The sequence below is a fragment of the Alosa sapidissima genome, chromosome 1, assembly GCF_018492685.1.
Source record: "Alosa sapidissima isolate fAloSap1 chromosome 1, fAloSap1.pri, whole genome shotgun sequence".
Lineage (NCBI taxonomy): Eukaryota > Metazoa > Chordata > Actinopteri > Clupeiformes > Clupeidae > Alosa > Alosa sapidissima.
In genome coordinates this window covers 41,635,907-41,705,614 of record NC_055957.1, presented here as the reverse complement: position 1 = coordinate 41,705,614, position 69,708 = coordinate 41,635,907, and the positions used below count along the sequence as shown (strand labels likewise).

The window sequence follows — 69,708 nt, the reverse complement described above, 5'->3', positions numbered from 1 at the left end:
GTCAAGAAAGATTACATTAAGATTTTCGCCATAGGCAGTAAAAGACTCCGCCATCTTTGTCAATAATTTTCGCTGATAAAGTTTCAAACTATGATCATAACGGCCTTTCCACCAATCAGAGGCATCACTGTGGGATTGTTCAGGATTGTGGGTAATGAAGTACTTCCAAGAGATCGCGATTAAAAGACATTTATTTCAAAACAAGGTTAGTGCCCCTTGAATTTTCGCCCTCTATATGACCATATAGAATCGCTTAGTACAGCCGTAGCTGGTTTTGAGTCTACCATGTGCAGTTAAGTTTTTATGGCTTATACCCGAATTGTCAATGGAGAAATTGCATTGAATTCTTACTTCCGAAAACTCCTGTGGGCGGGACTGTGATGCTCTATACCCTTAATAAAATGTCTATACACAGTCCTACCTGAATTAATCTGCACCTCTTAATAGGCCTACTAGCACTAAAACTAGGCCTATGGGCATCACATCAGTAGGCTAAAGTAAAAGCACCCAATACTGTATGTCTAAAACAAAAATGTTTTTAATACTTCAAAATAGCATTTGATAAATTAACCTTACATTTTTCAGTAGCCATATGTGTGTAGAATTCTCGTCATGAAATAAAAATTCCACTGGAGCTCCAAGCGGTTTTGTACGCAGTCTTACAACACACAGCTCTTCAAGTCACTGTACATAGGTAATTTAAATACACTTATGGGGTGGGTGTTTGCGTTTCTTTAGGAATCCGCCGTCTTGGTTTGTATATAAATTAATATTAATTGACGCATACTCGTAAAAGGGCGATACAACAGGCTTGTTAAAAGAAAGTTTACTGCACACAATGGCTGCCACGTATTTAATTTATTTATTTACTCAAGCGCCCGATGGCATAATCAAGTTCATTTCAACAACGTAGGCTACTGCCTTAACAATATATTATTAAATGTATAACGTTACAGTAAGAACATCATCTGTAGCCTAGAAATCTAGACGCACCCTAGCGGCGGCAAATTAATTTGCTCAGCCTGTACGTCTAGTATCAAACCATAGGGATTTCTATTGGCTGACGCCGTGGACTTCATCCAATCACAGCGCTCTATTTTGTTAGAGAGTCTTAAGGCGGGCTTAACAGGATAACGACAGTCCTGCGACGGTGGACAACAAGGAAGGTGGCTATGGCGAACGAAGAGCGGTTGTTTGAATCGGCGCTGGCGTCAACTTTGGAGGAGTTGGACTTGTGCTTTTCTTTGAAAGTTGAGCAACACAATGCACTTAAGTCATTCCTTTCGAAGAAGGATGTATTTGCCGTTTTGCCGACCGGATACGGATATGGTCGTAGCGCTGGCCTATTGCATGCCTAGGCAGTTTGAAAGACAATTCTCTGCCCGCCCCTTGGATTAAGCGAGGTGAATGGTTCGATTCCAGACTATACATTTCAATGATATAGGATGGCCCGCCAGGCTAGGTATTCTGTGGAAACTTTCAGCCAAAAAGCAGGCCGACATCTATCAGAAAAGTCTTTAAAGCACTTGAAAGTTTGCCTCCTCCACGCGCCTGGCTCACATCCCGATCTTCTTGATTGCTGCTTCAACTTTGTCTTGCGTGTGAAAAAGAGTAACCGACTTCCCCTGTAGGCTCCTATTCAGTCCAACACATACCCCACAAATATTCAGTTCAAGTGCTCAAAAATGTCAGACAGATATGCCAACTTGGCAACCCAGTCTGCATCATTGAATTCGAATGATGCAAATTGATTCAAATGATTCGAATCATTCGGCCAGAAAGGTCGAACTTGGAATCAAGAAGAAACAGTCTCACCTCATCGCGCAACTCGTAAAGCCTTGCAAGCACCTTCCCTCTTGACAGCCACCGGACCTCCGTATGGAGCAACAATTGTCGGTGCTCACTGCCCATCTCGTCGCATAAAACTGAAAACAGTCTTGAATTCAGCGGGCGGGCCTTGATGAAATTTACAGTTTTTACGGCTTCATCCAGAACAGTTTTGAGATCAGGAGGCATTCTTTTGGCTGCGAGAGCCTCTCTGTGGATGCTGCAGTGGATGGATTTCGCTTGCGGAGCAACTGCTTGCACACGTTTAACAAGGCCGCTGTGTTGGCCTACCATGGCTGCAGCCCCGTCTTTGCTTATTCCCACGCATCTTGACCAATCAATCCCATGTTCTGTGATGAAACCGTTCAACATGTCAAAAAGTGCCTCTGCGGTTGTGCGTGTCTGCAAAGGTTTACAAAAGAGAAAGTCCTCCTTTATTTCTCCGTTGTATTCATACCTTACGTAGGCGAGCAAGTTGGCGAGGTTCACTATGTCCGTGGATTCGTCCAGCTGAAGAGCAAAAAATCGACTGGCTTTGATCCGCGATATTAGCTGGTCGTTTACATTGCTGGCCATCTCCTCCTTCTGCGCTGCACAGTGTTGTCTGATAATGGAATCAAGTCCATTTGCTTTCGCGCTTTGTCACCCAGCATGACACCCACAGTCTCTTTAATAGCTGGCAGCACCACCTCCTCCCCGATTGTATGTGGCATCCCTTTTTTAGCTATGATTCGGGACACCCGGTATGAAACTTGCACTGCTTTAGCAGTAGCACCACCTGCAGATGTCGATTCCATCACTTTCTTGCTTGAGCGGTATTCCTGGAGCTTATTTTGGAAAAACTCGACTGGCTTGGACTTAAATTCCCCATGCTTGGTTTCCAGATGCCGGCGAAGATTTGACGGTTTCATGCTCTCGTTAGCCAGTGCCTCATAGCAACAAACGCAAACAGGTAACGGCTCGTCTTCGGGGCCAGAGTAGCTGAATCCCAGTGCTAAGTAGCTTTCATAGTATTTTCTTTTCACCCTCCTTTTCTTTGTACCTTTATGAGGAATCTGGCCCGACTCACTGTCAATCTATTCATTACAACTAAAGTTAACATCTGCCTCTTTTCTCTTCAGAGAACCTGTTGCCATCCACCGATCCATGTTGTGGTTCTTCTAACCAGTTCTGACCGTTAGCGGCACTGCACTTGAACATCACAGCCTAGCGCCACTAGCCTTTTAGTCACACAATAATCACACAATAACTTGACTATTTAATTTAAATTTAAATTTGATATGAATATACATATTCTTAGAATATATGTTAGAATTTCCTGGTAAAATGAAGGTTTAAAAAAAATATTATTTTATATTTTATTTTGCTTTTCCACGGACCACCTGCAGTACCCTCACGGACCACAGTTTGGGAATGACTGGCCTAGTTGGTGTATAGAAATTAATACACCTGCAGATATTAGCTCTACATTCACCATATTACAATACACTATTTAAATTCTGGGGAAATACATCCTGCACTAGCTGAAGGTAAGTGTAGTATTTCCACAGTGGAGGCACCGCACTACTAAATTTGTATTTATAATTATTCATATTCAGATTTACCATTTATACTCCTACTACATAGCTATACAGTTATATCTATGGTATCAGGAATCTCAGCCAACTCACTATTCACCGCTGAGAGTTCAGGATCCTATGTCGCGCCATTATTTAGTGTCATTTAGTGTAACTAAGTTAACCTTTACTGTGCTGAGTGACTAACACTCGTTAAAAAGGGGTTACACTTAACACATACCCCACAAATGCAGTCATCAGAGTATTTCTGCAGCTGACAGAGTTTACAGAGTTGTGCTGGGAGTCTGAGGTGTATGTGAAGAGGAAAGTTGAGAGTACAGTCCCCTATGGTGCTCCTGACTACCTGCTTAGGCATACATCCTCACAAACTGCGGTCTGTCTGTCAGGTCTATGAGCAGGGCCAGACTGGGACAAAAAAATGGGCTCTGGCATAATTGGCCCATGAAGAGGCCCTCCAATCGGTCAGGCACATCCACTAATAGGCTACACAATCCTGGCAGTACCCTTAAAGTGTAATTCCGGAGTATAAACAACAAAAATAAGTTAATTGGTTGAGTTTTGAGCCAAACCATTTATTTGCGTTATCACTGAATGGGCTTAGTGAATGCTAAGGGGATACAAACACGTCAAAAAACAAACGCTATTTCATATCAACAATGCTCAAAATAGGCTAATTACACTTCTGTGGTAGTGTGGTAAGGGTCTCTGGAAGCAAACTGCAGATCTGGCTAAATGTAAGGCATGTTTGTATTCAGCAAGATCTGTGCAGCGCTGCAAGATTGAACGCATCCGCTGATTTGATGTTATCGGACCAGGAAACCAGGACATTTTCTTCTTTCCTAGGTCTTGTTATAACCTCACTGTACACTTTCAAAGTGTACAATACTTTGGTTTGTCTGTTTGCTGTTCAGCTCATTGGCTCTATTAAGGTTTCCCTCAGCCTAGGCCCCATTCGCTTTGAACCCAGTGATGGTCTTCATTTCTAGCCACACATCCCTGTTGTTTTGCTGGAGCTTGCTCTCCAGCTTCATCCTATAGGCCTTGATCTCTCTCTCTCTCTCTCTCTCTCTGTTTTCCTTTTAGCTCCTTCTGCACATTCTTAGGTTAACTGTCTGTTCCTATCTCTGAATGCCCCCTTCTTTCTGTTCAGCAGCTCCTTTACATCAGTGGTTCTTAAACTTTTTGTCTGGGGACCCCCCAAAAAACATGGGCCAAGTCACGCGACCCCCTTCTCTCTAACCGGCGGAATTTGGTTTTGAAATGTTGTGTGATGGGCATTGGAAGCAGAGGCAGAAAATGTCTTCTCTCATAGGTAGGCTATGTCAACATCAAAGGCATTATGTCACTGGCAGCCTTTGACTAAAAACCTTTACAAAAATGTCTTTAATTCAGACTGCAAATCATTTCGCGACCCCTCCAATATTTTTGGAGGGGTCGCGAGTTTTGAGAACCACTGCTTTACATCATTGGTTATCCAGGGCTTGTTATTGGGGAAGACCACCCTGTCCTGGTAGGCACAATGTTATCCACACAGAACTTGATGTACTTAGTTATACAGTCATTCATTCCATGGGGCCCCCAGTTTGAGAACCACTGCTTTACATCATTGGTTATCCAGGGCTTGTTATTGGGGAAGACCACCCTGTCCTGGTAGGCACAATGTTATCCACACAGAACTTGATGTACTTAGTTATACAGTCATTCATTCCATGGGGCTCACAGAGTACATCCCAATAGCCTCAAAACCCCCTAGTGTTTCAGTCAGTCCCGGAGACCACCTCCTAACAGTCTGTGTGGTCACAGACTGTTTCTTAACAACAGAACATCCTTACAGAAACAATAGGGCTTTGCGTCTTCAGTGCAGCAGTCTTAATTAAGCAGGTACAATGGCTACCTGAGGTCTATTTGTAGTGCCAATGCTCAGACTGATTGGTGTTCAGTTTTCTGTGTACGTGTTTTCAGGTATGTGTGCGGGTATTTCCAATTAGCAGATATGTTTTGCAAGAATAGAAGTGTTTTCCCAAGGATGACAAGAGATTTCATTTTTGAACAGTGTCTAATGTAAGAAACAGTCTGTTGTGTTTTGCAATAAGTGTGCTGAATTGAAAGCAAAGTGCGAAACAGAAAATGTGTTTAAGGTACAAGAGGTTTCGGTTTTGAAGCTTTGGACTAAGAATGTTTATTTTTATTGTGTAAACAATCGGCAAAACTGTATCCTATATTGTCTCTGCCTGTATCTGTTTGACTTCCTCAGAAGCAAGGGTATTCTTGTAACCGCAAGGGGGAGCTGTTATAACACATTTAGTACTTACTGTGTTTGGCAAAGAATAAAATTGGTGGATATGCCTTGCTGCAGCCCTTGTGGCATTAAGTTGGGCAAAGTGTAGAAGTTATTCAGTCTTCCCTTAACTGTATAATGATTAATGCTATCCTCACATAAAAATAGAGTTGAAATAATAAACAGTTTACCTTATACTGTGTGGAAATTTGTAATACACTTCTGTTTTTTTCTCACCATCAGAATCAGAATGTTTCACCGTCAATCAACACAGAATGTTTATTTTGTTTTATCTCTGTACAGACAGACAGAAGCTCTGAGTAGGGATCGACCGATATGGTTTTTTCAGGGCCGATACCGATGTCAATTATTACCAAAACAGGAGGCCGATAACCGATTGTCAGACACCAAACAGGACGAGGACCACAAAAGCGTCACGTTCAAAAGTTTATTTAAGGGTTGGGGGTTAAGGGGGTTCCGGGGGGGGGTACAGGAGTTCCAAGAGTCTGCGTGTGTGTGTTCCCCCAGTAGCCGAACAGCGATGGCAGGAGCTGGATGATCCGGGAAGTCCTGGGGGAAGCGCACACACACAACAGCAATTGAAACGAAGCAGCAGTACAGTCAAGGACTAGGCGGTATTCGTAGAAGAGGGACGGAAGGCAGGTCAAGATTACCGGGGCTGGAGAACACAGAAGTAGTCGAGCGGGTCTGGGATCACAGGCAAAGAGTCAGAGGCGTTTTCCAAAACAGGCAGGTAACTGGTGCTGGTTGCAGACGATCTGACAAGTGTGGACTGAAAAGCAAGGCTTTATATACAGGACATGATGAGTGGTGAATGCAGTGCAGCTGGTAGGTTAACGAGGGTGAGGCAGAGCAGAGCAGGAACAGGTGGAGGTCATCAGACTTCAATCAGCACGTGTTACCAGGCAGAGAGAGAGCTCATGACAGAACCCCCCCCCTAAGGGACGGCCCCAGAAGTCCCCAAGAGTGACACCACGTCGGGAGGGCGGAGGGGAGCCGGTGGAGGGCTAGAATTCCTCCGAGCGGTCCGAGTGAACCTCCTCATCCTCGGAGGGAGCTGGAGGGTCGTGGACAGAAGACGGGACAGGTACCGAGACAGGGTCAGGGTCAGGCACAGGACAGGAAGCCGGGCGGGCAGGACGGTTAGGGACCCCTCTGGGGCGGCCCCTACGGATTGCAGGTTGATCAGGATGCAGACGGTGGAAGTCGGCGATGAGTGTCCGGTCCACAATCCGACTGGCTGGCACCCAGGTTCTCTCCTCAGGTCCATAGCCCTCCCAGTCGACGAGATAATGGAGGCCCCTACCTCGCCGTCTGGACCGAAGCAGGCTTCGAACGGTGTACACCAGCCCACCGTCAACGAGGCGAGGAGGAGGAGGAGGAAGCGGCACGGGGACCAGCGGGCTTTCATGCGTCGGCTTGACTTTCGAAACATGGAAAGTAGGGTGCACCCTCATGGAGGTTGGCAACTGGAGCCGGACTGCGGTTGGGCTGATGACCCTCTGGATAGGGAACGGGCCGAGGAATCGAGGTGCCAGTTTACGCGATTCCACCCGCAGTGGGAGATCCTTGGCTGACAGCCACACCTTCTGGCCAACACGGTAGGCGGGTGCCGGCGATCTTCGGCGGTTAGCCCCAGTGGCATAGCTGACAGCTGACTTGAGTAGCGTGGCACGAGCTTGTGACCAGGTACGACGGCAACGGCGGGCATAGGCGAGGGCAGACGGGCAGGACACATCTCCTTCCTGGCTGGGGAACAGGGGGGGCTGGTAGCCATACACACACTGGAAAGGTGACATACCAGTGGCAGAGCAGGAGAGGGAGTTGTGAGCATACTCTATCCACATCAGTTGTTGTGCCCAAGCCTGGGGTTTGCGAGAAACCATGCACCGCAGCGCCTTCTCCAGCTCCTGGTTTGCCCGCTCGGATTGACCATTGGACTGGGGGTGGAACCCAGAGGTGAGACTCACTGTGGCCCCTAGAAGACGGCAGAACTCCTTCCAGAATGTAGAGGTGAATTGCGGGCCTCGGTCAGAGACAACATCCCTGGGCAGCCCGTGTAGACGGAAGACATGATCAAGAACAGCCTGGGCAGTCTCTCTGGCAGATGGCAGTTTAGGGAGGGGAATGAAGTGTGCCATCTTGCTGAACCGGTCAACCACAGTGAGAATGACCGTCATCCCACCTGATGGTGGGAGGCCAGTTACAAAGTCCAAGGAGACGTGGGACCAGGGTCGTGTGGGCACAGGCAAGGGCTGGAGTAAACCAGCGGGGGGCCGAGTGGAGGACTTGTTCTGATTGCAGGTGGGGCAGGCACGGACAAATTCTCGGACATCCCTTCTCAAAGAAGACCACCAGAAGCGCTGGGCAAGGAGATGGCAGGTGCGGGCGGAGCCCGGGTGGCAGGCAAGGCGGGAGTTGTGTCCCCACTGTATGACCCGGGACCTCAAATTCTCTGGGACGAAGAGACGACCGTCTGGGCATGCACTGGGACTGGGATGGTCACGGAGGGCCTCTTGAATTTCCTCCTCGATATCCCAGGTCAGGGCAGCTACGACGCAGGGATCGGGCAGAATTGATGCAGGTTCCTGGGAAGGGGCGTCATCCTTATGAAACTGACGGGAGAGAGCGTCCGGCTTGGTGTTCCGAGAACCTGGGCGGTATGACAGGGTGAAGTTGAATCTGGTGAAAAACAAGGCCCAGCGGGACTGTCTGGGGTTAAGACGTTTGGCATTGCGGATGTATTCGAGGTTTTTGTGATCGGTCCAGACCAGGAACGGAACTGTGGACCCCTCCAGCCAGTGACGCCACTCCTCCAGGGCAAGCTTGACAGCCAACAGCTCACGGTTTCCAACATCATAATTGCGCTCTGCAGGTGAAAGCCGGCGAGAGAAAAATGCACAGGGGTGCAACTTGTTGTCCTCCTCTGCCCGTTGAGAGAGTATGGCCCCGACTCCCACGTCTGAGGCATCCACCTCGACAACGAACTGCCGGTCTGAATCCGGCATCTGGAGAATGGGGGCAGTGGTGAACCGGGCCTTGAGGGTATGAAAGGCTGTGTTGGCCTCTGGGGTCCAGAAAAAGGGGTGTTTGATGCTGGTCAGAGCTGTGAGGGGAGCGGCGACGGAGCTGTAGTTCCGGATGAATTTCCGGTAGAAATTGGCAAAACCGAGGAATTGCTGCAACATCTTCCTATTCCCCGGAACTGGCCAGGAGGTGACTGCCGAGACCTTTGCGGGGTCCATCTGGATATTGCCTTCAGCGACGATGTATCCCAGGAATGACACAGTCTGAGCATGGAACTCGCATTTCTCCGCTTTGACATAGAGCGAGTTCTCCAGGAGCCGCCGAAGAACCAGCTGGACATGACGGGTGTGTTCGGACAGAGTTCTGGAGAAAATTAAGATGTCGTCCAGGTACACGAAGACGAATTTATTCAGCATGTCCCGCAGCACATCATTCACCAGCGCCTGGAATACCGCTGGGGCGTTGGTGAGACCAAATGGCATTACCAGGTACTCATAATGGCCGGTGTGGGTGTTGAATGCAGTCTTCCACTCGTCACCCTCCCTTACTCGCACTAGGTGGTAAGCATTTCTAAGGTCCAGTTTGGTGAAAATAGTGGATCCCTGGAGCAACTCAAAAGCAGAGGTGAGTAAAGGCAGAGGGTACCGGTTCTTCACTGTGACATCATTCAGACCTCGATAATCAATGCAGGGGCGAAGAGAACCATCTTTCTTTCCCACGAAGAAGAACCCGGCACCAGCAGGAGAGGAAGACGGGCGGATGAGTCCAGCTGCCAGGGAGTCCCTGATGTAATCCTCCATAGTTTTTCTTTCAGGAGGGGATAGTGAGTAGAGGTGACCTTTGGGTGGAGCAGTCCCAGGGAGGAGATCAATGGCACAGTCGTACGGACGGTGTGGGGGCAGAGATGTGGCTTTGGTCTTGTTGAACACCTCTCGGAGGCCATGGTAACATTCAGGGACATTAGAAATGTCGGGGGCAGTGCTGGGGGGTACTGAGCCGGGGGGCAGCGCGGCAGCACGCAAACAGGTCAGGTGGCAGGCATTTCCCCACTCTTTCACAGTTCCGGAGGCCCAATCGAGGTGAGGATTGTGGAGACGGAGCCAAGGGTAACCCAGGATTAGGGGTTGGCCTGGAGAGCTGAGCAGGTGGAAGCGGATGGTCTCTCGGTGGTTTCCTGACACCATCATTGAGATGGGGGCTGTGACGCTGGTAACTGTGCCAATTACGTGACCGTCCAGGGCCCGGGCTGGAACAGGAGTGGACAAGCGATGGCTTTCCAAGCCCAGCTGACGAGCAAGTCCTGTGTCAATAATGTTTGCTTCTGCGCCAGAGTCCACCAGGGCTGCCAGGGTGTGGGTGGAATCAGACAGGTGAAGACAGACTTGGATGAGGGGTTTACGGCTGAATGTTCATTGAGCTCATCCGGATTCCTCCTACATCTGGTGAGCTCCGGCTTTTGCTGGACAGGTGGCGACTCGATGACCATCACCACCACAGTACAGGCACAAGTTGGAGGTGATGCGTCGCTGGCGCTCTGCAGGGGTTAGGGAGGCGCGGCCGATCTCCATCGGTTCAGACTGGTCCGGCTGGCTAGATGGTGTGGCAGGTGCGGACAGAAGGGCAGTTGGAACACTCCGTGTGCTAGTGGATGGACTCTGACGCCCTCTCTCACGACGGCGGGCCTGGATCCTGCGGTCGATGCGGACAGCCAGAGCAATGGCTTCATCAAGAGTGGGGGGTTGATCATGGGAAACCAGCTCGTCCTTTATGTAGTCCGCCAGGCTGTGGAGGAAGGCATCCACCAATGCTTCCATGTTCCAGGAGCTCCGACTTGCCACAGTTCGAAAGTCAATGGAGTAATCCGCAACAGTCCTTCTGCCTTGGCGAATACTCATCAGGATCCGAGATGCCTCGGCTGTTGTGGATTCCAAATCGAATACCTTGAGCATCTCCTCTGCGAATAGGTTGAAGGTTGCACATGCTGGGGTCTGGCGCTCGAACTCCGCCGTTCCCCAGAGTCGAGCTCGGCCCGTCAGGTGAGTGATCACGTAACCGACCCTCGCCCCTTCAGTGGCAAAAGTCCTGGGTTGCAGGGTAAACTGGACACGGCAGCTCGTCAGGAACGCCCGTACCTGGGTTGGGTCGCCGCTGAACCGCTCTGGATTGCCGATCCTGGGTTCTGGGGCTCCGGCAGCCACGGCAGCAGTGGACTGGGCAGGAGACTCGGGTGCTGGGCCGGTGAGCAGGCTGGCTGGGGCTGGGCCGGTGGGAGCAGGCAGAGGAGAAAGGTTGGTGAGAAGTTGAATGATCATTGCAAGTTGTTGCTGTTGCTGCTGGAACTGCTGACGCTGTTGGTAGCCGGCTTGAAGTAGGGAGGCAATGTCAGCAGTGTTGCGGTTGGCCTCTCTCTCTGTCTCTTCCAGGCGTTGCATGGCGGTGGGTGGTTCTGGTTCGTCGGTTTCCATGCTGGTTCGACCGTGCGCTGGGTCCATGTTTGGTCAGATCGTACTGTCAGACACCAAACAGGACGAGGACCACAAAAGCGTCACGTTCAAAAGTTTATTTAAGGGTTGGGGGTTAAGGGGGTTCCGGGGGGGGTACAGGAGTTCCAAGAGTCTGCGTGTGTGTGTTCCCCCAGTAGCCGAACAGCGATGGCAGGAGCTGGATGATCCGGGAAGTCCTGGGGGAAGCGCACACACACAACAGCAATTGAAACGAAGCAGCAGTACAGTCAAGGACTAGGCGGTATTCGTAGAAGAGGGACGGAAGGCAGGTCAAGATTACCGGGGCTGGAGAACACAGAAGTAGTCGAGCGGGTCTGGGATCACAGGCAAAGAGTCAGAGGCGTTTTCCAAAACAGGCAGGTAACTGGTGCTGGTTGCAGACGATCTGACAAGTGTGGACTGAAAAGCAAGGCTTTATATACAGGACATGATGAGTGGTGAATGCAGTGCAGCTGGTAGGTTAACGAGGGTGAGGCAGAGCAGAGCAGGAACAGGTGGAGGTCATCAGACTTCAATCAGCACGTGTTACCAGGCAGAGAGAGAGCTCATGACACCGATATGTAAAACCGATATGTCAGTTGTCAAAAAGGGGGGTAGATAGTAAAGGCGATATGCTGCAAAAATTTAATTCAAAAGCATTTAATTATGCAAACTTTTCTTTCTTCTTTTGATACACAATTGTCTATCAACTTGCATCACTTGCAAGTGTTTATCCTGTGTATCATGTTCAGTGTTTCCCACAGAATTGGATTCAATTTGTGGCGGTAGCTGACTTTGACAACAGGGGGGGGATTAAGATCGTCTTCTTGGTAGTGTATAGGTCTAATTGAGTGCCTGTCACTTTAAGACGTTTGAGGGAACCCTTGCAATTGTAACACAGTTGAAAGGCTGCTGATGTGTGGATGCAATTCATAACGTTTTCTACATAGGTAAAATAAAGGTTCTTACTTCAGATTGGGACAAGCACTTTTGAATTTTGGAAAACACTTTTCCATTTACATCGGGATTTTGCAAACTAGTGTTAATTTTGTCACCTATTTTTAATTTAGTCTTAGTCTTAGTCTTGTGACGAAATGTCCTTTTTAGTCTTTGTCATATTTAGTCATTCAAATATCATTTTTGTTAGTCAAGTTTTAGTCGACTAAAAGTCTCGTCATTTTAGTCTAGTTTTAGTCATAAGAAAACTAAAGGTATCTTAGTCTTAGTCAGTTTTAGTCAACACATTTTAGTCTTTTTTATAACAAATTATTTCTGATTACCATTTCAGTCAATTGTTTCACACATCTCAATTTTCCAACAATATTGTGTGTCCACAGGGCTACTCGTCTGTTGTAATTACTCATTCTGATTTTTTGTCAGTCAGTATGTTTACATGCACAGGTAAGTCGAGTTACAGTTATAGCTCGGCTGGGATTTGACCATAGACAGTAAAAGATTTGACTGGACCACTGTCATATTCGTAGACCAGTGTTTCTCAAAGTGTGGTCCGGGAATCACTGGTGGTCCGCAAGCTATCTCAAGTGGTCCGTGAGCAGACGTGGTAAAATATAATATAGATGAGTTGTTTGCAATATTGAACCAACTTGTATGTAAAAACAGTTCTGCAACACTGTCTATGTAAGATATGCCAGTTTAAATCATACAGTATGAATCCACACAATAAGCAAAGTGCAAAGACAATAAGCAAGGTGGTTCAGTGAGTAGGCCTATAGTGTAGACTAATTATAGGCTACTGTTGAAGTAGGCCTAGGTCTAATCTTTTTTTTTTTTTAGCTAGGGTTAGTTAAGTGGTCCTGAAACTGAAAAAGTTTGAGAAACACTGTCGTAGACCAAAGTATTAATGTTTTACTCCGCCTCGCTAGATGGCGATATGCGCCCAAACACAACACATTCCCCAAACAGACTCTCCATCTTAGCCATAGCTAACTTGCTAGCGAATGTTCCATATTAGCTTACTTGCTAGCAAACTTTGCATCATCAGTCTAACTAGTTAAATAGTTGACATTACATGATGAACATTTTCGTATGGACATTCTGGTGGATGTTAATTTGTATGAGAGAAGCTTCAACTTCTGGGTATGTAGCATTGTGGCATAAAGCTTAGGTAGTTAGTTGGTAACTCTGGCAGAAATCTCCAGTGTTCTTGTTCCATGTAGTTTCGTGTTGCAGCCACAGGGTTGCAGCAACAGCACGTAGACTAGCCTACAGGAAAGCATGAACTCATTCGGAATATTTTGAAAACGTAACAGCTAGATATTTGTCTTCTCATTTTGTATACGAAAATGAAGAGAGATTTTATCTTAGTTCTTATTTCATGCAAAACATTTTAGTCTCGTCTTTTTTCGTCAACAATAATTCATCTTAAGATAGTCTTAGTCAGTGTTTCAGGACATTACTGCCATCTCGTCATCGTCTCGTCTTAGTCATGAAAAAAAAGGTCGTTGACGAACATATTTCCTCTCGTCTCGTCTGACGAAATTAACACTATTGCAAACATTCAGTGTCAGAGTCAATAAAATGAGCCCTTCAACGAAATTGACAAGCAGCTGTAAGTAGGCTAAGCATGCTAAATTTGACATCCAAACAGTATTCTAACGTTAGCTTTGAGATACTGCTTGATTTCATAACTTAACTTAGTTTAGTCTCTTCAATGTGGCCTACTATGTTGTGATAAGACCTTAGCAGAGTTCACTTCAATGCAGCAGTTTTGAACAAATTTGCGCAGCATGGTCACGATGCTAAGCGGATTTAATAGCAATTTAACCAGACGTCTTCTATGCAATGCTTCTATGTGGCAACAACAATCCTTCAACAATCGTGAATATTTTGTTAAATGCACATGCAGAGGAGTGGCAGCGGGCTACGAGAGAGAGCGGGGCGGGGCAAGGAAAGGCTGAGTGCGTAAAAATCGCAGCTCAATGGCAATGCAAGGATTTGACCTTATATTTAAATTAAATTAAATTAAATTAAACATAGAATGTTCATCTGTGGCGGCCGATTTTTATTTCGTGGCGCCCCGCCACAGATTAGTCAATGTATGGGAAACACTGATGTTAATCCAAGAGCTGAGTGATAGCAATTATTTTCATAGAGTAGGCCTACACAATGGGCTATGTGGGACCTGTCAGAAAGAGGATGCTTTGCCATCGTGTGTCTGAGTGCACGGGAGAGGGAGAGGAAGAGGTGCATGCGTGATGGCAAGTGTTAGGGTTGAATAGTTTAACAAAACAGTTTTAAAATAGTTTGTAGGCTATTTAAGCATGCAATTTGTGTCCATATGCTATAAGCAACACTTTTGAGAGCCTAAAAGGCACGTTAATAGCCAGCTCAGGACGCGATTTAGTTCAGGACGGATTAAATTACGGCTGGCCCTGGGTGCATGTAGTCTTTTCTGACAGTCCGTTTCAAAAAGGAGCAATTAGACTTTTTGACGTTCGCTATCGCATAATTTAGGACTTGTCTGTACTATGTCCGCCGAGGTGTCCCGTTATTCACAATTAACGGACAAGGCGGAGGCAGAGAACTCCCGACGCGCAGCACCCGGGTTTGTAGGGTAACTAGTAGCCTAAACATCACTAACGTGCCTCAATCGGGAATTCGCTAAATGAAGGAAGTGGGTGCTTTACTTATTGATTGGTGTTTTTGTAACTTCAGTGTAGATGATTGTGATTCATTGCAACTTCAGCAATGTAGGCTACCTTCCTTACCTTCGAAAAATAGCTCCGTACGTACAGCTGAAGCCCAGTCTACAGTCTGCCTCAGGCCTAGTCCACACGTACCAAACCGATCTTTTTTTCCTCCGTCTTCCCTGGAACCGTATCAAGAATATTTGCGTCCAAACGGATCCATCTCAACACGACTCAACACGTTACTTCATACCACAGGCCTATAGGTGGCACTGTTTCTTTACAGAAATTGACCAAAACTTGCGCTTTACAAACAGACAGAATAGTCTACGACGAAATGGCTAGTGCAAGGAAACCAGAATTGTTTCTGTGGACTGATGGTGAACTGTCAACTGTAGTCAACTGTAAAACTAATACACTTTATTTTACGGTTTGTGAAGGGTGCAGTCCCGTCCTTTATTTGGCTAACGCAGATAGGCCTACTAATCACCTTTACTTTCTTTGGTTGTAGGATAGTCCGTGATTCACATTAGTTTTGGCTATCACCGCAATTAGGCTACTAAACACAAGGCTTACCCAAGTTCTAGGCTATTCTGTCGCCACATTTATAATATTGCTATAAAACCTTCGTTAGTAACAGTCAATACTTTTGCCTGCATCAAATCGCGCATTTGCATTCAGTGTGCTACCATCGGCTTAACGTGAGTTCTAAGCGTCTTTGTATGCTTATATCTGATTTCACTCGACTGTGAATGCATGTATATATGTTGTAAGACATGTAAAATAAATGAATGACATTGGCACTACGCACAAATTAATGTAGCCTAAACTTACACCGTACTTTCCTAATAACTTAAGTTCTCTCGCGTCACTGACAGTAGCTAGAATGCATAAAAAAACACCGGGAAAAACAGTGTTCAGTCCACCAAGTCATAAGCTATCGGCGCTGCGCAGCACCAGTTGTGATATTTATCTTACGGAGTGTAATCGTAGGTAATGTCATGTATGAAAACTAGTATTGTTAGGCAATACTATAAGTGCAACTCCAGGGCAGCTGAGGTGTGGCGATGACATCATCGATACGCAAGCAGGATGTGCGGTTTCGCTGTCTAAACAAATTCAAACGGGCTACGGTTTCAGATTTTTCCACTCTAGGACCAGGTTTCAAGAAAGTGCGGTTTCGGGCAGTGCGTTTACAGGATTCGTTTGGACGCTCGCCCATCAAAGCGGCGGTCATATAGGTTTAGTCAGATTTATTTATTTTTTTCTTTTTTTTTTCACATGGCCAAATTTCCGTCAAGGATTCCCGGGACACTGAAAGACCGGCTTACACGAAACTTGGGGGGCATGTAACCCCACATGGATAGCATGGAACCATCGTTTTTCGTTTTTATCTATCCAGACCGCTGGACTGGACCCCCCGAAAGGAGGGTAGGGCAGACACAGTTTTCTGTGAATATCTCGAGAACCGTAGGGTTTAGGAGGACCACCTTTTTTTTGTATGTTGATCTCAAGGGGCCATGTCAACCCATTCCATAACCACCCATTTCATGTATAGCACCACCTAGTTAAACACAAAAAAGTAAAAATGAGGTGTTGTAATCGCAGGTATCTGTGACCTAAGGGACTGGGGCCTAAGAGAATTTTTTAAGCCTTAGGGGAAGGCCCAGGAGAAATTTTTTGGCCTGGGGGGAGGGCCGAGGAAAATTATTTTTTCCTGATCCATGATATTTTTTTTCCCTGATCAATGATCCGTTTTCGATATTTTAAAAGGTTTGTAGGCCAAAACATGATTCACGTCTCTTTGACAGAGTGGGCGAGTCCAAAAAGTCGCAATGCTACCTGAATCTCCCACAACCCCCCTTGTAAGCTCGGGTCAGTTAAAATTAATTAAATATATATTTTCTACAAATAGGCCTACTTAAAATATCACGAAAAGGCTAGCATCAATACAGTAAAGCATCAATACAGTAAAGTCAACAGTAAAGAAGCTGAAGACGCGAGTTAAAATAATAAAGACACCCCTTCAGGAAAAGCGATTTTCAGGAAAAGCGAACTTCTTGCGAAGCCAGAGGGAATAAATGTTATGGCAGCCTGCAGGAATAAATGTTATGGCACAGACTAGGCTACACAGCCATATCTACCGGTAGGCTATAGGTTCGCGCATGCATAAAAGTTATTAGTTCGTTGTGTTTGTGACTTTAAACAGTGGATGTGCTTTAGTAAAGCTTTGTGCTTCATTCAGCATTATAAACCAGTTCTTACGCTAACGTTTTGACCAGCAATGTATCTCTCTTGCCTACCTTGCCTCACCATTTCTGTTTTCGAAAGAAAGATGTATGTCCATGGCCTTCAAATCTTATCCTAGTGTTCTAATCCTTGGTGGTTGTGTGCGTGTGTGAGCACGCCTACTGATTAGGCGCACACTAATTGTGCCCACCTGTGGACATGACACTGAGCCAATGGGCCCATCACTCCTTGGAAATATAATGGTGTTCTGTGAGGCTCGTAGGATGAAAGTTGCCGTCGCTGGCAGTAGGCTACTCTGGAGGAGCGTTTTCTTGTGCTTATTTCACGCTGGGCATCGGTAGGTGGACTTTTATACTAGGCTAACGTATGCGGTTGTGATTCATCTTGAACTGCAGTATCGTAGTCGATGGGCTTTAGCTATGTTTGTTTCTCTTGCTAACCAACAAACAAACCTTGGGCTGCTTGGTTAGTGACGGTAAGGGGGGGGGGATGATTCATACTGTTTAGCTTTATGGTGGTTTTTAAGGATGTTGGCTGATTGTGCTGTTCCGTATGGCCCAATCTCACTGCAGTGTGACAAAAGCTCCCTGGAATCCTGCCTTATTTCACCCGACATTTGACTAGTAGACTACCCATGTTCATCAAGGTAGGCGATGCATGCTAATGAGCCTAGCAAGTAGCATAGTTGAGTGTTAATGTTCGTAGCGCAGCAATGACGTCTACAGCTGTTCTGTCTTGCCGTAACCAGGCTCTGCCTTTACGTTAGCTATGCCCTGTACATTGGCTCAATATTCCTTTTTTTCCATTTATAGCTGACGCGCCCTCCCTCCTCCACTCTGACCCCTCGGGCCTCTTGCCCATAGCACAAACAAGGCCAAGGTAGGCAGCAATGGCTTACTTGTACTGCCAGTTAACCATGCAATAATGATTGGGGTTGCTACATGGGTTCAGAAAAATGTGTATTTGTATGTTATTTATATTTTAAGATTTAAGTGCATACATTTTGTACTGATTAAAAGTTCTTTGTATTGATAACTGTAAAGTTATGACTTGTGGCATGTAGGTGATAATTGAAGATGATGTATGTTATTAGTAAAATCTTGTTTTCTTGTTTGCTATAGATCACAGCTGGCTGTCAGTATGACAGCCTGACCACTGTTTTCCCCTGATTAAATTTAGTTTGTGTTTTTTTGATTGTATGCTCCCTAGTGGTGACCTGCTCTGTCCTTAGCCCATTATTGTGCCTTCCAACGCCAAGTAGCGGCGCTAGGTTGGTTTATGGTCAGGTTGAGTTAGTTGGTTGTTCATCCCCAGTTTGTTTGTTTTCTGCTTTTCCCTTCTCCTACCCTGTCGGCACTGGCCTAGTCGGCCAGTGTTTTTGAGCAGCCCTCTTAACCATTCGCTCGAGGGCTGCCTCAGTTAATGTTCCCCTCCTGATTTTTCTCCCTTTTACTGGTTTGAGTTTTATTATTTTTATTTGTCTCCTCTTGTCTCCTTGCCCCTCCTAGCTGTGACCAATTGTAATTTTGCTAGATAGCCAATGCCTGTATAGCAGTAGGCTCCTTCTTAGTATATGCCCTAGTGGCCAGTGTGGGTTTCAAACCATTTCATGAGTGTTCTTTAGTGTGATTGATTACTCACTCCTGATGATTGCAGTGTAGTGGCACTTGTGGGTGCGTGTGAGCACAGTTTTGTTCCCTCCTAGTCGAGCGACGGCATATGGTATTTTGCTAACTAGTGCTTAAAAGACAGTCACAGCTGTACCCAGGGGTCCTTGTCTTTGTGTTATCCCCAAGTTTATTGGCTATTATTGTTTGTTTCTGTTCTGACATTCTCCCTGACCAAGTCTCCTTTCCCCCTCCTGGAGCAGTTAAAGAGAAATAAAAAGCAAAAATTATTGACCAAAGCTCTCTGTTCCTATCCATTTATTTAGGTCACCTGCAACACACTTAAGGTCCACCTTGTTACACGTGCTTGCGCTCTTATTCTCATTCTCTCTCCTGCGCAAACATTATGTCCTGCATGCCTACTGCGTGTAGTTCTACTGCATAAAGTTTCGCAAATAAATTAGTTTGTTTTACAGAAATGGCCTACTGTCACACTGCATGCAGGCTATAACCAAAAGCACACATTTTGTAAATAAGCGGGTCGGATCGCGGGTCGGGTATAATTTTGTCCTAATTAATATTCGCGGTCCGAGTTGCAGTCGGGTTGATTAAAATATCGGGCGACCGCGGGCCGCTTGTGACCAAACTCGCGCAACACTGTGTACCCGTGTGTGTGTAAGTGTGTTTATGACGTTTGCTGGCCGTTTTAACCTTGTAAACATCATTTTTCGACCAGTTTTATTTGATTCACGTAGGGGGGAGGGCCTAGGAGAATTTTTTTGAGCCGGGGGGAGACCCCTGGAAAAAAAAAATTGACCAGGGGGGAGGGCCAGGCAGAACATTTTTAACCCGATCGTCTGGCGACCGGCCCTCCCCCCCCGCTAAATATCGTACAGTCCCTAACAAAGTCAAAACTGCACGACATTGGAAGTGTAGGATCATTATGACACCCACTGAATGCACGCCAAGTTTCGTGGAATTCCGTTCATGGGGGGCCATACAATAAATTAATTTATGTTACTATACACCAACTGGCCTGTAGGTGGCCGGAGACAGTTTTCTGTGAATATCTCGAGAACCGTAGGGCCTAGGAGGACCACCTTTTTTTTGTATGTTGGTCTTAAGGGGCCATGTCAACTCATCCCATTACCACTTTTTTCATGTATAGCGCCACCTAGTTAAAAAGCAAAAAATTAGGTGTTTTCATCACAATATCTCTGGCTGACATGGTCAAAACTGCACGAAATTGGAAGTGTAGGATCATTATGACACCCTCCGAATGCATGCCAAGTTTCGTGAACTTTCGTTTATGGGGGGCCTTACAATAAAATAATTTATGTGTACATTTAGTGACCGTACACCAACAGAGTTTTCTGTGAATATCTTGAGAACCGTAGGGCCTAGGATGACCAATTTTTTCGTATGTTTGCCTCCAGGGGTCATGTTAACCCATTCCATATGCACACTGATTAAAAAAATTTGTGCAGATTAATCGATTCCGTATGACCTTTGACCCCGAGCCGTTCTAGTCAGCAAAAATTAGACTGTAAAATGAAGGAGAGAGAAGAAAACGTGCTGCCTGAATCATTGATTGGAACATTTACTTTTAAAAAACGGCCTGATGGTGTTGATAAAAAAATAAAGTGTTGAAAATAAAGTCCTCTGCAATGTCTGCAGCAAAGTGTTGACATTGAGGGGAGTGTTAATTTATTTTCATTGTGTCCCCTAGGTTATATCTGTGGCCTGAAATAGCTTGTATGTGAAAAAAAACTTCTTCCCGAAGCACTTTTGAATTTATTTCCTCAGCATATAAGGTCATATCATAGATTATTATGGCAATTATTTGAACAATGAAAATAATAATAAAAGAGTCTTTGAACTTTAATGTCACTAATGCTGATTATTCAATGATTCATTTGAATTTAAATATTTAAAATACTTTCACAGCAAAAATTATATATGCGATTAATTTAGATTAATTAATCACAGAGTATGTAATTAATTAGATTAAATGTTTTAATCGATTGACAGCCCTAGTGAAATCTATGAACTAATCATGTTTTGGTACTTGTTGTCTAGCAGATACCAGTTAGAATTGAGTGTGCATAATGCAATTTTGTGAGACAGAATCATATATGCCTTTCAGCGTGATTTATGTTTTTGGAAAAAATGTGCTGGACTGGGCGGCGGTCATATTTTGTACCACTCTGCGGTACATCTAGTTATAAAAATGCTAAATATCGGCCCTAATAATCGTCCAGGCCGATAATTGGTCGACCCCTAGCTCTGAGGCCATGTGTTAAATTCCCTTGTATAAGTATATAGCAGTGTTTTTCAACCACTGTGCCGGGGCACACTAGTGTGCCGTGAGAGATCATCAGGTGTGCCGCAGAAAATTACCCAAATGTCACTCACTGGTCCAGAAAAGCAACTGTTGCATCAAAGAATTTATAACCACATGCTCTCATTGATTGTATGATTGCACTATTTGTGGTATGCAGGCATTGTACAACGGGGGCCCCATATCCAGTATTCACAAAATCATCACATATCCAGTTCATAACAACAGTTAAATTAGATATAGTCACCTACAAATTAAACAGAGCGCGCTTGTTTTATTGATCAGGTCTTGCATAGAAGCCATAATAAGGCCATATCTGTGTATTATTTGAAATTTTAGGCTATGGTATGTTTATTTTTTATTCACACAGGATGTTAGTGTGCCATGGCACAAAAAAGGTTGAAAAACACTGGTAGTATATATACTCTTTTGATCCCGTGAGGGAAATTTGGTCTCTGCATTTATCCCATTAATGCATTAATGTTAATTGCATTATTGCATATCTTCACCTGCACTTGCATCTTTAGCAAACACTCTTTCAATGCAACAGCAGCTATTTATTTAAAGACACGTTAGCTGACCAAAGCGAGTGCTTTTAGTTATGAAGAGGTCTATCGAGAACCCAAATAAGATGATGACATCAACACGTGACATCAGCAAGTCTAGTCTTTTACTCAGCCTATACTGAGTGACTGGGTGACATGCCAAAGTCCTCTCGGTGGATATTGTCTGCTCCTCATTTTTTCACATTGTTTGTGTTGAAAAGCTATTTTATCTCATTATGAGTATTTGATAATGATTTGTGACATCATCAGTTATGATGCAGATAACTGTATTTTTCTTTTTTCTTTTCGTCGTTCAGGGTGAGTAAATGTTGAACACTCCTCTTTGAACAAGCAAAGTTTTGTAGAAAAGCAATGTCTTAATATATTAACAATCAACTAACAGCTCACAATCTTTCATTTTGTCAAAATGTTCATTCAATAAATTCAATGTATTCAATAAAGACACACACACATACACAAACAAGAGGTGGGAGGAATGGAGATGTGTCTTTTTGAGTATGTATATTGGTGAATGTTTTGCATATAAATACAAATGTGATTATGTTATGTTAAAGTGTCTCCAGGTGTGACAGGTGTTGTTCAGCACACAGTGAGAACAAAGGAAGGAGATACCGTTACTCTGCAGACACAGGACACTGGAAGCAAGGATAGGATCACATGGCTTTTTGAGGGGAAAATGATAGTGGAGAGTCCAGCCACAAAGGGAGATGTCTACAAAAATGATACAGACCCATTTAAAGGCAGACTGCAGCTGGATAATCAGACTGGAGCGCTCACTATCAGATCTGTTAACTCTGATGCAGGCATATATAAACTACAAATCTTAAAAAAAGGAGTCATGTCCACTTGGGAGTTCAACTTCTCTGTGTACGGTGAGTCTAACCTCGGGTTATGTTGCTGTATAATTGTATAAATAAAGTTACACCAATTAGACTTGTATCTCTGTTAGCTCCTGTAAGGTCTCCCACCTTCAGAAGGCGAATTTCTCAGAAATCCTCTCAGTGTGCAGTGGAGTGCTATGTGAAGAATGGCAGTGAGATGAGCCTGTCTTGGTACAAAGGGAATGAGCTGCTGAACGAAACCAGGGTCCAGACGGACCCTGCTGTCACTCTGATGACTGAGCAAGAAGATAACGGCACCTACTTTTGTTTGGCTTCTAATCCAGTCAGCAATATAAAAATCCAACTCAACATTTCTGAGGTCTGTGTCCAAGGTAAGTCAAGCAGCTATTCATATTAGAACATTTATGATTTTTCTTGCCGTATGGTTTGTGGAGCATTACTAATTATTTGTTAAGTCATGCTGTAAATACAATTCGACATAGCCCACTGTAAGCCCATTTAAATTTAAACCCCATTTTCATTTAATATTTATTTTAAGAGATCTTGAGAGTTTGTCTTTATCTTGAGATAACGAAACATGCAGGGTGAGGTAATGACACAATTAGACTTTTCAGGGAAAAGATAATTGTTTTCCAATGAGTAAAGTAAATGGCCCATGTGTGGCATGCTGCAGGCTGTACAGAACCTCATTCTGGGTAGACTGGGGAGCAGGAGTAGCTTATATCAATTATTGCATCACATTTCTCAAGGCTTGATGCTAGGTTGCCTTGCTAGAGAGAATATCCACATTGGAAATGTTGTAATAGCCTGACAGAATATTGGCTTGACTTCACATTGACAAAGACAAAGTCAAAGATACGATCGAGATATTGAATTAAATATATTGTTATCTTGGGAAAACAAATGATTCATTATCTTGTGGTAATGACATTTCAAGAAAACATGGCATCTTAAGTAAAAATGAACTGATGGCATCCTGTTTCCATGGTACCTAAGCTCTTTACATCTTTCACAGCTTTAGACATTGCCACAGGTTCTACATTCCTACAAGTCCTTGGAGGGCTATGCATAATTCTGCTGGTTGGCCTCCTTGTGATGGCATTATATTGTATACAAAAGAGAATCTCCGTAATTAAGTTTGAAGGCAAGTGAAACATCTTATATACAAAATAAACAAATACAAATACCATACATTATGTGAATTATATGGATATATCCAGGCCTATGATAATGCAAACAAAGAAATAACTTACATACCTTTTCCTATTTTTTAGCTGACCACAGTGTTGAAGAAATAAACTATGTTGATATCAACATTCCGGGAAATGCATTAAAACCCAATGTGCAAGTAAGTTGATAGCTGCAAAGAGGCAGTTAGATATCTGTATATTTCATTTTTGTCATGATTTTTCCAAATAATTTAATATCTGTTATGTGTTTATTAGTTTATTAGTGAATTTAATAATGAGGTTATTAGAAACTCAGTATTATGCAAATAAAATCTCCCCATGTGCTCTGATCTCTTCACAGATCGAGTTCACCAGAGAAACTGAAACAGAGAAGTTGGTGCAGTGCTCAGATGACATGGTAGTGTACTCAGATGTTAAGACTCTGTGAGGTGGTGAGAGATTATATTATAATATAATATAATATAAAAGTAAGTCACATTGTGTTAGTGTAGGAACAGAAATTTGTCTAGAGATTGGAGAAATGAAGTCTCAGCCAGCCGGGAGTAGAGTCAAAAATCTCAGAAAGCTTTATTCACGGAATCCGGAGACCTACGTCGTGTTGCTAACAGACGCAGTCTGATGTTACAAACAAGGAATCACTTTTTATACCCTCATGACAAACCAGACAAGACATGACATCTCCATTAATGGTACGCAAACCATTTTACGACCTGGAGCCTCATTTATAGAAGTGTTGCGTAGAAACCATCCTTCAATTGATCTTAGATAATTTCTGAAATGATCGTACGTGTGATTCAGAGAAAACGAACGTATGCACACAAAAACGTGCGTACGCCACCCTTCCAGATGTGCCCATTATAAATCACAAATGAACGTCAACATGTGCGCAGCCGGATGGTTTTAGGTCTCCGCCTTGTAAACACCCCCTCATCAATATCATTAGCATATGTTTTAATGAAATCAATGGCCTAAAAGCTGTAGCTTATGTAAAATTATATATTGAAAACATTGTATAGGCCTAGCCTATGCCATCTGATGTTAACTAGCCTATACGCGTCAGTTTGAATAGCTTAACTAATTATGTTTTTTCTAGCAAAGCTTTCTGGAAAGAGATCGTATGCATCCATGTCTATTGTCCTCTGCTCACTTTCATTCCTTTTGCTTGCAGTAATGTGAATAATCAACATTTAGTATGTTTAGGCCTACTTTGTAGAAGAAAAAAATGGGTAGGCCTAGCTTATGAAGGAAAGACCTCTAGGCCTATATAATCCTTTACGTTATGGTACAGTAGGCTACTGTACGTTTCCAATATGACCCAGGGTAATATGCTGATTTAGCCTACAAAACAGAGGACTAAATTATAAGCATGATATGTCATGTAGGCTTAACGTTTCTTTTAGGGTAGGCTATGTTTTTGATGAAAAAAGTAGCTTAGTTCGCCGGTCATTATTCATTCATTCTGCATATCTTTGCTATCATTTTCTTTCAATAATGTCCAATGGCTTAAACATTGTCCTTTATTGTTTGCTTTAGGCTTACCTTTATATTTTATCCTACATTATTCAAGTCATGTATTGTCATCTGATCTTGGGCACTGCCAATCAAAAAAAGCAAACAGGTGCGCGCTCTGCACCTCTTTACGCAACTCCGACGCAGCACTAAATATGAAGATGCCCTGCTTTCAGAGGATAACTTCCGTCCCTTGGTTGTGTAGGCTATATATGATATAAAATATCTATAGCCTACATAGCTTACATTCAAATATTACCTTTCTGTTACGAAGCTGGGAATAGGCCTATGAGCGCAAATTAGGATGTAGTGGAGGCTAAACGCGAGTAAACGCAGTTTATCCACCTCTGAAATTTCAGAAATAGAGTTTAGGCCTACCCACCACTTATTAGAGTTTATCCACCTCTCAAAAGAGTTTATTCACTTTTAACATCACACTGTATGATCCAATACTATCCTATATTCCCAATACTGCACAATAACCTTATCAAACTGTTTGAATGCCTTTTTTGTGAGAACCGGCACAATTGTAACACTTTTTTATTTTTCCAATTCAAACTCGATTTACACAAAGACGATAGACTTGAGAGATGTGAAATTTGACCAGAACAGAGTTGTACATGTCTACTCCATGAAAGTTGAAACAGAATTTAAAAAATATGTTATAGTTTGTCAATAATTTAACTTAACAGCGACATGTACCTTTATTACAACCTTGACGCAGCCATAAAAAAGTGCGGTACAGTTGTAACAGTATAGCGTCATGAATGTAACAGTGCTAAAATCATGAATCCTATAACATATTTTAACACAAAACACTGCTGGGTTAAACAAAGAGCATCTCTTTTCATATAAAATCAACAAAAAAACTCCAAATGTATGACTGTTACAGCTAATTTATTGCATTATTGATTAGCCATTTCAGACCATATGTTACGGTGTTATGCTAGCTCACAATAACCTTTAAATATGCTTATTTTGGCCATATCTACGGAGCCCAGGAGGTGTTATTGCAAGATATTTTTGTGTATCGAGAGAATGTGCGCTCATTTTACTAAATCGTGCACATGTTTTACTAAATTGTGCTCTCAATTTAGTAAATCGTGTGCACGATTTAGTAAAACGTGCACACGATTTAGTAAATTGTGCGCACGTTTTACTAAATAGTGCGCTCATTTTACTAAATTGTGCTCTCAATTTAGTAAAACGTGCGCACGAGTTAGTAAATTGTGCGCACGTTTTATTATATTGTGCGCTCAATTTACAACAATTGAAATGAGAGCACAATTTAGTAAAATGAGCGCACTATTTAGTATTGTGAGAGCACAATTTAGTAAAATGAGTGCACAATTTAGTAAAATGAGCCCACGCTTTCTGGATATACCAAAAAATACCTTGCAATGACACCTCTAGGGCTCGTACATATCCACTTGATAAAACCAGTAAATATAGTTGATAAACTGCTTATTTCTTACATGTCTGAAGCATTTGGTCCAACAGTGATATTTCAAGTTGCTGTGTGAACTTTAATTGGGTGGTCGCGGCACAAAAATCATAATCCATAACTCGCAATGAGAATGTTCGCGCATGCGCGATAAAATCAGTTCATTTTGCCATAGAGACTGGTGTTACAACTGACCCGCACAGGTCATGTTTTTATTTTCATTTAATTGCATTTGCTGTGACTATATAAATCAAATGGCACTCATATGAACTTGAAACAGAGGGACTGAAGATATGAATGACATGCGATTGAAGTCCACACGCTCAAATTTCACGAAGCAAACTTGAACAAACAGTTCAAATCGCGATGCTTGAATTTTGCACCTTTTTGCTTAATATCTCTGGTCGTATTTATTGTAGACCATTCATATTTGGATGGCTGTAAGATTATACATAATTACATGATATGTGTCTGTTTACGTTTCCGTAGTACACCATATCTTGAGAATAAAACACTGTTACATTTGTACCGCTGTTACAATTGTTCCAGTTCTCCCCTAGGTCTTGGTGTTTTTTTTTAGATATTATGAAATAAGTAGCCTAAAGTAGCTATAAGTTTTTTCACTTTCTTAAGTAGGCTATAGTTCTCATTAGCAGTTTTATGCCAAACCATGAATTAAGCTGCGTTCAAAAACGTCTTTAAAAATCTTCTGATATTGATCATGCATGGCAAAGAAAGACATGAGATCGTTGGTCTTGGAATTTTGAAAATGCATCGCACTTAGACCTCAGATTACTTGCAGTAGGCCACAAGGAAATGGTCGTACGTCAAGTTTGAACCTGACGTGGAGATAAGCAGTTTTCCACGTCAAAGACGGTTTTATAAATCTGAGCGTTGGCATGGATTTGAGCGTAGGCTACGCACGGTCTAAGATCAAATCTGTGCGTAAGAACGCTTTATAAATGAGGCCCCTGGTTACTCAAACAGTTGACCATATCTATAAGTTTGTATCCCCTAACCACCGACATCTATGGAATCCAGTCAAGATTGACCCGCTAGCCCGCCGGAGCAGAGGCCTGGCACTCCACAGAGGCATGGCATTCCACAGATGTTGTCTCATAAATCTCTCCTTCTACTCTCTGCTTACAGCAGCATTTCCCTCTTTAACATGTTCAGAGCACACCAAAAGACTAAATGGATGAATATAGCACACACATATATGGGGAACACCTTTAAGGCCAAAATTTCTTACTACATTAGTTCGCTGTGCAGGCTAGACATTTAATAATTACGAACTTAAACCTTTTGCTTTTCTCTTTGTGCTACTCTAAATTTGGTGTATTTGGGGTCCACAGTCATTTACACATTCGGTAGTTCTGTTACTTATGTAAAAAATTCAACTTATATTTTTGTATTTTATGTAAGATTCCCAGACAGGGCTTTTGTCCCGACTGAGAAAAAAATTTTTACAATTTGTTTATCCATACTAATGTATGTGAATGTTGTGAATGTTAAGTCCATACATAAATGCAGTGTTGAACCTGAAAACTCCAAAGGGTCTTGTCTCAACTTTATTAATATGTTCATGAACCATGAGTTGTGCTGCAGCCGCTGTGGTTGACTTAGAATGTACATTCCTTTGATCTTACAAATGGCATCAAAACAGGTTATTTAACACATAGTGTTGGTGACTATGATGACACACAGTGAACTGTTTTTACTAGCTGATTCTAGTGTTCGAAAAACATTTTGCTAAAGGTCCTACCCCTGATCACACAACCTCATCAACACACAATATATATATATATATATATATATATATAAAAATATAAAATCAAGCTGGTATTTTCATTGACATACTTGAACCTCCTCACCACCCCAAGCTGGTTAAGCACTCTTAAGTCAAGGAGCAACACAGGGGAAAAGATACATATCTAGGCACATACTGTTTACTCACAACGTTTTTTGTTCCTGAGATTAACACGAAGACAAGTCACATTTCCTGCAATTTTTTAAATCTCTACTTCCTGACATTTTTGAAATCTCTACTTCCTGTTTTTGTTTTCTTAGAGGCTACTTCTTACACAAGTTATAACACAGGATATAACAGAGAGGGGAGATGATGGTCTACTTTTCTTTCACCCTGTTTGCAGTGGGTACACATATCGCAAGACCGCACATTGACATTGCTCAGTTGATGTCAGTATATTTGTGTTGATGTGTTAATATTGTATTTCTGTAGCCAGTGCAAACAGTTTCATCATGTCAATAGTTAGGTCAGACAAATTTGTACTGATGTGACACGAAATAACACAATTGAAATACTTTCCGCTGTACTTAATCTGACAAGGCAACTGAGACCAGGGTCTTAGTGCCAGCTGTGCACTCGACTTCCTGTAGATTAAAAAAAAAACGGCACAGCGGTCCCTTATATCCTGTGGTTGGATACACAGTAATTTGATGATTCATATCATGGTGGGAAACAGTTTATGCCTCTTTAAATAAGACACGTATAAGGTCATGTTATACCTTTAGACAGATTATAATAACTGAAGATTACTTTATTTTTTTATTGAGAAATTACACAGTATGTCAGTGTAGCAATATGGCAGTTGCTTAAAACATCTTGGATTCAATAATTTATTGAATTATGATTTTAATGTTTATTCAGTCACACTGTCTTTGTGCAGCCCATATTAGCTAATATTCTCAGGGGATAACAAATATGTAGCAACACTATTTGGAGAGTTACTGTGGATTGGAGTGGAGTTTTGTGGATGATAAATAATTATTCCTGTGGGTGCCTATAATTTTAATGTTTGCAAAACAGTTCTGACCACTGACAACTGTTTCCTTGTTTTCAATGTAGAATGTATGGAACTGTTGCCATGTCAAACTAAAATAAACTAGCTAAACAAAGGGCTTAAATGCAATGTAACAGTCCCTGGTTCAGAAAAGGCACACACCACAATATGGAAAGTACCAGCTTTTACACCAGCAAGTGACGGCCTCTCTTCTCAGATGTCTCTTCTCTGTGGCTCCTTTGTAAAACTTGTTCATGCGATCTGCATGAAACCTGCACCATGGCTACATTTAAAACCAAACAGGAAGTCACCGCCTTGTGTGCTATACGGATGACATAAAGTAGCTGTTGCCCTATATTCGGTGCAACATAGATAGACTGTATGTTGACTACCCGTCAGCACATATCTAACGGAATTACCCAATCTGATTGCAAAAATAAAGGCTGTTTATTATTCATTATTACACAAATGCTTTACATCAGAATTTATAACAATAACAGAGGATATGTAAAAGTGAGTGATAACAGAACCTGTTGGCTTTGTTTTGTTAGACCAAAAACCAAGACCAATGATGCACCCTGCTATAAACATTTCAGTAGTAATGGTCTTAGTACAGCCCTGTAGGTTGATTATGATTGATTTTAAAAGGCAGAAATAAGTTCACAGCATGTCTAGAGACTATCTGAAAACTCTTATGTAGCAGTTACAGTAATCAGAGAGCACTGATTGGATGTTTTTATTTCCTGTCAGGAGACATCAATGCCAGTGTACTTATTGATTTATTTAGCAAATATTTGAATTCTTATTTAGCATCTTTGAATTATTATGTCAAATAGACTATTCCATCTGATTCACTGCCTCTGAAGTGCTCCACCAGCAGGGCAGCCATGACCACAGTTACCAGGGCAGATAGCACCAGGCGCACCACAATGGCGTCGCAGCACTGAGAACACTTTCCACCTGAGAGAGCGGAACAGAGAGAACAAGGAACATGCAGTGAATGTTCTTTCTATCATTGCATTTTTGTGCTGCACTACAAGCTGTACCTGTGTGTTGTATGTAGAAGGAGGTCTTCTGTACCTAGTAGGACTGTTTGGTTGTTGACTGGATTAGCAGCCACACAGGTGTAGACAGTGGTGTCCTGCTCTTCAACCACAAGGGGGAGCATGAGAGTGATGTTGATGTCTGGACTGCTGGTCTTGTTCAGCAGCTCATTCCCTCTGTACCAGGACAGGGTGACCTCTCTCCCATTCTCCACAAAGCACTCCACTAAAACAGCCGATGGCCTGATGATTGATTGATTCCCTGGTATGGTGCTCAAGACAGGCTTGGAGACTGGAGCTGCGTGGGCAAAGAGAAACTATTGGCAAACACAAGCTGTCTTGCCATGAGAAGTTAACCCATGACTGGTAAGCATCTGCTTACATGTTCAGAGAAATAGCGGAAAGGAAAACATTTAAGACACACCATAAACTGCACACTGAAACCATGTGACGTTTGAAAACCCTCCACCTGTTACATCAACGCGATAGATTCCTGAGTCTTTGGCTGTGGCATTCCTGATGGTCAAACATCCTCTTTCTTTGTCCAGCTGCAGTCTGTCCCTGAATCTCTCACTGAGCTCTGTATTTATGTCCATCTGGTAAATCTGGGCTATCAGAGTGCTTGGATTCAGATGACCATATGACCAAAGAACCTGGTCATCTAACTGAACCTTCTTGTGTGCAGATGTGTGAAAAGTGAAGCTCTCGCCTTCCCTGATCTTCATCATCTGTTCTTCAGATTCCAAAGTAGGCAGCAGAGCTGGAAACAGAACATGAAAACAAACCACAGGAATAAGAACCAGGTTGGGTTTGAGCGGAAATCACAATAGCCTGTCCACTCCACTGCGTGGGAGGTCAGAAAGAGGTCATGGAAATTTCACATGTATGTTTTGTGAATCCCTTCAAGCTTTCTATTCACTTATATGAAAACAAACAGTAATTTAAATGTGAAAACCATCCTCAAACCAGCTCCATCTATTCATATATTGAATATCTGAAAGAAGTGGTCCAGATTGATTTTGAGTCGTATTCTAAGGTTAACATGTTCATAATGTCACTAAAATTTGTTGCTGTGATACAAATTGATATGAATTAATGTTAAGTTTCAAAATCTATTTTCTTTTTGCCTCAGTTCTCTATTTCAGAAGTAAAATATTAAATCAAACCAAATCCTTTACCTGTAGCAAAAGACAGGAGAGCCAGAGTGACACGAAGCATCTCTGTGACATGTGATGGTTGCATATAACACAGCCTATTCATTCTAAGTGCAAGTTTAAGTTGAGGTGTTTGAGGAAGTGGGGCTATTTTCCTCCATCACTCAGACTGTTAATGGAAAATGAGAATGCTAAAAAGGAACTGAATCACCACAACGTCTGTCTTTGAGAAGAGCATTTGAAAGGTGTAACTAACATAACATGTACATTACACTTTCTTCGACAGGTGTCAGATGTACTTGTGGTATACAGATGTAGACAGGGTTGAACAGCAAGTCTATGGCAATTCAGTTAAGGGTTATATAAGGAGTTCACTGGGACAGAAATGCTACTAAGGATCCTATGTAAAAGAAGTCAGAAACCAATTTGACCACCGTAACTGTAGTGCTATTTAATTTAGTATGGTAGTTCAAAACCATACCGTATCAGCTTTGGGGGTCATACGGGGGCTTCAGTTACATCTCTGATTGGCCAGCAGAGTTCGGGAAAGTGCCCCCTCTCTGAACTGGAGCTCACTGCCGCCTGGTTTGGAATAGAAATTTGTGTGATGGTAGAGATGGACATGTTTTTCAGAATATATCTATTAGTTAACCCTCACACACATAGGCCTACTGAACATTCAAATGACCCACTCATCCTAGATACAGTATATTTATTATGAGGTTTAGTCAGATTTTTTTTTTTTTTTTTTTTGCATGTCCAAATTTCCGTCAAGGATTCCCGGGACACTGAAAGACCGGGGTACACGAAACTTGGTGGGCATGTAACCCCACATGGATAGCATGGAACGTTTTTCGTTTTGATCTGTAGCCCCCCCGCTGGACTGGACCCCCCGAAAGGAGGGTAGGGCAGACACAGTTTTCTGTGAAAATCTTGAGAACCGTAGGGCCTAGGATGACCATTTTTTTCTGTATGTTTGCCTCCAATAAAACCCCAATGTCCTATTGCAGTGACAGGGACACTGTACTGCAGGAGATGTTTTCCTTTGCATGAATGTTAAATTGAGGTCCTGAATCACCATGGTTGTTAAAGATCCCATGGCACTTATCGCAAAGAGTAGGTGGTTCCCTGATTTGCTTTATTTATGTACACATACATAAAGACACACACACATACATGCACACAAACACATAAACAAACATACACACACACACACACACACATGCACCCACACATACAAACACACCTACATACACAAACACACGCACACACACTCACACACAAAACACATATACACAAAAACAACCACACACTCTGCAGACACTCAATTACAAACACACAAAAAAGGAACAGAAGTAGGAAATGAACACAATTTGACAAGGAAAAAATGTGCTGGACTGGGCGGCGGTCATATTTTGTACTGCTCTGCGGTACATCTAGTTTTGTATACTTACAGTTGCATTTGTTTTTAAATACTCAGGAGTCAACAAAGACCCTTGTTTTTATTATTACATTGACATTCACAAAAAGAGGCTGTAGACACACAACAGTATGTAGGTATCATAAGGCTCATAAATAGACCAACACAAATGTTACACAAATAGCTATTTAAATGAGTTTACTGTGAAAATAATGGCCTCTGTGCTGTCAGTGAACACAGGATGTGGTGGAATGGTTCTCGCTTATCCTGTAAACTAAGTTCACATTTAAGCTTTTCACCCTCTCTTCTTCACATATCTGTTACACCATTGAGTAACAGTCTATGCATAATGTGTGTGTGTGTGTGTGTGTGTGTGCGCGTGTGTGTATGGATACACACAATACATTGAAGGAGGAGTATCTAGAAGGTATATATACGTATGTTGAATGAACAGTAATTTAATTTAACAGCCTACATTAAAATACTTGACAGTATCAATCAGACATATAAGACAATGTCATGACAGCAGCTGAAAAACCTTCAATTGGCATAAGAGGCTTCAAAGTCTCTTTTTCTCACCCACGTTTTGTCTTCCTTTTTTACCCCTCCCACCTACTGTCTTTCTTGCTCTCTTTTCTGCACCTATTTGCCCTGGGCTGACTTGCTCCTTCAAAATTCTGGCGGTTTAATTGTTTCCCCACCCCCCTGAAGTTCAGAGTAGTAAAACAAGCAGCAGTAAGGTGAGTACACAAATTTACATTTATTATCCTATCTTTCCGTAAAGCACTGAACATCTTTTAGTTCACTCTGTTTGCTAAACATTACATTTTGTCTCTGAAGGATTGTTTTATTGCGTTTCTTTCCCTCTTCCCATTTTAATATCCATCAATGAGCACGTCTTCAGGAACCTTAGGTTTCCAATTTTAATATTACATGTTCTAGGTAATATTTACATGTTCAAAATAACTACAAACATTTGTGTGGAATGGTATTAGCGTTCTGACACAGAAAGCTTTGATAATTATCACAGCCTCAGCAGCATCTTTTTTTGTCTCTGAGGTAATCAGTTCTTCTGGTAGTGTGCACTCTGACCTGTGTTTGTTGACCACCACAGGCCATGTCTCTGTAGTGACATCTTTTTTTTTTTTTTTTTTTTTTTTTATCTATATCAATATCCTGTTCTGTAGCCTATAGCAGACCATGTGCTTGTGTTTGAGGTTTGCCGTTTGTCTGGTCATAATGACAGTTGTAGTGATTAACCAGTGAAGAGATTGTGTGATGAATCTGTACACAAAACACAACATGGAGAATACATATACAGCAGAGGGAAATAAACATGCTTTTCTTGATTTTGGTATGTGTGGGTTGAGCAGGAAAAAAGTAGTGAACCATATCTAGCCATACTCGTCTCAATTCGTGTTTGCTTGCATTCTGCCAGTAGTCTCCTAAAATATGCAGGTATAAACCCCCACAAGTGCCTTAAATCAGCACTCAAATAAAGACTATGATATGGTATGGTATTTGAAGACATATTGTTCCACCGAAGACATTGCAACAGTGGATGTGAATGATGGTAGCGTGCCATGTGCACTTTTTATTTCCTGTCTTGCTTTGCAGATGGAACAGCAAAGAAGCCACTTCCTGTGTGTGTTTGTGTAGGTGTGTTCACTTGTACTCAAAAGGCAAGACTGTGCCGGTATGTTCACTTGTACTCAAAAGGCAAGCCTGGCTGCTGCTGTGTTCACTTGTACTCAAAAGGCAAGCCTAGCTGTGTGTGTTTGTGTAGGTGTGTTCACTTGTACTCAAAAGGCAAGCCTGGCTGCTGCTGTGACCTGTAGATGTTTAGCCGTTATTCCTTTAATAGTTTCCTTGGTCTTCTGATATGGAAGCTCGCTTTTTGCAGCCACAAGTTAAGTCAAAACTCTGAAGTCATAGTCTTGAGACACTAATTCAATATGTTGAGGCTAAAAAAATAGACCACCAGAATCAATAGACATTACCCCAAAGTTTATCATATGGAGGCCAATCCACTAACTTTTTGACGTGAACTGCGAAATTATTTTTCTAAAAACATCTCTATGGAGAATCACATTCACTTCACTCAGGGTTAGGAATGAAACCAGTAGGGGGTGATATTTCCCTGCCTTTATTCTGCTCTTAATCCGCTATAGCTACGCAAAAGTAATTTTAGGCAAGTCCCTCCACTCGGCGGCCATATAGCAACGCTTTTTGGGCACTAATCGGGCATCCTATTCAGTAGAAATGCGTGTGCGCAAGGCTTCACGACACCAATCTTGCTCCAGCGGCGAGTTCACACCACATGATTGGCTCAATGTATTCACATCACACCACATGATTGGCTCAATGTATTCACATGTCAACGTTTTGCCAAGGAAGGGGTGTGATATGTGTAGTAACGGCCATATTGGCGTTACAAACTAGCCCCATGCATTTCTATGGAGGGTATTTTGAGTGCTGTGTCTCCTCATTAGAAAGTCTCTGGCTACGCCTCAACTCTGTACTCTGTACAGGAATGCTAAGTGCAGACTGATGGCAGAAATGTGCAGAAAACTTCAGTGCTGACCTGTTGAATGTAAACCACAACGGTTAATTTAAACACCATCATCATTTATCATCAGTTATTATATTTATTTTAATGAAAAGGAAAGGGGATGTCAAACTCATATTAGGCAGTGAGCCGGATTTGTTGGAATGAGATGTTGTGGGGGCCATCATTGTCAGCATCATTTTTCTGCATGGGTATGTATCAGTGTTGTTTGATGATATACTCCTTTACTATACCCACTTATGAGCAAACAAGTACAAATCATGTACTGCCGTCATATACTACTCGTTCTCTCTTGAAATACCCGACTTTCATGTCAGTTTTTTCGGCCTCTTCTTCCTTCCTGAGGATGGTTTGTAGTGCTAGGTTTAATCAATTATTAAATCATAGATATTTCTTATTAGACATTGTTGAAGACAACTGGATGCGAATACCAAAATATCTGGGGGGAGCCTGTATGAAACCTGCTGACCACACAGACCTAAGCCATAGTCCTTATGGGCAAGTCCCCCCACTCAGCCTTCTTGGTAACACACTGCGGGCAGTTAATCAGGCAGCTATTTTCCTATTCAAGTGAATGAAGAGGCATACAGGAAGGGGCGGGATATGTGTAGACTACTGCCATATTGATGTTACAAACTAACCCCATGCATGGATGATTCTTTGAGTGCTGTCTCCTCATTAAAAAAAGTCTCTGCCTAAGCCCATCTGGAATGCAGCCCACGGCAGCCCACGGTTTCCTTATTGTGGTTTGCGCACATGCTCACTTAGCTCTTAAGGGAAGAGGTTAAGCTAACAGGGGAAGTCACTGCATCAGAACACTGATAATGATGTCTAACAGCAATTTAGTCTTTATACGTTTTCAGAAGTAGTTTTCCAACAAGGTGTTTTAAAAAAAATACATAAATATATTTATATATTTGTAATCTGCAATTCATATTTTTCTTCTCCTCTTTCAGATATAATGAAGCCAATCATTTCTTTAAGCTGGTTGAGTCTTTTCTTCCTTCTGACCCTGCCTGCCCTCCAAGCTCTACCTGTCACCACACCAACCACCACCAATCTGTTACTAACACCAGCAGTCAACTTAATACAACCCTCAGGCAGTTCAGAAACTCACAACAATACAACTAATAACACATTACCCTCCATTATTAACCCCAATAACAGGACCCAAGAATCCAACCATTCCACTATAGAGCCGGCGAGGGCCTCCAAAACCCAGGTGACTACAACAACAAACAATCCCAGAACCATTACTCCTGCCGGAGCAACTACTGCCACAGCAACTTCTACCACAACAACTACTACCACCACAGCAACTACTACTACTACCACAAAGGCTCAGACCTCAGAAATAGGGGGAGCTGGCACGGCCGTGGTGCTGGTAGTTATTGTGCTAGTGCTTTTGGTTGTCTTGGTGATCGTCTTCAGGTGGACGACCCGGCAGAAGGGCAGAGTAGGGGATGCCGCCCGTCGCTTCTCCACAGGCGTGCAGGGGCAACTGAGGAGAGTCGTCACGGCGATTGAGGGATGTCTAGGTGTAAGTCTGTGGCCTCAGAAACGGATGGAGAATGAGGAGGGGGGAGAGGAGGAGGAGATGAATGAGAACAACGATGCAGCAGGAGGCAGGAAGGTACAGAGAAGTAGCCAGGAAGATGATGATGAGGAGGAAGGGGACCAGAGAGAGGAGGATGGCGACTCTTCTGATGACTATTCAAGTCTGGAAGGCATGGATCTCCGGGAACGAGCCAGACAGAGACAGGAGGAAGACGGGAACAGTGAAGAGAGGGAGAGAAAGACAGAAGCAGAAGAGGAGCTGACGTCGGTTGCCCTGGACGAGGAACACAAGGAGGGGGACGGGGGGATTGATGTGACCGAACTGTGAAGTAACCGGTGACCAGATAGGAGGAATATTTAGCATTTGTTTTTTTTTGAAAAAGGAACATTTTAATGTTTGAGTATTTCAAAATTTGAACATTGTTCTCAGCTGAGATGTATCGTAAAAGCACCTATTACCGCCCCTTTCGTTCGAAAATTCTAAAATGATATTTTTTAATACTTCAAAATAACATTTGATAAATGAACCTTACATTTTTCAGTAGCCATAGGTGTGTAGATTTTAACAAAATCTGCTTTGGTTCTTACGGGGGCTTTTACTGCCTGAAATATTGATTTTGTTTACCACGCTCAGAGTTTAGTGCTGCCCTTTCACACGGCACATCAACGGTTAGACCAAGAATTCTTGTCGCAAATCAAAATTACACTGGAGCTCTTACAACACTGTTTACAGCTCTTCGAGTCATGGTAAAATTTAATTTTTGGTACATAGCTAATTTAGATACACTTACGGTGTGGGTGCTTGCGCTTCTTTAGGAATCTGCCGTCTTGGTTTGTATAGAAATGAATATTAAGTGACACATACACAAGACGTTGGAAATAGGAGACAGGTGGTAATAGGAGACGTTCCGATATGTATTTTAACCCTCATGTAGAGTTTGACCAATCTTTGTTTTATTTTAATGTTTGAATATTTCAATATTGTTGTCAGCTGAGATGTATGTATTTTAACCCTCATGTAGAATTTTACCAACCTTTGTTTCAATTAATAAAGTGATATTTACATTCACTTTTACTATGAATGTACAACCATGACTTCTTGACAGCCTTAATATGATATCTTATCCATTTCATTTATTAACATGTCACACCCCAAAGCCCTTTTCAGATAAATTAGTGATACAAGAAAGTAATTGAATTGATACTGAAAACAAAGAAAGTAAAATGTCTTAAAACACTCTCCACCCCAGAAAACCCACGTAGTTCAGTTAATAAATGCACAATAATACTTTTAAATTAAATAATATAAGGATAGAACCTCTATAACTATACCATGTACAACAGCAATGATAATGCATTCCACACCTTCTCATTCCAAAATCTCACAGCGAAATAATAGAATGTCTAGTGGGTTCAGGTTCCGACCTACTGTAATGAAAGGCATCACACACACACACACGGATCTGATAGCATCACAGTGGTAGTAGCAGCATGGACCAGTAGTTTTCTAGAATGAAAATGTCCATAAACACAACCATAATTTCAGCTGTGGTCATCTGTTTAGTGAAACTTTCATTCAGACAGGTTCTTTTTCATTTAGGTAAAGAATACTAGGAAATTGTGTGCAGAACCATGATGAGTCACAGGCACAAATCAGCACTACCTAATGGAGACATTCATGAAATGGTAGTCACATCAGTGACAGTGTCAAAATGCTTTGGCAGTAAGGAATTGGTTCTTGACCCTTGACAGAAGTGGATTGTGATGCAGAAACCAGCACAAGAGAAGAAACGTGGCCCCTGAGATGAGTCCCTGGTCATGAGGCGTGATTGGCTGCTTCATCTCCTGTGGCCCTTCTTCTTGTTGCGACCAGGCGTTCTTATTGGCTGAGTGGCACTGTTGTCTGTGGGCAGGGCTGGGGGCGGGCTCTGAACGGGAGACTCGGACTCTCCGTCCAAGCTGGTCTTGAAGGGCTCAGTTAGAGAGAACTTCAGGGGACTGAAGAGCAAGAGGGGAAAAGACATGACTTCCAGACTCCCTGGCAGCATACCCACATCCTGTCTTGACGGTGCCCGAGTAAGACCATTACTAGCCTGTCCATCTGATACGGCATACTACAAATTGTAGATAAGCTATGAGTGCTCATTGTTTACATTGCCACAGTAGAAATGGGTCATTCTTTGTCAAATCAGACAAAATCCAGGAAAATGGTTGCTGCACAGTCTCAGATTTTGCTCAAAGTTTGTCTAACTAATATTTAGGTCCCAAAACTAAGACCTATAAAATATTTTTGTTAAATTCCAGGAAAATGGTTGCTGCACAGTCTCAGATTTTGCTCAAAGTTTGTCTAACTAATATTTAGGTCCCAAAACTAAGACCTATAAAATATTTTTGTTAAATTCCAATGTTTTCATACATTTTTTCACCCTTGATTTTGTACCATTTTTACTCTCAGAAATGCCTCATCTTGGAGGCAATGTTTGGGCATTAATATCTTGAAAAGTATTATTCCTAGCCTGCCCACATTTTGAAAAATGGGAGACAGACATGTTCTTGGTATGATAGGACCACTAAAGCTTTGTACTGCATGCACATTAATTTTATATAAGGCCCTAGATATGGAAGAAAGTGCAAAGCTGGTGAAATTGTGGAGAGCTCAAATATTAGAGATAGAGAGATAGATAGATACTTTATTGATCCCCAGGGGAAATTCAAGGTCTCAGTAGCATACAGACATCACACACACACATTCACCAACAGCAGAAAAAGTCATTAAAAGTATATAAATATAAAAAAACATAACTAAGCAATAAGGACAGTAGAAGATAAAGAATATACTAAAATACAAATTATACTAAATAACACTTAATCTAAATCAATTCTAAAAAAGGAGGGAGGGGTTATGCATATGTGCTAATATAGCACGCAAACAGTGAGGCAGAAAGACAGTGGTAAAAAGTGGCTAGTGGACAGACAGTTCAAAACATGGAGGGGGTGAAGAGGCAGACAGACTATGCGGAGAAGTCTATTTCTCCTCTTCCCTTAAATGAAGCATTGAACAGTTCAATGGCCCTGGGGACAAATGACTTCCTCAGTCTGTCTGTTGTGCAAGGCAGTGAGCGAAGTCTCCAGCTGATCAGGCTCTTCTGCTTAACAATAGTGCTGTGGAGTGGATGACACTCATTGTCCAAGATGTTGATCAGTTTGTTCAGGGTCCTTTTGTCAGATATTGAAGTGATGCCCTCCAGTTCAGCTCCCACTACAGAGTCAGCTTTCCTTACCAGCCTGTCAAGTCGCCCCACATCCTTCTTCTTTGTGCTTCCTCCCCAACATACCACTGCATAGAAGAGGACGCTGGCAACAACAGACTGGTAGAACATCCTGAGGAGCTTGCTGCATACATTGAAGGACCGCAGCCTCCTCAGGAAGTACAGCCTGCTCTGCCCTTTCTTGTAGAGTGTGTCAGTGTTGGCTGACCAGTCCAGTTTATTGTACAGGTGGAGACCCAGATACTTGTAGGTGCTTACCAGCTCCACATTGACCCCATCAATGGAGACTGGTAGCAGAGTGGGCTTAGACCTGCGGAAATCCACCACCATCTCCTTGGTCTTTGAAGTGTTGAGTTTAAGATGATTGAGTTTGCACCATTGCACAAAGTCCTCCACCAGGCTCCTGTACTCCTCCTCCTGCCCGTTCCTGATATACCCCACAATTGCAGTATCGTCAGAAAACTTCTGCATGTGGCATGACTCGGTGTTGTAGCAGAAGTCAGATGTGTCCAGGGTGAACAGGACTGGAGAGAGCACAGTTCCCTGTGGCGCTCCGGTGCTACTGATCACAGTGAAAGAGACAGTTCTTCAGTCTGACGAACTGTGGTCGCTCGGTCAGGTAATCTGTAATCCAGGTTACCAGGTGAGCGTCCACACCCATCTGCAAGAGCTTGTCTCCCAGTCTGAGGGGTTGGATGGTATATAGGGCTGTAACGATATACGATTCGAAACCGAAATCGCGACACTCATATCCACGATACTGTGTCGCGGTGTGAAAATGCAGAATCGCGACACACCCTTTCTAGTGTTTCACGCAGTGCTTTGCAGCTTACACGGCCGCAAAAGCAACCCACATCTCCCGCTTTACTTATCGGTAGCCTACGTTGTCCAAAAACAAACAAATAAATAAGGCATTTTGATCGGCGTCCGTTGGTGACACCCTTTTGGAAATGGGAGGTAAATGAATCTTAGCCAGACATTTGTATTGAGAAGGGTCTGGTGTCAACCAGGCTAGATTTATACCAAATGCGTACAAATGTTTATACTACTCTTCATGTAACTCTTTTTGCACCTTTTATTCCAAATCTAGGGCCTTGTAGAGAATTATAATGAGAATGGCATACAAACTTTCAATGGTCCAGTCGTACATGAGAACATGTTTGTTTTCCACCCTACAAAGCTGCCTATGAATAATACTATATTATTGCCCAAATATATTAATGCCCAAACATTGTTTACCAGACAGTGTGATTTTCAGGCTGTAAAACTGAAGTAATTTCAAGGGCTGAAAATAATATCAAGATATAGGATTTGAACAGAAATATTTTACAGGCCTTGGTATTGGGACCCATTGCTGATTAGGGTTGCAAAGGGGCGGAACATTTTCGGTAAATTTCCAGAAACTTACCATGGGAAGTTAAGCTGGGGAATTTTGGAAATATTCCAAATTGGAAACTTTCATGGAATTAAAGGAAATTATGGGAATTAATGGGAATTTACGGAAATTAACATGGAATTTTGGGTAATTCATACAAACGGTTTCATATACAAACATTAACATTTTGTTTCGTAATAAGCAATATGATTTGTATGTTCGGATTTTTGCTTATCTTAGCATACAAAGCTAGCTAGCATGTTAGCGGGAATCCCATTCTCTGCCTATGGTTTACTAGTGTGCTAAACTAGCAACACTGAACTGCCCAAGATACACTACACCACTCAAAACAACAACAAAATCCAATTGGTTGGAAAAAAAATTCCCCATGCATATGAACGCACCATAGATTTCTTTTATGTCTAGCAGCCTATGCCGATTGCTGTGTGCATGTGATTGACATATGTACAGGGTAGAAATTTGACTGAAATAGCATTAAATCAGGTTGTTTTAACTAATATTATGCTGCAAGATGGGGTTTTGTCAACTACATTTTGTTCCCTGTTATAGACTTAACTTGCCATATTAAAAATTCCCAGTTTATTCCCATTAATTCCCGTTTATTCCCATTAATTCCCATGGAAAGTTTCCAACTTTGAAAATTCCCGGAATTTTGCAACCCTACTGTTGATATAGACTAGGTTTGAACAAAATCTGATACGGTGCAGCAACAAACTTATCTGATTTGACCCGGAATGACCCAATGATAATGAGATACGTACTTGTTTCTACTGATGTACTGTAGGTCAGCGTGCTAGCCTAGGTGTTCAATGATTTAATTGTCAGTAATTGATAGTGTTTGGTATGTACCCAATGGCAAAAATAAGCAACACCACACTTGACATCATGTCAAGCAGCGTAATAATATATCGAGCACATCAACATTGCAAAATATAAAACCTGGGTTAAAACCTGGGTGTTCACAAGCCTCCACTGCTTCTAGAATAGTTGGATATGCAGAAGTGACTTCTTACCTAATAGGTGTGTGAGGGCTGCTGGTGTGGCGGCGTACAGGACGGGGTCGGGGCTCAAAAGAGAAGCCCTCCTTCAAGCTCTCCAGCACTGAGGGGGCCACATAGGTAAAGCCCTGACAGAGACAAGAGGGTTCACGCCAAATCCCAATCCGTGCAAAGCAATCTGAGCAAGTTTTAATGTGATGAGGAACTGTGCAATACATGCATAGTTCATTGCCAGCTATGTGAATGTCAGGACAGTGTGAACGTGTGTGTGTGTGTGTGTGTGTGTGTGTGTGTGTGTGTGTGCGCATATGAGAGAGACTTACAGAAAAAGCATGATCTGCACTGCCACTCAGAGTGGTGTCATCAGGGCTGTCCACTGGAGTTTGGCGGGTGAAGCGACTGTCAAACTGGCTCACATCCTCGTCTGATTGCTTAAAAGAGAATGGGAGGGGAACCAAAAGCAAGAGACACAGGAAGGAATGAAAAAAGGGAGACAGATATATATGAATATGAAAGAATAACAGAATATAGCTCTTAGAGGGATAGCTCTTAAAAGAATGCCAAAGTTCTCTGCAGCGGAACAATTGGTGAGTGGTGCTCTACCAGGGTTGGCTTGTAGGGTGGCTCTATGCTCTTGTTCAATAGATCATCCCAGTTGACATGCCGGAAGAAAGGATGCTTCTGTCAAAGTCACAAAAATAAAACATTTATACATGATGCATATCCATGCCCTGCAAGAATCCAAGCTATTCTCACATATCTGTTACAATAGCATCCTCCAGAGGTAATGTGATGATGGGTGCACTTGTTCACCTTAATATCTTCACAGTCGGCCTTGCTTGAGCCTAGCCTCTGAGATGGGCTCTTTTTCAGCAGCTATAGAGAGCGAGGGATAGACAGATACAGAAGAGGGAGGGTTGAAAAGGAGAGTGATCACAGATAAGAAGCATAGGGGGGGAAAAGGGAGAACTGATGCGTAAACAAACCAGGCTAATGTAGCAGTGGATATTAGGATTGAGTTGCACCACATTTTAGAATAGAGCAATATACACAACATGACACTGACAAAACTAGGCCTGCAACAATTTATTGATTAACTGATTAACAGTCAACTACTGTAGCAAATTAATCGCCAACAATTTCCGTTTTTGGTTAAATTGGCCTGAGTAATTTTTAAGGAAAACCCTCAGAATTCTCTGAATTCTGACTCGCTTACTGCACTATTACAGTAAACTCAATATCTTTGGTGTACGGACAACACTGATCAATGTTTTTTCACCATTTTCTGAAATATTATATACCAAACAACTACCGTATTTTCCGGACTATAAGTCAGAGTTTTCATAGTTTGGCTGGTCCTGCGACTTAGTCATCAAAATCAAAAATATATATCATTTAATATGTTTTTAAATGTTAGTCAGTATGAATTAACTTGAACGCTATGAAACATTACCGTGTACAACCGCGAGAGGGCACCTTAGGCTTGTAGAATAAGATCGGGAGCTTGGTGAACTTGCGACAGGTCAGACACTTTTCCGTACTTAAGCCCAAAAGTTAGAAGGGGTTCGGGGGTGTCACCACCGGGAAAATGTATTAAATATTGTTATGTAAATGCACAAGTTCTGCGCACACTTTCAGTCAGAGATAGGCTTGCGCTATGCCTAAAACACGCGTGCATACCATAAATCCTCAAATTATGGCCGGGCCTCAGATTCTGACAAATAAAGGACGGCCCCCAAATAGCCTACAAGCCGGGGTAATAATTGCCTACATTGTTTCAATTCGCCTCAATGAAATAAAAGAGTTCTTCTTAATATTTTATATTGTTGGTTGGTTTAATACTGTTACCAATGAAAAGTCGTTGTCCTACACTGGGTCTCCAACACGTTGCTCTCAAGCTACCAGTCGCTTGCTGCCCCCTTCTGAGCTTGCCAGAGGCTGAAGCAGTACTAGCCTACATTTAAACACAATTGTTGCCACGAGGCATTCCAACCTACGAATTAAAAAGTAAATCATGCATAATTAAAAAATAACTCAATTTCCATTACAGCACAACGCACGTTCAATGAATGAATGAAAGCGGATGCCTTGTCTCGCAATAAACAGCGGGTAGAAATCTCTTACAACTACATGAAACTTAATAGTGAACCATCAAATACCCCCCAGATTTCAGTGCCCATCAGTCCCAACATTTAGCAATATAGGCCTAATCAAACAGTCCAAAAGTAAATTAAATCCCAAACCAAACTGAATATCTGCTTTTGATAGCCTACCAGTATGCCGCTCCAAATGAAACGCATGTCTCAAAATACAACGCATGTAAGAAATAAAGGCCTGTGCTTTGCACAGCCGTAAATAAGGGGCAGCCGTGGCCTACTGGTTAGCGCTTCGGATCTGTAACCGGAGGGTTGCCGGTTCGAACCCCGACCAGTAGGAATGGCTGAAGTGCCCTTCAGCAAGGCACCTAACCCCTGACTGCTCCCCGAGCGCCGCTGTTGATGCAGGCAGCTCACTGCGCCTGGACTAGTGTGTGCTTCTGCTCATTGTGTGCCGAGTGCGTTTCACTGAGTGCGTTTCACTAATTCACGGATTGGGATAAATGCAGAGACCAAATTTTCCCTCACAGGATCAAAAGAGTATATATACTTATACTAATAAAAGACCCCGGCCATAATTTGAGGATTTACAATAGTCTGCCTCCTTAACATTCCTCACCTGTTATCCAGACATGCATGAAAACTTCTGAAAACAAAACTCAGAGCCATAGGTTATTTTGAGAATGAAGACTTTCTCTTCAGCATTGTCCTAACCGTTAAAACGAGGCAGGTATGACAAGGCATTGCAACAATGTTTACACGATAAGGTTGGCTGCAAAGATTATGCAGACTGTTACGATTGATTGACTGACTGACTGACACACACACACACACACACACAGATTATCGAAATAAAATGCCGGACGCTTTAGGCCACAGTCTTTGTAAATGGGTTTAGTTAAGGATAGGGCTATAATGAGACCACACTTTCAGTGGTTGGTGTAAACCGGGACGTTTTAGTGTCCCGACAGACTTTTGTCAGGACACGCAACTCAGGACAGCTGGTCGCCCTATTCTGTGTGCTAGTTGACTAGTTAACTTGCCTTTCCAGATTACATGTAATGTCCATACTGGTTAAGAAAGGTACTGTATGTGAACAGTCTCTAGGGTAGCTTCCTTATTATAGCGTCAGTGAAAGTTTGCACGCTCTTTTAAAACGCACATCTTTTTTTCTCTCTCGCTCTCTTTGGTAGCCTGCCGAGAATTTGCTCTGCTGCCGGCTTGTCCCTCCACATCGCCCAAAATGCTTGATTGCATTGCATTCTCCACATTTTAGCTAAATTTTCCATGTACCACATCAGCATTTTTGTTCAGTGAATCTTTTGTAAATTGTTTTACAATTACCATCGGGCCCTCTTCTTATCTTGCATCGGGCCCTCCTCTTATCTTGCATCGGGCCCTCCTCTTATCACCCGGCTCGCCTCAGCTTCGCCATTCACTCCTTCATCTGCACGTCCTTTTAAAAACCGCATATTTTTCTCTCTCGCCTGAGCATTTAATCTGCTGCTGGCTTGTGACTCCACATTGCCCAAAATGCTTGATTGCATTGTATTCTCCACATTTTTAGCTAAATGTTGGTGTACCACATCAGCATTTTCGTTCAGTGAATCTTTTGTAAATTACCTTCGGGCCCTCTTGGCTGCCTTCGTTATCGCTGCCATTCGCTCTTTCTTCATTAACATTAATCTTTTTGGCCTCTATGTGTCCAGTTACATAGTCTCCGTCTGTTCTTGGTCTTGGATTTTGTGAAATACCTTTCTAAATAAATGCGACTTATAGTCCTGTGCAACTTCTTTCCTCTTCATGGCTCACTGATCCGACATATAGTCTGGAAAATACGGTAATCAAGTTACCATGAAAATATTCAACGGATGAATAAATTACGAAACTAGTCGTTAGTTGTAGCCAAAGACAAAGGTTGTCTAGGGCTGTATAGGCCTTATTTTGTACCCACAAGTTCACATCCATGTGACTTTCCCATCTTTCTTTTTTTATTGAAAATGAAAACAGCATATGCTACTTGGTGTAGCATGAATGCAAATCATAATCTCATGTCAACTGTGTGTTATTTTTCTGGCGTCCTGTGAGCATTGCATCAATTAATCAATCTCACACTGTTCACATTACTGTTTATTATGTCTTTATCTTTATATCTTTATCTTGAAGTGCTCTTAAGCAAGGCAACTAACCCCTCACTGCTCCCCGAGCGCCGCTGTTGTTGCAGGTAGCTCACTGCGCCAGGATGTGTGCTTCACCTCACTGTGTGTTCACTGTATGCCGAGTGTGTTTCACTAATTCACAGATTTATCCCAATCTGTGAATTAGTGAAACACACTCGGCATACAGTGAACACACAGTGAGGTGAAGCACACATCCTGGCGCAGTGAGCTACCTGCAACAACGTTTATTCACCAAATTTCCCCCACGGGATCAAAAGAGTATATACTTATACTGAGATGCATAAGATTTTTTTCAAATAGCTAAATATGTTAAACCATAAAATATATGTACTACAATATACAGTAAACAACAAATAATATTATACTACATGTATTAAACTTGAAACTATGAAAATAAGAAGGCTGCTATTTAGTGGTGCAATTACATACATAAGTTATGGTTTCATTGCCCAGTTAGTTAGGCAGTGCCCTGTTTTTTTTTTTTGTTTGGTACAGGAAATGGATATTGTAACAGAAAGTATGCAAACCACACAGTGAGCAAGAGCCAAGTTCAAAGGAAAAACTGAGAGGTAAGAAACAGCACCTTTTTGATCATGTCGCGTGCATCTGGAGTGAGGTAGGGTGGCAGATTCAGCTTGCACTTGAGAATCTTGTCAATTGTCCTCTTCCTGTTCTCTCCAGTAAAAGGAGGCTAGTAGACCAAGAGAAAACACATAATTATACCTGACACAGTGACTTTCCAGGGCTAAATAATATAGAACTACAGTACAACACACAGGTCAGTCAGAAATGTCTGAAGATGGAATTATGACTCCTTCTTTCTCAACCATCGATTCCTCTTATACTTCTTTCCTTACTCACCGAGCCAGTCATCATGTCATACATCAGGGCCCCAAGGCTCCACCAGTCCACTGCTCTGTTGTGTCCCGTGCGTGTGAGGATCTCTGGAGCCCTGGCAGGCAGACAGACACAGACAGACACTTATTTCATTTCACAAGTCTTACAAATGGGTCATGATCAGTAACAACAGTAACATACATTTCAATCAGATAATAGTGTATCAAATTCACTAACATTAAAAAAGCAGCACCACTTAAGTTGACTTCAGTGGAGTCTTTTTTCCATTATGGCAATGCATGAAGCAATGCCAAAGTTCCAAATAAGTCATGACAAACCAAGGCAATGGTATCTGTTCTAATAATCATGAGTCTTTGTTATTGCTGACATCTGGGTAGGTAGATGGTAGTGATGCAGGTCAGAGTTTTTTTATATCCCGCAGCCGACGAACCCATTTTGGAGATCCAATCCCCCCACCCAAACCAACAATATATGCGTTTAACATCGACCCAAACCTGATCCTAATTCCTAATTAACGTGATTGCATCAATATCATGTAGCCAAAATGAATGTTATCCTACTTTACTTCACAAGACACATGTAGGCTAACAAATAAATAAATGCAGTCAATGTAGCCTTGTCTAAGCTATGTTAAACTACCTATTACTTACTTATTATTAGAACTGGAAACATCTGGGGCCCTATTATGACAGTTGTTTTATTTTTCCAGTTGTTTACCCTCACTTTTTGTAACTATATGCAATCTAAAATAGGACGTCAATGATCAATAATGGAAACATATGATTGTTATCATGTTTCTGACTATATCACCAAGACCTATGTACAGGACCACAATAAACAAGTTGTCTTGAAACATCTATGATCATAATGCCGTGGCAAAAAGACTTCTGTAATACGAATAAGATTATCAGCAGCGTGTGCGTGCTTGCATATGTGTTTATCCTCTGTGTAAAGCTGAACTTACATGTACTCTATGGTCCCACAGAAGGTGTGTGTGACTGTCCCGTCATGAATGGACTCCTTGCACAAGCCAAAATCAGTGAGTTTAATGTGTCCTAAAGTCAGAAGGAAAGCCATGTGAAAGGAAGGACATGTAGAAGCTGTAAACAATATAGGACCCCAAAGCCAAGGCTCCTAGTCATGCTTCATTGCATGACCGTATGGACATACTCACACACACACCTTGATGGTTCAGCATAATGTTTTCCGGTTTCAGGTCTCTGTATATGATACCGTTAGAGTGGAGGTGGCCAAGAGCCAACGTTATTTCTCCCAGATAAAAGCTATTGGGACACACAGAGCGAGGCAAGGGTAGTTAGGTTACAAAAACAATTACTCATACACAACAATTAAATACACGGTTCAATTCTGGTTATGTTAAATCAGTTTATGTCTTATATCTAAATGAGAATTTAAATTTGAGAGGGAAAGATGGAGAGATGGAGAGAGAGAGAGAGAGAGAGAGAGAGAGAGAGAGAGAGAGAGAGAGAGAGAGAGAGAGAGATTTGTTTGTATATGCACACAGGAGTATGTTTTCAAGTTCCAAGTTTTAATTTTTATTTATATGTTTCATCTACTTCTTGTGAATGCCAATCCATTAAATCTCACATACTTTTTCTTGAGATGTAAGGCCCTTTACTCACCAGGCTGTGTCTTCCATGAAAATTCCCTCTTTCTCCAACTGCATGAATAGCTCCCCTCCTAAAACAAAACAAGGAGACAGAGCTGAAATCTAAGGGCTTTTCTCTTATCGAAACGACAGAAAGAAAACATGTTTATGTCTATGCATCTCACACATGGATACAGACAGTGGTAGCACAATTTCAGGTAATGTTCATAGTTCGGTCAGTCCATGGATATGTTATAGCCTTGACACTGACAAGAAATAAATGGCCCTTTGCACTAGGCTGTGTGAGTAGAGTACGCAGAGTTACACTTCAGTGCAGATTTCTCATAATGACTACCGGTATGTGGAAGCAGGCCAAGTGCCAGTCCTGACCATCTGGGATTAGAGTCCAATGCCACACACACACAGAAATACATTCAGATCAGCATGAAGGATCCTTGTCATAATCAGGGGTTTCCCTCACTTCCATCCTCTTTATGACTCATTTCTGCATCGCTGTTTCCATTCCCAAACTCCCTTGCTCTTTTATATGTGGCCCCGTTTACATGGACAGCTTTTTTTTTTTTTTTTGTCATTCCAATGAAACTATTCCGAATAAAAAATATTGTGTCATCTGTTTACATTAGGTACTGGAGAAGCTACAGCAGGCAACCTGATTGGCCGTATACATGGCTGTTCAATCGGAATAAGAACCGAATACACCACCCCTTTCATTCCGATTAAAATTATAATCAGATTAGCAGTTATATTTCGATCGAGGTGTTCAAATGTGTCATTTTACTCCAATTGAGCCATTTTTCCAATTCTAATCAGATTAAAAGTGTCCATGTAAACCCACCTAGTCATCAGTCTCATCACTCACCACTGAGACATTCCAGAATGAGGTAAAGTTTCCCTCCTGTCTGAAAAGCATACCACAGTTCCACTATAAATGGATGCCTCACTGTCTCCAGAATCTCACGTTCTGCACGAGTGTGTGCTGTGTCTTTTGCGTTGCATACAATCTTGGCCTAAAAGGAATAGATTATTGAGGAAAGGAGAAAAGGAGAATGAGAAATATGAACCAGAGTAAAGATATCTAAATTTGCCACAATCTATAAGACAGAAATACATCTATGATACCTTCTTTAAGACCTTCATAGCAAATATTTTGCCTGTCTGGGTTCCCTGGACCTTCCTCACTTGGAAGACCTGTCCAATAAAAAAGTCCTTAGTGCAAGCTTCATGCTGAAGAAATACTACTATACAGAACATTGTAATCTGACATTTCCAGTGAGTTTGCCATAAGTCAACAGGAGGCATCTCTCCAAACAACTTTAACACACCCATAATTTTCACAATATGTCAGCAAGGCTTGCTATTGTTAATTATATTTAAAATGAAAAACAAACGTTCCTTGAGCTAAAGGGGGCCGGTTGACATGCAAATGCAATGAAATACAGAAAGCAAAAAGATAGGCACCTTCCCATAACCTCCTTTTCCAAGAACCGTGAGTAGCTCGAAACAGTCCGGGCCAACCCTCTCGCTATCTCGGTTCACGCTGGCACTTGTCAGTTCCACCTCCTCTGTTTGAACCCTTAGGGTTGGAGATTAAAAATCAACGCGTGTGTTATTTCTTATACATTAATAAACTAAGTAAAACAAATAATACATACGGTTCGGTTTCGGTTACGGTGAAGTCACAAACTTCATCCTACAGAACGAAGAAAGGGAAAACAAGTAGTCAGTGACTGACTACGCAGCTGTAAGCTGCATATTTAGTTCAAGAATTTCACTAACTTCAGATGCTGTGTGTGCACCTACCTCAACATCACTGACGTCTTCCGACTCCAGGTCAATGGCAAACATTCCAGCCATCCTGAAACAATCAAGCCGAGAGCTTTAATGGCCAGTTCTCGAATGTTGTTGTTGTTAGCTAACATAAGGTGCTTGGTAGACCACATGCTAATTTATGCTACGGATTAGCTAATGCCTTAATGACAAAAAATATACGACTGGTCAGGCAACCAAGCGTTCACAGTGGCCTAACGTTAACGTTACCATAAATGCCATGCAAACCTACGAAACTAGCGAACCACCAATGCGAAGGGAAAATTATCTATATGTAAATCTATAAGTTACTAGCCTGAACCCTCTGGACGAACATGCTTCATTTGATAATTCAAATGATAATTTAACATGAACGTTATCGTAAGTTAATAAAGTCAAATATATCCTAGCAGAAGGTCACAATTTGCAACACGTGCTATTAACTGAGACAATCAGCCATCAGCTAGTTGGGCAATTAGTCAGTGGATCAGACCAGCAAGTAAAGTGATCATGAAGACATTAACGTTACACCCAAGCTTCAACTAACGTTAACGTCAACAGTTTAAGGCTAACGTTAAGACATAATGAATGGCGCTGGAACAATTTCCCCTGCATTCTCCTTTCCGTGCGACTCCTGCGAATGAACATGGACGTTATCTGGAAATGAATAACCACTACTGACAACCAGGATTGCTTGAGTTGATTTGAAATATTCTGGCTAAGCTAAATGCTAGCTAGTTAACCAGCTAGGTAACACTATTTCGCCACTATGCTCGCCTGCATCTGCCTCTTGAAACGACTTCTACCTTCTGCTCTTTGCCATCTGGTTGCCTTTGCATAACTGTTGGGGTAACATTAACGACAGCGCACTTACTGTTGAATTAATTCAGAAATAGTCCGGTCTGTTCTGGAGTTCAGGGAACTTCAGCACTAACTCATTGAAGTGTACGTCATCAATAAGTGACCTCGAGCTCTTTCCCTGATTCCGCTCTTGCCATAGACAGTAAAAGAAAGGCTCTTGCCAGGTCGCAAGCATAGACAGTAAAAGAAAGGGCGCAAGCAGGGCGCAGGCGAACGTTCGGAGAGCCAGAGAGGTGTTGTCAAAGATTGTTAAGGCGGAGGAGAAAGGAGAATCACTTCAAACGCTGTGAAATAGTAGCTGCTTTTTCGTATTATATTCCGTTTTGTGATACCCAACAATATTACATACTTTGCAGTCACGTGATTACCATGGATACCTGGCGGGCAAGAAACGCTAACAAAATGGCGACGAACAGTGGCCAGCCAGGGGAATTGCAGATTTCCAATACTACAATCAATTAACTATTTAGACCATATGTCACCAAATGTTCAAATAGATATCAAGAAAAGATTAACATACTCGGAACGTGTGATCCATAACGTTACACAGCACCCGCTGATGTTTTCATTGCTTTGAAACTGGCAAAGTCTCTACTAGACTTGGAGTTTGGAGATATTTACATATGTTATAGAGAATCCGTCACCTTACACCGCACAAAAAATGAAAAGTAAAAGTAACTGTAAGTAATAAATAGACGCACTACAACAGTAACGTGTCATTCATTCACCACGTACTCTTCTTCTCATATCATATCAAATCACGTACAGATGATAACGCGTTCTCGCCACCTACTGGCGAACGTGTAACGTAAGATTACACGATTGACATGAAACATAACTTCAGCGAATCATAAATCTGAAATTATCCATTATGTCAACTGTCTCTATGACAGGGGGCTTCATGACCGTCACTTAGAAGTGAAACCCAGCTGGACACACAGCTTGCAGTTAGTCTGATTTGTCTACCCACGTGATGCCACATGTAAACATATATGGTAACAACCTAATTAAAAAAAGGAAAGAAATGTGTAGCTTTAAAGGGAAACTTGGCAGGATTTACCTCTCTGCTGGAGAAATTGTGCATTATGCTATTTCAAACTGGGAAAAGGTAACGATAAAGCACATGGATTTGTTTACAAGCTAGCGAACGGTTAGCATAAGTTTGGCAGAACTATGTGGATGTTACAAGGTAAGAAACACAATTTAAAACTAGTTTCTTGTTTCTCACTTCTCTTTCCGGGACGGTAGTCTCAATGTTGCAAGGTTGGTTTTTCGCCTGAGGACGCTAGGCGCAGCGGGGAAAGTCACCATTTTCACCGGAACAGGTCATTTAACCATCCAAATGATTTCTAAACGGGTTTATTACGTTGAAATAGTTGCCACGTTCCCCTTTAAAAAATATCTGTTGTAGGCTAACGTTACTGTGCTTGTGAATGATATACTTTATCAAACTAAAACCGTTTTCTATGTTAGGTACATCATTCCTACAGCTTGAACGAATCGCCTCTGACAACTTGGGCTGCTGTAGAAAAGGAGGGACTGATTTGATTTAGCCACTGCACCTGTATGGCAGGGTTAGGTGAAGTGTGCTCACATGTAGTGTACATCAGGAATCTGTAAGAGACTGTACATGCACAGAAGTTGTTTGCAACTGATCTTAGTGTTTTGAATTGGAGGTGCAGTGTCTGCAAACAGGAATTGGCAAAACGCAAGCGTGCACAAAGAAAACAAATGAAAAGTGCTACATTTTGAATTGCACTGTTAGACAGACAATTACAGATTTATTCAATAAATAAATAAAATGCACATACATAGATAAATAACAGATGAATACAAATAAATACAATGCACAAAGGTATTTAAAGTGAAAATGTAATACATGTATTATTGTAATACTCAATAATACATGTTCTCGCTGCTCCTCGACCAGCGGCCAAAATGCACTCGCTTCCCTAGTTGCAGCTCTCCACCACAGTTTCCATCGGGACGGACGGCACAGCCCACACAAGCACCTGCAAAACTGCGACTTGCCCATATTATCTCCCTCTTTGGTAAGCCGTACCCTGACGATGTCAATGGCTATCAATCACGAGCAGTAGTTATCCAAAATATTCATGCTGAAGACACGACCAGCCTATTCGGCGGCGGCTAGAAGCTAAGTTTGCAACAACAGGGGTGGCTCACAGGTGGGACTGGAAAGTTAGCCCATAGCTAGCTATCATGATGCTTTATATTTTGATCTTCTAAGTTTGCCCGGTAGCCTACTTATCTGAACTAACAACATGATCACTATCACTAGATATAAAGAAAATGTTGACTTTCACTCGTTCACTGACGGTAACAAAAAAAGTGTTGTAACGTTCCCAGATAGCAAGCATAGTCGGCCCGATTCTGGCTGAGTGCTGGCAGTGTCGGCTGAGGTCCGAGTCGGCTGAAGCACAGTAAACACAGTCGGCCCAATCCTGGCTGAGTGCTGCCACTGTCGGCGGAGTTTCAGGTCGGCTGAGGCACTGTCCCCTTGAATGGGCCGACACTGACACGCAGTAGTTGGGCTGATTACTGAGTGTCTTATTTGGCCCGATTGGGGTTTGATGGGCTACTGCCAGTTTTCGAATCAATCTCGGCAGACGGATTTCATACAGTGTGTGGCCCGATACTTCAGGAACGAACACTGATCAGTATCGAGGCTGTTGGCGGCAAAAATGAAACATTTAGCGACAGCCGGACGCTAAACGTACATGGCCCAATTCTGTGAAGTGACTGTCGGCCCATTACATGTGGAAGAGCCACGAGCAGAGCAACTGTTCAGTTTGAAACCAGCAGGACGGCGCGAAACTGTCTCGTTTTGGACACTGCCTGTGGTAAGTAACATGCAACTTTACCTGTTATTGCATGTAAATCATTATGAATGTACGTAGGCTTATTATTGCAGACAAAGTTTAACAAGTAGCATAACAAGAATGGGTGTTTCAATCTAACCCCCTTGACGATGACGAAGCTAGCGGTAACATACGTTATGATTTCTTAGCCTACTTTGTTGGCCTAATTAGCTGCTACCTTTAACGTCAGTGTTTGTGGTCAAAAACGTTCAGTGCTGTAACGTTAGCTATACTTGCATAATTATGTGGTTTTCAAAGAAAAGTGTGATCTAATCATTTTAGAAATAGCTTAACAGTTAACCAGTATTGCATGACTTAGAATATAGCGATTGGTAATTGGGCATTTCATCGTTATCTATCCAACTTCAGGCACTAGGCAGGCAGGACTGAGACTGTATGCCTTAAGAGAGTGTGTGTGTGAGAGAGAGAGAGATGGTAGCAGGGTGGGTCCAGTCCTGGTCATGTAAAGCTCATCAAAATCTGTATTTTAAGGTCGTTCTGTATTTTGTACTGAGGGGTTGTTTTATGATCATGTAATCATTTTGAGCACATATACTTCCATTAACCTAACGTTACTGTGACTTTTTTTTAAATGTACACCTCAGAATCCAGGCCACACTGACCAGAGACCTGCACTGAAGGCTACCCGTGTATACATGTGTGAACCATTTCTTGTGTTGGAAAAACAGGAGACCTGAAGAGCTCTTGGTAAGTTGTACATTGATTTAATAGAATAAGTAATACGTTTTTGTTTAGATGAGCCAAATCATAGGAATCAGCTTTCATCTAGGCCTGTGTTTTGTGATGTGTCATTTTTAGATGCTTTTGGTTTGCCTCATCCATTATGTCAGCAAAGAACAGGAGTGGGCAGGAAACATGCGCTGTTGAAAACATGGCCAACCAACTGGAGCACCCACAAGGCTCTTGTGAAGGAAGTCCACAAGTGCTTCAGGTCTGTATGTGTTGACAAATATGTCTTGCTCTTGGTGATTGTCATTGGTAATATATCAGCATTTAACAATCACACAATGTCAATGTTGCCCAAAATAACTACCAGGGAGGTGTTACCAAGACAGCTGCAGAATGGCAAGACTGGGCTTTAGTAATATTTTGTCAGACAGTAAAGGATACATAGTTTAATGATTTTTTTTCTTTTCTTTTGAAATGACATGCTGTCCATGCATCTCAAATTGAAGGATGGATGGAAAGAACTCTTTGATCAACCCCCACAGAGAGCTGAGGTGGCTATCTGTAAGTATATTTGAGTGGACAAACAGAACTTCTGACAGATGACATGTTGAAATCTTGCTTTAGACCTCATAATGATCTTATAATATTCTTTTATACCTAAATGCAGTTTGGAGACACCCCCGGCTGCTAGTGCTGCTGAAACTGGTGGAGGCAAACAATGAAGCGGCAACAGAAAGAGAAGGCAGGTGGCAAAGGTTGCTGCTATTGAAAAATACTTTGAGAGTGAGTGTGTGTGCATGTATGTAGCTGGGTAGGTCATGGTACATGGTACAAAAATACAGAATTTAAAGCACTTAACACTTAACTCACAACCCACAACTACTGACAATGGAATTACTCTTTTAGAGTGAGTGAGTGAGGGAGAGAGAGAGAATATTTCTGTAAATGTTTAATGTTAATTTAGAATCATTTATTTCTTTGAATCATTATACAGTTTTAAAATGTTTAATTGTTTGTGTTTTTGTATATGAAAGAAGTCGATTGTTGTAGATAAAAGTAGATTGTATATTTTAACTTGTTTAATTTCTAAAGTGTATATATGTAAAAGCTTGTATAATTTTTAAATGTTTGTTTTATTTGCAAGGTTGTGTTTGTCAAACTTGTTAATAAAAGTAGCTTGTGCTTTTAATTACTAGTTCTGGATTTGTGTTTATTTTCAAGTACTTTTGGTAGTTAATGGGCCACATGTGGCCCGGGGACCCAGCCGACATTCAGCCAACACTCAGTCAGATCAGTTTTATAGTGCGTGGGCCAGTACAGGCCCAGAGGCCCAGCCGACACTCAGCCAACACTCAGTCAGATCAGTTTTATAGTGTGTGGGCCAGTACAGGCCCAGAGGCCCAGCCGACACTCAGCCAACACTCAGTTATATAGTGTGTGGGCCAGACCTGGGCCAACAGAATGCATGACAGTCATTTCACAGTGTGTGGGCCACACCTGGGCCAACAGAAACAATAAGAGTCATTTCACAGTGTGTGGGCCACACCTGGGCCAACAGTTCCAATAAGAGTCATTTTACAGTGTGTGGGCCAGACCTGGGCCAACAGAAACAATGAGAGTCATTTTGCAGTGTGTGGGCCACATCTGGGCCAGAGGAAATTCTTTGTGTCAGTTATCAGTAGTTGGGCCATTGTTGGGCCGGAGGCCCAGCCAGAACTGGGCCAACACTCACAAAACCCTGAGGCAAGGTAGTGGGCCAGAGGTGGGCCGGTCAAATTTTGCTATCTGGGTTAAAGCATAATTGAACTGAATAGGTATGTAGCCTCATAACGAGGCCTCTCAAATTCAGAAAATTGCATTAAACTAGAATCGGAAGACATTGTTATCTTTGTTAGACCATAGGATCGTTGTCATATAAATGCTGTAACGAAATTCAAAGTGTAACCGCAACCGTTTCCCATCGGAATGAATGTAAAACATACCCTCCAAAACGAGACCTCCCGAAATTCAGAAAAAAATACTAAATTGATATCAGGCAACGTTATTACAATTGGTAGATCATAGGGTAGCTGTGATATAAATGCTGTGACGAAATTCGAAGTGTAAATATACAAACTTTATGTTGAAAGTGTAACAGCGATGTCCATTGAAATGAATGAAGCGCAGATCATGTAGTCCCCAACGTGACGTCATCACCGAATTGCATAAAAAAACCTGCTAATGCTAAAAACAACAAAAACTGGCATTTAACACCATTTGGAGACATTTTTAAAAATGATACACATATATTGAGTGCTTTATGTACCCATTAATCAACAGTGGTGGTTAACCTGCAACACAGGCTTTAAGTGTAACCTGACTGGTGCGCCCTCATGCCTGTAAGTGCAGATAGTGTCACAACATATTTTTCAAAAAGTGAGTGTCCCAAATAATGAAAAGAATCTTACTATGCGGATCAGTGAGCGTTACAAATGTATTGTTCAGCCAAAGATTGTTAAACCTTTATTTATGGGGCCGGCCAGAGAATGCCTAATCTGTAGACTGGTTTATGTTACATGTCTTCATGGGGATAGGCCCCCCTCAGTCAAATAGGCTAACAGGTTACGCTATGTCTGGGGTCCCTGATCACCGTTAGGTGTGACGAGTGGGGAGTGAGACTGTTGGCAAGGTTGTCATGTAGGTCTTATATCTGTCAATCTCTTTCCACAAAACTTGCCAGAAATAATAATTTAAGGGGTTATTTTTAAAAAATGAAATAGGCCTAATGCTTCCATTTGAAAGCTTTTAATAATACCAGAGAGAAAGTTTGGGTTCCGCAAATGCCTATTTCCTGTTTGTATAAGCTACTTCACCAGCATTGGTCAGGGTCTCACTTGATTTTCTGTGTTGAAACCACAGACCTCTTTCAATTCACTGGAACAGAGACACAGCCTCAGAATGCCATATCTGTATATCATTATTTTAGGTAAGTTTGAGTTATGTTATGAATTATATTATTTGATTTCATTGGTTGTTTTAACTTGTTCTGTGTCTTTTATTTGTTTTTTCTAAGATAAATAACAGAAACCTCCATTATATGTATTACCAGGCTACTGGATGACGTTGAGGCGACTAGAGGCCTTCGAGATGAGAAAGGTTGATCTGGGAGGTACAATGGAAATTGAGTGCAATATTTCCTTCCATCATGACATTACTTGGTTAAAGCTGAACGATGGACAACCGCCTATTGTGTTGATGGTTACTTCGGTCACAGACGGAGAGATAACTGTTGTTTATCAAGACAAACATCATGTGAACAGTATGGCCCGTGTTAAGAGAAGAATTGTGGCAATGACAATCACAAATATTCAAATCAATGACCTGGGTCTATACTACTGTACAAGGGTAAAGGACAAAGTGTTGACGTTTGGGACAGGAGTACATCTATATGGTAAGAATGCTTTCAACAACAGCTTGTGGTGGCATGAGGGGGTTGGAAGTGAAAAGAGCTTTTATTACTTCAGGATACCCATCTATGACTTGTCTTACAGCTTTTGGAAATAAAATGGAACCACCAAATTCGAGCCAAAGTTATAACAGATCAGTGCGCTCTGTACATTGTGAACAAGGTAAGTGGTTCTCAACAGACCTGCAGACACTCCTAATTAAACATATTTACAGGAAAATAATGTCAGTATTAAAGTAGATATACACTTGCTAAAATGTTTAAAATATAAAGTATCTGGTGCAGTTGAACTTTGGCATTTATATTTACGACTTTTACACAACAGTGATTTCATTTTTATTTGTTAGTAGGACCTGCACTGCCCTCCACTGGTGCTCATCTCTCTCCCTTTGGCTTGGTCTACATGGTTGTGTCGGGCTGTGGGCTGCTTGCAATGACTGGAGCTGTAATTGTTGTTCACCTCCAAACCAAGAAAGAGCGAGTTCACTGAAAGTTAAGGTTCCATATAATGTGCATCATTTATTCAAAGTGGACAATATCATACAATACTTTATATTTTCTTACTGACACCTGTACTGCTAAATCATAATCATTGCTAAAAACTATAGGCCTAAATATGTGAGCCATATTAAATATGAAGTAGTTCTATATTATTTGCCATAGTTTATGGTTTTACTATACATTTAAAAAAAAAAAAAAAGATTCAATAAATAATTTAATTATGCCATTTGCTCATTTTGTTGTTTTTACTTTTTGTAAGTCACCTTGGACAAAAATGTCTATTGATCCCAAAAAAAATCTGCTTGAAAAGGCTTTGTGGAATAGGGCATATTTAGTTGTTTTAAGTGTGACAGAATCACGTTTCTGTCATGTTTACATAAAATATTTAATCTAGTCAAATATATTTATTTACTTATTTTCACTACATCACACTTTTATTATATATTACTTCCTCACTATTGTCACTTGAAGTAGTTCGCTGGCTTAGTGACCTTCTAATTGACTAGCCAATCAGGTGTGGTGGAGGTCATGAGCTGGAGTCTCGCTTTAAACAAAATAGGAAGTGAGCTGTCAAACCGGCGGGGAGTTGAATGTTCAGTCAATGCGTTCTCAATGCCCAACATTATCTTGGGGCATAACAAGTTTTATTATTGTAATTGTTTTGTTATTGTATTTTAAGTGTGACGGGTTAAGTCCCTTTGTGTTTTGTTGGTCTTGTGCTGTTTGTGGTGTTTTCGGTGTACTCACCCAATTCCAGATACGGACAATCTGTCTTTGTCTGACATTCACTGTGAATGAACAGGTTCAGCACTAGTAAACACGTCTCTGGAATAATCACAAGCCTAGTTTATCTAGTGGAAAACTGGTCTTGATTCACATAGGCACTCACATCAACCATCTCTACTCGTTATAAAAATGTATGGATGTGGAATAGATGTAAGACAAGACTTATTGTACTCTTGGGAATCACAAACATTCTGAAATATCATGGACAAATGGTTGGTGTACCCATAAAAAAGATGATTAACTATGGAATAGTAATGTTTCAAACAAAACTTTTCAAACTTTTTCACCTTAATTAGTTTCACACATGAATTCAATCTTGTATTAAGTAGGAGACAATGGCCATAAATGGAGATAAGTTGCTCTTCTGTTTGGCATCACTATGTGCACCATAAATATGGAACAGAGAAAGCAAAGGAAAGAGTTGTCCGAAGAGATCAGAAAGAACAACTTTTTGGACAAGAGTGCACACCCTGGAGGAATCCACTGTTGAAAGACGAACTTAAAAAAACACAGATGGAAACTGGCTTACGTATTGTGAAGTCACAATCCTGTGAGAAATGAATTTGGGCAGAAAATGAAAATGGAGCTTTTTGGCAGCTCACAGACAAAAAAATTAACCTTTAAACACCAAACCTACTGTGAAACATGGAGGAAGCTTGGCTATGTTTTGGGGCTGCTTTGCTGTCTGGTAAAGGGTAGTAAACATAATATCTCTGGGGCTCTGTGCAAGGAAAAAGGAAATCTCAAGACTAGAAGGCAAACATACTGTCCAGTGTCAGAAAGCTTTGTCTCAAGCACAGGTCATGGGCCTTCCAACAGGATACTAACCCAAAACACTGCTTAAGGCAACAAAGAAAGGCTAAGAAAAACACAGTGAAATATTTTAAGTGACCTTCTATGAGCCCTGATCTGAATCTTACCTTTATGGATATTTACCTGAATTTCAAAAGAAGAGATCAGAAGTACATGGGTAATTGTTACTCAACCAATGGCAGCCTGACAATATTTCACTTCCCTTTTCAGAGAAAAATTCTAAACAAAAAAGATCACAAGGAACAAAATACATGTAAACATTGATTTACTATTGCTAAAGACACAACAGCATTGTCTAGTTCAGCCAACTAGCTTCAGTAGATATCAGAAAACCAAAGGGAGAGAAATGGTCTTACACTGGAGATACTGCTAATTTTGTATATGTGTAATATATTTCATTATGTCAATGTAACACTTAATGTAATATTTTCAACAAGCTAGTCCATATCAATGGCCATGACGGAGTTACACACATCTTCTTTTGCAACAGCTTGAATGATCAATGACACCAGGTCAACTAGTCACTTTGTCTTGGGTCTCCTTGTCCTTCTGCCCTTCATTTAGAGGTAGTGTTTCCATGTGGAGGCTGCTGCTGTGGTTGCTGCTGCTGCTGCTGCTCAGCCAGTGCCTGCTGAAGACGAGTCCGCTTGCGGGAGTAATGCTGCCAGTGCAGGAGCTGCTGCTCATCGATGAACTTGGCGCACTGCGCGTTTACCAGCTCCTTACGGAAGTGCTCATACTGCAGTAGTTCCAACATGTGTAGGCTGTGGGGGTACTTGAGAAATTTGGCATACTCCGGCTCTTTCCAGTAAAGCAAGTACTTCAAGTAATTCACAAACACCTTCTCGCGCAGATATCCTCTTTGAGCAAGAAAGTTCAGGTAATTGGGATTGGCCAGACACTGAACGAATTCCAACTCCGATTGAAACCGGTTCCTCGCTTGTTCGTCTGTGGAATACAGTCACACAATCACATAAATAATTCAATACTGTTAAAGATAAATCAACAACTATTTCTTGTGTGTATGTGTGTGAACGAGCTTTTTCAGGTTTGCAATGTACACAGAGTATCAGATTTTCTTTTAAGATCTTTTTTTAAGACAAATACAGGTGACCGGGCAAATTTGCAGTGGTCTCTTAATTTTGAATATGACCATCAACTCATTTGAATGTAACTCAGCAACCGTAGGATTCAAAATGTGCAGTCAGAAACATGTGCAGTGGTCTCTTATTATTTTTTAAGTATATTTTTTGCCCTTTTTGCCTTTATTCGGAGAGGACAGTGAAGATAGACAGGAATCGAGTGGGAGAGAGAGAGATGGGGTGGGGTTGGGAAATGACCGCAGGTCGGATTCGAACCTGGGTCCCCGAGGGCATCCGTTGGTCATCCAGATGCGTTAAAAAAAGTTTAACTCATACGACAGTCAACAGGCGGTTCCTATCCGACAATCCGAGCAGAAGTTGGCGTTGCTATGGTACTGATAAACACATTGAATAATGATATGTTATAATAGCATATTACATGCTTTTAAACAATACAGCTTATAAAAGAAGTCATTGAAAATAGTGGTGCCATATAAAGGTACCTTTATATGGCTCTGTGGTGCACAAGCCCATATTGTTGGGGGGAAATGAACCGTTGGTGTAAAATAAATAATAATTTCCAAACAAACTTTTTTTGTCATGTCATTGTCTTACATGGTTTCGTAACATTATTAGGGCAGTTAGACAATGTTCTCCCAAACTCAAAATGCTTCCAACATTCTAGTAGCCTACGACGTCCACTGGGCAAGCATTGTGAATGTCGGAGCGGATTTCAAGTGTAAGCGAAGGTTTGGCAGCACTGAGCACGGGTCAAGATGCTAGATATTTCAATTTTTATCATGTCTGACAAAGATTCCCTGTATGTAGTTGGCTTGCATAAAATTAGCAGTGGCTATTCAAAATGACGTAAAAATGATGTGCAATAAACTGACACTTTGAATAACCCAGGACTTCTTTGGACTTGAGACTTTGAATAAACAAACGACAATTCCGACTGCAAGGTTCCAAATTGAAACAAGCGATAGGCTAATGGTCCCGAGTTTATGATGATCATGAGCATCTCAAAACAGCTGTTAGGCTTATTTCATTTTGATCTGTAAAAATTTGATATGCAGTCATGCCTAAATTCTGCTTACTGCACATTAATTATAGTTTAATATATTATAATATAATATTCAGTATTCATCGAATGATGAATAATATAATATTCAGTATTCACTGAATGTTTATCTGGAATGATGTTTCCCCCTTCATCATCCTATTTTTAGAACACACATACCTGCGGGCATGTAATTGAGCTATCATATCGTGTTTTCTACAGGAATGGCATGTTTGAACTGGCACTGCACTATTCACAGTAAATGCGCCGAATATCTTATCGAAAATCTTATTTTAGGAGCTGTTTCTACACATAAAATGTCTCCACATTGCTCTGACGATTTTATGTTATTCTTGGTGTATATATATATATTGCACAAAAATGTATCATTAAAATGAAATGGCTGCTATCAAAATTCACGGCATTAGTTTGAACACACGAAATATTATTTGAATGAATGGGGGTCTCAGACTAGCGGTGTGAGCAAGGACAATTTTGCTGGATTGCGTGACGCCAGTAGTTCTAACGTTTCTTCAGGGCCACCATAGAAAACCGGGGTGGCTAATGGTACAAGCAAAGCTAGTTTCTAACGTTTAATTTTTTGCGCTAAATGGTTATCACATTTTTGAGTTAATGTTTCATAAATATGAACACTTGGTTACTTTTTCTAATGCAAAGGAAAGAGAATGTACCCCGCCCGGTAGCAGAGAGGGTTGAAGCGGCGTCAGTAATCAAGATTCTTTAACGTTAGAAGATCTAGCCTCTTTACGAATGTAATCTAGCACACAACAGAGTAGGCTAAACTAGGTTGGTTGCTAGCTCACAGATGTAGCAGAAAGCAAAACATTTAGGCCTAGAAGGTTTTAACGTTAGTCTACAGTCTGTTTGAATGGTTTCACGACAACATGAAATCATAGACAGTAAAATAAAGCATGAAATAAGCCTAACGTTAGCCAAACTTACCTGCTTCCATAATGTCTAACATTAACGTTAGATCCACGTTACACAAAGAAAGATTTTAACTGAACGTTGAGCTACACACCCATATCCAGAGTTAGGTCATTCTTAATTAGCAGCTAATCCATTTTCATTGCTGCTTCGATCTAGAACGCTAAATAATGCTCATAACTATCAAGGATGCCTTTCGAAGAGATGAGTCTTCAGCTAGCCACAGTAGAGAAACTGAAGCGACGATGGAGGTGACGATGACGTAAATATCAATATGGCCGCTAAATTATTCACCCCTTGCAAGTGACGTCACGTTTTGTTCGCGCCACAGCAAAATAGCCTAGTGGACGGCAAGAACACGAATCAAATCAATGGGTTGTAATGGGACATATCGCACAGCTAGGAGATTATAGTGAGATTTAACCGTAGTAATGTCCTTCCACGACTGTTGGCTTATTGTTTGGAATACAACAACATCCCATGTTCTTGCATAGATATATTTTGGTTTGTTTTCTTTGTGTTTCGGGAGTATCAAATAGGCTGACACCAGACATAATTTCACTGCATTTCTTACTTCCAGTAACTATATGCATGTGACAATAAACTTCCTTGTATCCTTGTATTTCAACCACAATTGCATGCTTATCTCCTCAGTGTATGAAGCGCAGCAGCGGTTGCTATAGCAACCATAGACTCTGAACAGGACGGCAGATAGCACTTAGGCAAAGTCTTTGGCACGATCTGAATGTAAACAGATAATACCGTTCAAGTTTTTTTTTATTTCCTATTTCTTTCAATTCTTTAACTTAAGACATGTAAGAAGTTAGTTTATTCGCTGGGCAACGTACAAACTGACGAGTTACATTAGCCCTAGCACTATGAGCTACGATAAACGTTAGCTAGAATAGCTAGCTTCTAAGTGTGGCAGCTAGTTATTATTTCATGTTCTGATATGACATTCTTAACGTTTTGACTGTGTTACAACTGATAAAAGCAAGACAAATAAAGTAACCAAATCGCTTTGCAATATTTTAGTCCAGAAATACTTATGGGTGTTCATTTACCATAATGTTAATTACAGTAGCCTAACGTAACGTTATCTCCCCTTGCTGTTACCACCAGTTTTAATACCTTTACATTTGCGATCATGACCCATTTCATCTAACAACACCACTGGCATCTTCTTTGACTATCAGACCCCAAACAGCAATACATTGAACTACAAATATGTTATAGTAATGGTGTTCAGTTCATCATAATCTTTATGACATAATGTAATTTGCTGTCCGTCTCCCATCTTTTTGCCTTCCAGCATGGAGCCGTCACGTGACTTAAGTCACGTGTTTGCAAGGGGTGAATTAAGGTTTTGCACCTACGTCATAATGTCATGTGACCGTTTGTTTACAACTAGAGTGGTAGGCAAGAATGGTAGGCAAGGCACTGCAGAGAGTGGTAGGCAAGCCTACAACAGTCGGGTTGCATAGGCTACACATAGTTACAAATAGCTTCAAAATTGAAATTTTAATATCAAATATTGACCGGGATGCCGACCACTTGTGTAGGCCCTAACAGTTGGTTTTACAATAAGAAGCAAAAAGGCGACGAACGACCGTTTAGCCTACCTATCCTCGTGGTTGTGGAGGATGATCATTAGCAGCTGTGAAGTCTTTTATTCTCGAGATAGCCTAATGGTGTAGCCTACTGTCTACGAAGACGTAGGCTAAAATACTACTATCTACAGTCATCCAAAAATGAATTGCCAGAGATAGGCTATGAAGGGAAAAAGTGCAGCATTTTAAACATGGCAAGATTATTTTTACCGGAACAGTTTGTTCTAATTTGTCTCGTGAAATTCGTGCTTGTGGACATCAATCACCTATCTTCTGTCCTTCTATTTCAAGTTATCATGAGTGTCATTTGATTATATAATCACAACAAATGCTAATAAATGAAAACAGAATAGGCTTATGTGCTATAGGCTAACGTTACAGGTCAGGCTAACTCCCGTATGTCACAATAAACTGATGTGATCCTAATTGTTTAGCGATCACACACAACAACTTAACACAGCAACCTCAAACACCACTGTTGAACCTAGGCTACTGCTTCAGTCATGTAAGAAATAAGCAGTTTATGGATTATCTTTATTCGTTTAATCAAGTCCACATGACCAAAATAACAACATATTTAAAGGCTGAGCTAGCATAACAGCCTAATATAGGCGATGCTGCAATGGATAACTAATAAAAAGTTTCATACAATTAATGAACTTTATCACTCACATTCTGAGTTTTTCTGGGTGGTTATATATCCATGCAGATCGTCTTCGAATAAGCCATCGCTGTTATATGATATAATATGTTACAGGATTCATGACTAACGCCATTAATGTTACATGATGCTGACTGACTCTGGCTATAACAGTAGGCTACCGTTTTAACGTCTGCTGAGTCTACTGCCTACCAAGACCTGTCGCTGTTCAGTTGAAGTTAAATGATCAAATATTGTTTGATTTTGTGTCAGCTTTCAGAAGGAAGACATGTTCCTTTCTGGTCAAATTTCACAGCTTCTAAGAAAGGCTATTGTCTTCGTGTAAACCGAGTTTTGAACAGAGAAAAAAAGTTAGGCTACCATTAGGCTACATGCAGGTTCTCCCATAACGTTATCGATACAGATCAATGCACCAAATCAGGGCGATTTTAGCGAAACAACGTTCCTGTGACAGGCTATCAAATATTGAACAATGGGATAACGTTTCATCACCTTTATTGATGCCTGAAATACAGAGATGTAGCCTACTGAGAGGCAGCTGCAGACAACGATGTTCAATGGGTTCAACTTGTCCCTTGCCTACCAGCTGGATGTAAACAAAGCTATAGAACCTAGAATACGTCACATGAAAAACGTTAATAGGGAGGGAAAGTGAAAACCAGCGCCCCAAGTGGTTGCGTTCCTATCGAAGAGCAGCTCCAATGTTAAGTCCCATAGACCTATTTTAAAAAAAATATTGTGAAGCCAAATCAGCGATGTTGAATCTCATCGCCATCTAGTGGTTGCGTTCCTAGAGTTTAGCAGAGTGGATGGGATTTTTTTTTTAGAAAAAATATATCTCGGTGCACATTGGGATCTTAATTTAATGCCTTCCATATGTTAGGCACTGGGGTCACCTCTATTGCTTCAAGTGGTCATACCTTATTTTTAGGATCAGTTGAATTGTTTTGAGCTTTTGTCGTAACACGGTGATAAGGAACTACAGCTGCATGTGACGTCACATGTTTGGGCGCTTAATCTCTAACTGATCAATACGCAATTTGCTTAACTGGCTTAACATATTTTTGTAATAACGGAACGTGATGTAAACCGCGTGGTGATAACCTTTATGTCAGGATAACTGGTGTTGTGCTTCTACTCACATGAAGAGCTAGCTGTAAGTGTTAAGTGTCAATGCTAACTAGGCTAATAAACAAACCATGCTACCATGAGTAACGTCGAAGGGTAAAGTCACGTGACTTCTTTTGTAGTTCGTTTATGAAACAAAATGAGCAATTTCGATTTTTTTAAATAAGGCAAAATATGGTCTGACATTTTCACAGTTAGAAGATTATTACTGTATAGACACTGATATTTTTGGTGGATAAGATCGCTGATTTGGCTTCACAGTATTTTTTTAAAAAATAGGTCTATACTAGCCTGGGTGTTCCCATGCTGCCTTGCGCGCGATTTGATTCACGCTGCTAAGGCAGCCTGGAGACCATGGAGCAAATTTTCGCCTGAGATAGGGAACCAATCACAGAACAGGGGGGAAAGCAAGACGATGATGAGCTATGCACAGACGCATTTGATAGACATCCGTGGCACCCAATAAACGGATCTGGGCATTTTTTTCAAATACGAGAAAATGAACGTTTGGTTCCCAGACCATGTCTCATTGAGAAGTGGTGGCGCTAGCCAGGCTAACATAGATATATATACTGACTAGATGTCGCCTTCGGCTTCTCAGCATGCGTCAACACCGCCGCCATCTTGTAGCGGGGATCTGAAGCTCTAAACTAGTTCTCCCGTATTGTCAGTGTTACCTATTTAGCGACGTTTGGCCATCCCCAGCGACAGAAAACCTTTTTAGCGATTAGCGACAAATTTGGGAACTTCTCACAATGATGGCACACTCGGTTTCGTTGTTGTTGAAACGTAAGAAAATCACTTTTCTCATGGCTTTGTCTTTTGTGAATTAGGCTACATCTCGTTTGCCCATAGCATTGGCCCATGATTAAAAAAGTAACGACTGACATATGAAGTATACAGACCACGTTAAAGCACGGAAGTAAATGTTCTACAGATCTACAACTACAGATCTACAGATCAGCAACTTCTGGTAAGATTACAACTTACACGAGTAAACGAGACGAGAGGTATGTGGCCTCAACCAGAGCCAGTCTACGGAGAGTCTGTTTACTTTCATTGTATCGAACCTGGTTGCAGTTCACTCATTGTTCCTCCAGGGTCCGCCGCTAGCTAGTGCAGAATGAATGGGAGTTTATGGGGCTAGACGGGTAAAATGTGTCTTTATTATCGTCAAAAGCTTAGTTTTCTCTAGACTCGACCATAAATACATACCTGTCAGTTGGAACAACCCAAAAAACTAGATAATTGCTTGAGATTTTGACGATTTATGGTGATTTTATTTTCGCTAGATCTTTGCCTAGATTGACGCTAATGCATTATAGAGGAGTGGGCCACCGCGGCAAGATGGCGTCTCGATTGACGCATTCGTTCCAATGAACAGCAGTCGTTAAGGCGACATCTAGTCCCAATCTAGACCCTTTCAACAAGATAAACAAAAACAATGCTTGAACGTTCTATTTGGGCCCCAATCTACTTCCTCTACATTAAGATAACATATGGAATGTTAAAAAGGAAGTCTTGTGGGGCCAACTATGATGCTGATAATGGAACTCTCTTGAAAGGGTCCATATCTATGTGCCCATAGAAGAACAAGACAGCCAGCGTATGTTTTGGAACTATAGAGTGGTGAAGTCCCGCCCATAGACAGTAAAAGAAATGGACGAACAGACTCCGTCGTTTTCAATGGGAGGGCACTGAGTCAAATAGAACGATTTTTCAGTTGGTCCCCCCAGTACTGCGCAGACTCACACTTAACTTCGTGACGTTAGCCATCGAACTGAATCTTGTAACTCATATGATAGATACACAGAAATTCTTCTCACACTTCCTTCGCCTTCAAAGTCATCAAAGT

At 41.8% G+C, this 69,708-nt stretch overlaps 6 protein-coding genes and 1 long non-coding RNA gene across 20 annotated transcripts; 3 read left to right on the top strand and 4 right to left on the bottom strand.

Moving 5' to 3' along the window:
• Nucleotides 1-1,634: 1,634 nt before the first annotated feature.
• On the bottom strand, nt 1,635-4,435 carry LOC121704517 (zinc finger BED domain-containing protein 5-like). Its single transcript, XM_042084832.1, is given in 4 exon segments — nt 1,635-2,411; nt 2,414-2,903; nt 3,625-3,688; nt 4,368-4,435. Coding segments are annotated over 4 exon segments (1,281 nt in total). The 3' UTR covers nt 1,635-1,752.
• Nucleotides 4,436-17,365: 12,930 nt separating this feature from the next.
• On the top strand, nt 17,366-18,186 carry LOC121718732. Its single transcript, XR_006034000.1, has 3 exons — nt 17,366-17,447; nt 17,683-17,756; nt 17,923-18,186. It is a non-coding gene; the product is annotated as an uncharacterized LOC121718732 (long non-coding RNA).
• Nucleotides 18,187-21,733: 3,547 nt separating this feature from the next.
• Nucleotides 21,734-38,231, top strand: LOC121723171 (natural killer cell receptor 2B4-like). Of its 7 annotated transcripts, none has more exons than XR_006034904.1 (8): nt 21,734-21,921; nt 22,179-22,496; nt 22,574-22,837; nt 23,482-23,610; nt 23,741-23,814; nt 23,997-24,087; nt 31,196-31,339; nt 33,742-33,770. XR_006034904.1 is itself a non-coding variant. In XM_042108669.1 (8 exons), the coding sequence occupies exons 1-8, from the start codon at nt 21,876-21,878 to the stop codon at nt 36,728-36,730; spliced, it is 1,092 nt and encodes a 363-aa protein (XP_041964603.1). In that variant the 5' UTR covers nt 21,735-21,875; the 3' UTR covers nt 36,731-38,231. The 7 variants fall into 7 exon arrangements, 6 of the variants coding, with proteins under 6 accessions (XP_041965047.1, XP_041964825.1, XP_041964963.1 ...); XM_042108669.1 differs by lacking the exon at nt 31,196-31,339 and adding an exon at nt 36,556-38,231 and having other exon boundaries at nt 21,735-21,921; nt 23,997-24,053; XM_042109113.1 differs by lacking the exons at nt 31,196-31,339; nt 33,742-33,770 and adding an exon at nt 36,556-36,644 and having other exon boundaries at nt 23,997-24,053.
• LOC121723480 (HEPACAM family member 2-like) lies at nt 28,832-32,085 on the bottom strand. Of its 3 annotated transcripts, none has more exons than XM_042109237.1 (4): nt 31,635-32,085; nt 30,881-31,216; nt 30,460-30,754; nt 28,832-30,373 (listed from the first exon to the last, which is right to left on the bottom strand). In XM_042109237.1, exons 1-4 carry the CDS (start codon nt 31,714-31,716, stop codon nt 30,265-30,267), a joined length of 822 nt encoding a protein of 273 aa, XP_041965171.1. In that variant the 5' UTR covers nt 31,717-32,085; the 3' UTR covers nt 28,832-30,264. The 3 variants fall into 3 exon arrangements, with proteins under 3 accessions (XP_041965171.1, XP_041965250.1, XP_041965334.1); XM_042109316.1 differs by having other exon boundaries at nt 30,494-30,754; XM_042109400.1 differs by having other exon boundaries at nt 30,926-31,216.
• On the bottom strand, nt 32,106-52,789 carry LOC121722691 (ribosomal protein S6 kinase beta-2-like). Of its 4 annotated transcripts, none has more exons than XM_042108653.1 (16): nt 52,196-52,238; nt 51,384-51,438; nt 51,236-51,273; nt 51,042-51,156; nt 50,703-50,771; nt 50,443-50,590; nt 49,597-49,654; nt 49,136-49,236; nt 48,918-49,008; nt 47,957-48,047; nt 47,679-47,786; nt 43,633-43,695; nt 43,423-43,500; nt 43,143-43,250; nt 42,835-42,947; nt 32,106-32,192 (listed from the first exon to the last, which is right to left on the bottom strand). In XM_042108653.1, the coding sequence occupies exons 1-16, from the start codon at nt 52,210-52,212 to the stop codon at nt 32,183-32,185; spliced, it is 1,263 nt and encodes a 420-aa protein (XP_041964587.1). In that variant the 5' UTR covers nt 52,213-52,238; the 3' UTR covers nt 32,106-32,182. The 4 variants fall into 4 exon arrangements, with proteins under 4 accessions (XP_041964587.1, XP_041964583.1, XP_041964577.1 ...); XM_042108649.1 differs by lacking the exons at nt 32,106-32,192; nt 52,196-52,238 and adding exons at nt 38,269-39,154; nt 52,771-52,789; XM_042108643.1 differs by lacking the exons at nt 32,106-32,192; nt 52,196-52,238 and adding exons at nt 38,269-39,154; nt 52,264-52,410.
• LOC121723628 lies at nt 52,122-59,880 on the top strand. Of its 3 annotated transcripts, none has more exons than XM_042109701.1 (5): nt 52,122-52,139; nt 58,718-58,784; nt 58,908-59,249; nt 59,350-59,427; nt 59,612-59,880. In XM_042109701.1, the coding sequence occupies exons 2-5, from the start codon at nt 58,757-58,759 to the stop codon at nt 59,752-59,754; spliced, it is 591 nt and encodes a 196-aa protein (XP_041965635.1). In that variant the 5' UTR covers nt 52,122-52,139; nt 58,718-58,756; the 3' UTR covers nt 59,755-59,880. The 3 variants fall into 3 exon arrangements, with proteins under 3 accessions (XP_041965635.1, XP_041965540.1, XP_041965463.1); XM_042109606.1 differs by lacking the exon at nt 52,122-52,139 and adding an exon at nt 58,177-58,197 and having other exon boundaries at nt 59,615-59,880; XM_042109529.1 differs by lacking the exon at nt 52,122-52,139 and adding an exon at nt 58,177-58,197.
• A 1,732-nt stretch (nt 59,881-61,612) lies between these two features.
• On the bottom strand, nt 61,613-64,734 carry LOC121723742 (mediator of RNA polymerase II transcription subunit 31). The gene is made up of 2 exons (XM_042109838.1): nt 64,470-64,734; nt 61,613-62,312 (listed from the first exon to the last, which is right to left on the bottom strand). Exons 1-2 carry the CDS (start codon nt 64,489-64,491, stop codon nt 61,921-61,923), a joined length of 414 nt encoding a protein of 137 aa, XP_041965772.1. The 5' UTR covers nt 64,492-64,734; the 3' UTR covers nt 61,613-61,920.
• Nucleotides 64,735-69,708: the final 4,974 nt, after the last annotated feature.

What these genes read in the sequence shown, in the direction of transcription:
- LOC121723171 (XM_042108669.1), top strand. Translation starts at nt 21,876, where the DNA reads ATGATGCAGATAACTGTATTTTTCTTTTTTCTTTTCGTCGTTCAGG. An exon ending in TTTTCTTTTCGTCGTTCAGG is followed by an intron (nt 21,922 to 22,178) that starts GTGAGTAAATGT and finishes GTTATGTTAAAG; the next exon opens with TGTCTCCAGGTGTGACAGGT. An exon ending in CTCCGTAATTAAGTTTGAAG is followed by an intron (nt 23,611 to 23,740) that starts GCAAGTGAAACA and finishes CCTATTTTTTAG; the next exon opens with CTGACCACAGTGTTGAAGAA.
- LOC121723480 (XM_042109237.1), bottom strand. Translation starts at nt 31,716, where the DNA reads ATGAATAGGCTGTGTTATATGCAACCATCACATGTCACAGAGATGCTT. An exon ending in TCTCCTGTCTTTTGCTACAG is followed by an intron (nt 31,217 to 31,634) that starts GTAAAGGATTTG and finishes TTCTGTTTCCAG; the next exon opens with CTCTGCTGCCTACTTTGGAA. An exon ending in GTTTCAGTGTGCAGTTTATG is followed by an intron (nt 30,755 to 30,880) that starts GTGTGTCTTAAA and finishes TTGCCCACGCAG; the next exon opens with CTCCAGTCTCCAAGCCTGTC.
- LOC121722691 (XM_042108640.1), bottom strand. An exon ending in GAAAAGGAGGTTATGGGAAG is followed by an intron (nt 50,772 to 51,041) that starts GTGCCTATCTTT and finishes TTTATTGGACAG; the next exon opens with GTCTTCCAAGTGAGGAAGGT. An exon ending in ATGACATGATGACTGGCTCG is followed by an intron (nt 47,787 to 47,956) that starts GTGAGTAAGGAA and finishes TTGGTCTACTAG; the next exon opens with CCTCCTTTTACTGGAGAGAA.
- LOC121723628 (XM_042109529.1), top strand. An exon ending in TCTGTATATCATTATTTTAG is followed by an intron (nt 58,785 to 58,907) that starts GTAAGTTTGAGT and finishes ATGTATTACCAG; the next exon opens with GCTACTGGATGACGTTGAGG. An exon ending in GACAGGAGTACATCTATATG is followed by an intron (nt 59,250 to 59,349) that starts GTAAGAATGCTT and finishes CTTGTCTTACAG; the next exon opens with CTTTTGGAAATAAAATGGAA.
- LOC121723742 (XM_042109838.1), bottom strand. Translation starts at nt 64,491, where the DNA reads ATGTTAGACATTATGGAAGCAG. An exon ending in GTTAGACATTATGGAAGCAG is followed by an intron (nt 62,313 to 64,469) that starts GTAAGTTTGGCT and finishes TGTATTCCACAG; the next exon opens with ACGAACAAGCGAGGAACCGG.